Source organism: Anopheles nili, chromosome 3, assembly GCF_943737925.1.
Source record: "Anopheles nili chromosome 3, idAnoNiliSN_F5_01, whole genome shotgun sequence".
Classification (NCBI taxonomy): domain Eukaryota; kingdom Metazoa; phylum Arthropoda; class Insecta; order Diptera; family Culicidae; genus Anopheles; species Anopheles nili.
In genome coordinates, this window is record NC_071292.1 from 15,816,040 (window position 1) to 15,887,023 (window position 70,984).

The 70,984-nt window shown below is 47.6% G+C and overlaps 5 protein-coding genes across 6 annotated transcripts; 4 read left to right on the top strand and 1 right to left on the bottom strand.

Annotated features, from left to right (window-relative positions):
• The first annotated feature begins 4,399 nt into the window (after positions 1 to 4,399).
• LOC128723777 (cyclic nucleotide-gated cation channel subunit A) lies at positions 4,400 to 45,416 on the top strand. Its single transcript, XM_053817542.1, has 12 exons — positions 4,400 to 4,497; positions 4,569 to 4,947; positions 30,771 to 31,016; positions 33,883 to 34,045; positions 37,460 to 37,728; positions 37,794 to 38,064; positions 38,349 to 38,467; positions 38,582 to 38,776; positions 38,862 to 39,072; positions 40,268 to 40,408; positions 40,525 to 40,675; positions 45,128 to 45,416. The coding sequence occupies exons 1-12, from the start codon at positions 4,400 to 4,402 to the stop codon at positions 45,414 to 45,416; spliced, it is 2,532 nt and encodes an 843-aa protein (XP_053673517.1).
• A 4,981-nt stretch (positions 45,417 to 50,397) lies between these two features.
• Positions 50,398 to 51,054, top strand: LOC128723778 (uncharacterized). The gene is made up of 2 exons (XM_053817543.1): positions 50,398 to 50,689; positions 50,771 to 51,054. Exons 1-2 carry the CDS (start codon positions 50,398 to 50,400, stop codon positions 51,052 to 51,054), a joined length of 576 nt encoding a protein of 191 aa, XP_053673518.1.
• A 4,251-nt stretch (positions 51,055 to 55,305) lies between these two features.
• Positions 55,306 to 58,743, top strand: LOC128726853 (lipopolysaccharide-induced tumor necrosis factor-alpha factor homolog). Of its 2 annotated transcripts, XM_053820692.1 has the most exons (4): positions 55,306 to 55,380; positions 55,819 to 56,076; positions 56,138 to 56,273; positions 58,083 to 58,743. In XM_053820692.1, the coding sequence occupies exons 2-4, from the start codon at positions 55,854 to 55,856 to the stop codon at positions 58,183 to 58,185; spliced, it is 462 nt and encodes a 153-aa protein (XP_053676667.1). In that variant the 5' UTR covers positions 55,306 to 55,380; positions 55,819 to 55,853; the 3' UTR covers positions 58,186 to 58,743. The 2 variants fall into 2 exon arrangements, with proteins under 2 accessions (XP_053676667.1, XP_053676668.1); XM_053820693.1 differs by lacking the exon at positions 55,306 to 55,380 and having other exon boundaries at positions 55,690 to 56,076.
• Positions 58,744 to 58,774: 31 nt separating this feature from the next.
• Positions 58,775 to 60,304, bottom strand: LOC128726854 (lipopolysaccharide-induced tumor necrosis factor-alpha factor homolog). Its single transcript, XM_053820694.1, has 2 exons — positions 60,168 to 60,304; positions 58,775 to 59,725 (listed from the first exon to the last, which is right to left on the bottom strand). The coding sequence occupies exons 1-2, from the start codon at positions 60,169 to 60,171 to the stop codon at positions 59,475 to 59,477; spliced, it is 255 nt and encodes an 84-aa protein (XP_053676669.1). The 5' UTR covers positions 60,172 to 60,304; the 3' UTR covers positions 58,775 to 59,474.
• A 4,651-nt stretch (positions 60,305 to 64,955) lies between these two features.
• On the top strand, positions 64,956 to 65,439 carry LOC128726376 (lipopolysaccharide-induced tumor necrosis factor-alpha factor homolog). The gene is made up of 2 exons (XM_053820180.1): positions 64,956 to 64,986; positions 65,098 to 65,439. The coding sequence occupies exons 1-2, from the start codon at positions 64,983 to 64,985 to the stop codon at positions 65,340 to 65,342; spliced, it is 249 nt and encodes an 82-aa protein (XP_053676155.1). The 5' UTR covers positions 64,956 to 64,982; the 3' UTR covers positions 65,343 to 65,439.
• Positions 65,440 to 70,984: the final 5,545 nt, after the last annotated feature.

Genomic DNA, 70,984 nt, shown 5'->3' on the forward strand with positions numbered 1-70,984 from the left:
GAAGCTTGTCCAAGGTACAAAAAGAACGCAAAAGAGACGAAAAAATACGCCCTGTCGTCTATTATTTTTCCGTCCGAATTTTCGATGTTTTCTCGCATGTTCGTGTCGCTAAAAGCGAGCGGAAATGTTTGCTGAGACCGAACGGACAGCGAACTGGCCAAGGAGTCTGCATTTTTTGCTGGCTATTGTTACGTTACGCGGTTGTAGGGAAGAATTTGGTCAAAGAATAATATAAACATGCGAAAATTCGCCACAACTCTGTTTGCCTTGACGTTTGGGCCATGTGCCCCGGTCACTGGAAAGATAAAGACCGTAAGGAGCTAACTGACCAACTGACCGACGACGCCGGCCGGGCGAAAAGGCGAGAAAACATGAAGAATGGCACGGCTTTCGTCCTTTATTATTTCTCCTCCAGCATTGTCTATCGAGCACCTGAACCCCGGCGGGTGTCCTGAGCGTCGATGATCCTTTATTTGCCGCCCCAGCGAGTGCCGGGAAGGGCCGATCCGCTTCGATTCCCGAAATCGAACCAAAAGAAATCAATCCCCTCCCATGCTGGTTGGCGACCCAAGGAGCTTATTTTTGCTCGTCTCCATGGAACGGCATCTGACGGGGGTTTTGCACGGCGAAAGCACAATAGACCCTGCGATAGGACCGCAGCAAAAGGATCGCAAAGGATACACACTCACCGACACCCACGATACCTTGTGCCGCTGTGGGACCTCTGCCGGTAAATAGTAAAAGCGAAAGCGAAAAACCATTTCCCCCCGGGAGATTGTAAGCGTTCCGTTTTGGGACTCCGAAATAGAAAAAAAATAATAATTTTGTTGTGCTTCTCACGTTTGAGGGAGCTATTCCGATTTATTTTTTTTTTGTTGTCGCTTGTATAAATTCTCCCTGTCCTCGTTGGCAACGTTCCATACGCGGCAGAGGACATCCGCCAGATAACGGCGACGATGGCGATTAATTATATTTGATAAAGAGCATAAAAAGCGAGAGCGAAAGTTTTATTTTTCCCGCACGGCGGCGCATGCGAGACGTGAATTACGGGGCAATTTTTGCCTGGCAACGAGCGCGACATAACTCACGCCCGAATTGCTGCAGGTCGTTAACCAGCGCATGATAGATGGTTTAGTTTTGACAGGAAGCAGGAAACGAGCAAAATTCCGTTCTGTCGGATGTGTTTTTGAGCAGCTTAAAGAGAAACACGCCACAAATGGAACTGCGTTACGTAATGAGGTTCACAAAAAAAAAGACATTTGCTGCAATTTGTTACGGATGCATTTTTCTCTCTTTTTTACAAATCTTGCTTTCGTTTGCATCCCAGGGAAAAAGAAGCTTCACTCTCAAATTTTAAACCGAAGCGCAGCGGTACCAACTCGGTACGCCAATTGCCCTGATTGCAGCTCATTGTTCATCAATTGGACCCTGGAGGGCTTTTGAGCCACCGGAGCGGCAACAGGTTCGCTTCACCGCCTTTCCGATGGATGGAGCGTTCGTTCTAATTTAATTTAATTTCTCATAAATAGGTTAATGAGGGCCACCGGGGCACATCGCACGTGAGCTGAAACGGCTCACAGATAGCACCGTCGGGGTTGGGATGTTCTACAAACTGGAAACTTTACCCATTTGTCGTACACTTCCTTCAGCACTGGCTCCGATTCCGATCATGGATGGAAGAATCCAAGCCTGAAACCGGCGGGGAAAGCCATTGTTCATTGCACGAAATGGAAACAAATGTGCCGAAGGCGTGAAGTGACACGAACGTCACTCGACAACGGTGGGTGGAACGGTGACATAAAAAAGAAAGCAAACTTTCCAATGAATGGATCATCGATTATGCGCGGTAGAAGTGGAGGCGAACGAACGATGCCACGGTTTACCACCCCAAAAGGCACTGCTGTTGCTGACAGTTTGAAGAATTGCTCCCCCGTCCGCCGGTGGGTTGGAAAACTTTTACGTCACGACGTAAGCTCCATCTCACGGAAAGTGATAGGAGTGCGATCGATGAAGGCGTAAGGATTTTGCGACTGTTAAAAGGACTCAATGAGCCATGAGCGCTGCATTTCGATGCAGTTTTGGGAAAATGGAGGCATCTACGTCATCGGATATTTAATGGGTAGTTATAAGAGAAAGGTAGTAAAATTAACTGCCATAAATTTTGTTAAAACACATCAGGGAAAACTGTTCTTCATAGGAAACAATCAACCCCTACTCGCTTGTGAATGTTTGATCCGTTCTTTTTTCAATCCAAGTGGTCAAAGGTTTTTTTTTCTAAAACAGCCTTCCGTTTGAGGTTTCCATTTTCCTGAACTCATTTCAACACGGCTGATTGAAAGGATCGAATGTCTCAAATCACTTGCTTCCGTAGGCGAGAACGAAACTCCCACCGAAAAAGGGTCCTCGAACTCGCTACGGCCAAGGAAAATAAAAAGATCGACACGAGAATGAAATAGGAGAAAAACAAATCTCCATACCCCGTAGCGTTTCCATGGTAACGACGCCACCATTTCGTCGTCCGAAGGGCTTTCTCGGATGCTGTAGAGCGCAAATAAAATAAGCGAAAGGAACGGAATTGAAAGCACCGCTGCATTCCGATCGGATATGAGCGAAGGGACGAACGAAAACAACGCCCCTTCTTCCCTAGGATCCTCAGCACTCGATGGGGTGATGTTTTTTTATGAGGTCTGGCACCGAAAAAGCGTAAGAAAAAAAAAGTAACGGCAGCACTGAAATGCGAAAGAATAACAAAACCCGAACCGGGCACTTTGGTGTTTGAAACCCGTTTTTCGCCCGGCTCGCTCGAGAGCGGACCCGAGAAGTGCCCTTCTGTCTGCTTTACGATCCGGAATTGCAGCAAGAACTGGCAAGTGTAGTAAATAACTCGCTCCAAAACCTCCGGCTGACCAGTGGGCCAGGCCCCGTGCGATGCTACAATAAGAAAACGGAGTTGAGAAGAAAAGAAAACGCTTCAGCGCTCGCTTTCACAAAAGCAAACCCACAATTCATTCAGCTTCCGGTTTTCTTTGGCACGGGTGGCTCGATGGAGAGCTGTTTTGCGTGCGCCAGTTTTTAATGAGCAGATATTAAAATTAAATGAGCTTTCGGGCTGGAAACGAGCGCACCGAGAACAGTCAAGGTCACTCGACAGCCAGCAGAAGTGAGGATGAATTATTTTCGTTTGATTCATCGCGTACCGCGAATAACCGCCACTTGGAGCGAAAATAACACGCCTCATCATTGCGCTTCCCGTGACTGACGAGTGCTGGGTTCGAAGCGTTATATTTAATCGCCAAACCACATTAATCGCACCGCCACGCGCTCCCGCAAGCACTTAAAGTGTCGAGTGCTGTAATTCATCCTTACGCGAACCCTCCCCCCAATGGAGTGCGATCGAAAAGCGGTTTAAGGGAGGCGGATTGCTCCAAGCCCTTAATCTCGTCTGTGCCCTTCATAACGATCGTGCGCAGCGAAACTTCTGGCCGGGGTGGATGATGTCGAGGGCGAAGTGCTTAATAAAGCGATCCGAAGTACCGCCGGCACGTCTCGGACGCGTGAAGCTCGTTATCGAAGGTGTTCCGTTCGGCAATTATCGGTCCATCAGCGTGCTTCATGCTTATGCGTGTTGAGCGTGTGCTGGGACGGGAAACGCGTGTGCTGAAAAATTCCTTCACAGCCAAGGAAAACGAGAAAACGTAAACATTTCCCGTGGTGGAGGAGATTTATTTACAATTTCCCTGTGCCTTTCCTGATGAAGGTAGACTTCCTTCTGTTCGCATATTTTGCTTCCATTTCGCGCTTTTGGTAATGTTTGGGAATGATACAAACTTAAGGACCTACCCATCGTTACAAGCTGTATTGGTATCTCAGACTCAAGGAACCATCTCGGAACCAGTGCTTAGTGCGTGATGGATTTCGTTGGCGCTCTTCCTTTTTCGCTTTTTCTTCGCCGCATTTTCATAGCACACCTTACAGGCGTACACTTCATTTGACTTTTCTCTTCATTTTCCCACAGCCATAACGAGGCCACTAGAGCTTGGAGCCGGGTGTTTCCCGATGATGACAGCGACGACACCAAATTGCCACGGTTGCTGAATCCACACGCCCCTGTTGACAAATTGGAACCCGCATTTCGGCTAGCGACTCACCGCGAAACCTTGACCCAGCTCCCGGGTCTAGCCCGGATGCTGGCGGTGGGCTTTCGGAGGGCTAACTGAACGATACGCGTGCTCGGTGGCGTAGGTGGCCCAACAACCCACCAGTTCTCGCACCGAAGTATCACCGACAGGTCACATTCAAGCGGCCATCTTCGAGCAACCCAGAAAGGTCCCAGAAGCCCCAGCCCGATAAGCGAGCGTTCTCTTGCACACCGGCCCGAAACCCGATGAAATGAGCCGCTATGTGGACCTACATGATGGCAGCGGCCCGAGGTGACCGGGCAATGTCATCGATATCGTCACGTCATCAGAGCAATCGGAATGAGTTTGACTCACCAAGGTAAGCGACGGTTGACGGCCGACGAGCCTGCGGACTTTCAAGACCGTCTGTTTTGTGTCACCGTTTTCCAGCATTTACCACTTTAACCGAGTGCAACGACCACTGTACAACACGACGCACCGAGCGCCCCAGCTGTCCAATGGGCCCGTCAGCATCAGTACGACTCCGTTCGGGAGCAACACCATCTACCAGAGCTACATGCCGCCGACCGCTTCGCTCGACAGCTTCAACAGTGTGGCTACGAACCCGAGCTTTTCGACTGCGGGCGGTACGCCACCGGTCGCAACGACCACCGGAAGTGGCGCTGGGGCTCAGAGCGTGGCCACGCCCGGCGTGGCTTATCCGTTCACGACGCGTAACCGGCCCGAGGTAGCTACGGACTTGCCGGCCACACCGAAGAACAACCATCTCGGGCAGGCTGTGATAGAGAGCGAACGGAGTGACTTTCAGGTGAGTGAGCATAAGAAGTGTCCTTTTCCTGTGTGTGTGTGTATCGGGGGGTTGCGTGGAAATGTGCTTGTTACCGATTTTTCACTCCTCGGCGAAAGGGCTTCTCGGTAACGTGGAATAAAATGGATCAGCTCAGTGAATCGCATCGAGATGGTATATTTATAGCGTAGGTGCGATACGCCAAGCCCTTCGCAAAATTTTCCACACCAAGTGCGTTTCAGATTGACTGATTGACAATCAGAAAGTGTAGAAAGTGTGTATGCAAAACGCAAAAAAGAAGTCATTCATTCGAGCAAAATCAACTTCATTTGACACGACAAATTGACAGCACCATGAATAGGGTGTTGTATGAATCCGTCTCACAAGCCAGTGATGTTTGTGAAGTGAAGTGACACCACCTTTTTTATTCAAATGAACATCTATATCTTGCTATGTGTTTAGCTTTAATGTTATGCACCCCTAATTTGCTTTTTGTTAATGTTTTCCTTGAGAAAGCTGTCAAGGTGCGTCTGTAAATAAAAATGCAATGCTTTTGAGAGTTTAAAGTAGATAAAGGATCATTTTATCAAAGCCTTCTTTTCGCCAAAAGCTCGAGCATAGTTTTAGCTCTCACAAATGTGAATACAGTTTTCGCTATATCGGCATAAAAAAATTCATTATGCTCGTCATAATTTATACTGACCGATAGTAAGCTCGCTGGTGTCGCCAGTAACAACCGTTAACAGTCGATACATCATCTCGCTAACTGCATCGTTTAAGCTTACGTATCGTGCTAAATGCTGTCAATATTTTGCCATTCGATTAATTCGCCACCGATCGGTGCTCACCTTAAGCACGCTCCGTGCGCGCTAAACGACGCGTCCAAGACACCGATTATCGCCGCGTGCGTGAGGCAGAATGAAGGTTTCACAGCTGTTAATGTGAGCCCGTGCCTGCGTGTGACGTGCGTACTGAGTATGTGCCAATGGATCACCTGCAAATCTGCACTTTCGCAGTGGCTCCGCGTATCTTCATTTATTTTTTACCACTTACACCCTGTCGATACAAACAGCTTGTGCCAGAGTGCGTGTTGTGACAGAAATCAGCGAAAGAAAAAGAGAAGCCATTAGGCTGGTTTAATCAACGCTACACGGCCGGTTCCTGCACTTAAACTGCATCGAATGCATCACCGCCAGCGGCCTTGATTCGATTCGGGTGCGACTTCTGATTAGGTTTTGACCGTCGCGTAATTGGCAACCTCACAGCCCCCACTAAGGTTTTCAGTCTACCCCCCCAAAATCGGGGACAGGGTTACGGACACCACCCTCGCGGGGACGTGTTCGGATTTGCAAATCGCAACACCACAAGCGGCGGCACAGAAGGGTGTTAATTTGCAAATGTCATTTGTGGCAGCGCCATGGGCGCGTGTTGGCGGCCCAAGCCGGTTCTCGCCAGATTTCCAGGCAGGGTGGGGATGTAAAAACCCACCCCTTTTGGACGTTGGGGAGGTTGCAATTTATTACCGGAACGAAACAAACAAGAAATCTCGAAAACACTAATTTACACTAATCGCAAATATCAATCGCACAGGCGTCGCGTGGCCGATAAATCGATGCATGATTAATCTGTTATGGAAGCTCCAACGAAGTAGGTCAGCTGGTTTTTTGTTGCAATTTTTTATCCCAGCTCATCTGATTGTGGTCTTTTTTGTGGTCTCCCAAAATCCACCCATTTACGCAACCAACCATTAGAACCGACGAGCGCTAATGATGCGTTATCCATGTATGAATTTCCACCGTATTTTCATGCGCCTGCATTCTTTCATGCTGGAAAATCCGCCAAATCGCTCGAGGGTCATCATACATCGGTTGCATTGCAAATTTGGCTCATGCTTGGGGAATCTCGCAATCTGCATACTCATTATCCAGCGCAGGGTGTCCTTCGGTTGAAGAACATTCCACACACGGCCCTGTACGACCAACCGCACGGAACGCAACCAAGAATCGTACACGTTTTCGTACCCTCGTTTCGACATCAAACGACGACGTTGCGAGTCCTCTCTGGTTCGTTAATTAACAGCATAACGCTTGCTGGACGCGGTTTATTGCAAAGGCCGATGTGTCGTCGCGTTATCAACGACCAAAATGCATAATGAATGCGTACACGCGATGCTGCCGATTGCGCGGTGCATTACGCGACGCCTCGCTGTCGCGCGCGGATATCAACGGCGGAAGGTAACACGAAAAAAGAGATAATAATGAAGCCCCTAACAACCCAGCCAGACGGCCGGTGCGAGTGCTATTTAATGGGCATAAATTACAGCGGCACAAAGCGTAGTAAATTTTGCATCGCCCATCCCTACGATCGTCCTGCGATCATCCTCATGAAGGGGAAGCGAACGAGAGCGAGTAAAAAACACAGCACAAAGCTTCCACTCGTAACTCGCGTGTAATCATCATTTGTGCGGGCTTATGATAATTTTCCACTCAAATTTTTCCCTCCCATGCTTCGTCCTTATTTTCCGGCACACGCACGATCGCACACGTACGTGCACAGGTGTTGACGTAAACGGAAAAAATAATGCCGGCACGCGTTATCCTGTGGGTATTTTGCTGATATATATGGTTTACCTTTCGCTCCTATGAGCTGGTCCGATGATGATCATCACGCATCCGAGGTGAAGCTGTGAACATAAATTTTCGTTATTAATGTTTCACCGATTTCCGATGTGTCATTTTTCCTCTCGCTCTTTCTTTCTCTCGTTCTCTCTTTACGTTGGATCATGATACAACATTGTAGCATATTGAACGCGTTTTCTTCTCTTTTTTTACGGAATAGAGGACCCATTTGTCCCGAAAAGGTGTCTCGTTGCCAGGTAACCTATCAGGGTGCCAATCCGTTGGTTGTAAAATTAAATAAAAATGCTCCACGCATGCCCGTGATGACAGTTATTGATGGGCTATTTTTATGAAGAAGCGTCAGCTCTGCGCTTCGATTATCGTTTTATCACGCATTCGTTAAAATGGGGGCGGCTTTTTTTTCAGCTTCCTGATCGTTCATGCTCGCTTCTTTTCGCATTTATTTCTTTCGCGTTTGCCCGGCCATTATCTAGTTTAAATTGCGTATTTTACAGCCCCATGATGAATGGCGTCTATTCGTTCGTTCGTACGCTGGGATCATAACGTTTATTAATGAAATTCGTCCTAATTGCGCATGCTCGCGTCATCAGCATCATGGTGTGACGGGTGGTGTTTTTTTCGATTCCCATTTTTCACACCCTCGGTTAATGGTGGAAGAAACCGAAGTCAATGAAACACCCCGCGGATGAATGAGTTGTTAAAACCCAAAAAGTGACCGGGCACCCTGCTGCGGTGCGCAAATTTTCCTCCCTAGCGGTGGCATTGTGACGATGGCTGCCGAATGACAGCTGCCACGCACATTGATGGACTCGTTAAGCGCCTGCCGAGGCCGATGAATTATATATTGTTCGAATCCGTCTGGAAAGCGATCGCGCGAGGATGAAAACTTATACCGCTTTTCTTCGCGCTCCTTGAAGCCGATCGGTCAATAAAGGTAGCACGTTTTCGACACTGGGAGATGTTAGCTGAATTTCAATTTGTACGAACATTTTTGTTTTGCAAATTACAAAGCAAATGGCTATTTTATGTTAGCAATACGTGCAAAAAAAGTTCCATCCTGCGTAATCAAAATTTATGGCCATCCTCACTACCCGATGTAAGATGAAAAGCAAACGAATTTATAAACGATTGCACAGCACTCGAAAAGGTACTGTTTCGTGCTCATTGTTTGATGGCGTTGCGCAAGCGTATCCTGTTTGTATTTATTCTGCTGTCAATACGGGTGGAATCCGCTCAAACTGGAAACAATGCAGTTGTTTTCAGCGTGCGAACCAAACAGAACGCAATTGGGCTTACCTTGCCTTAGCAAGCAGCTGAACCCGAAAAAGGAAACAGAGCAAGGAAGCTCCAAAATTGCTGTCGAAACATTCGGTAGATGGTAACGATCGGTTGTTTGCGTATATATGTATAATCAAATACTTCACTCAATTGACAGAGTTTGAACAGCTCTCAATTATAGTGAGGCATTCGAAGTGAAAAATATATTGGAAAAAAGAAAAGGGTAGTATGCAAGCAAAACTTATGAACAAGCCATTCGTTGCTGGAAAAATGGGCATAAAACGGCGTTGACGAATGAACTCAAACAAATGCACTATGATTTTCTAACTTCCCGATTTTTGGGCTAAATTAAGATTGTACAACCTTTCTAAATGGGCTTCCCGATAACGGTTGTACAATCTTAATTTAGAAACGTCACCAATCGTTCCTCCCAGCTACATCTCTTGACTGCTTCATTATGGGTTTAGAGGATTAGGTACTCGTGAACGCCAGCAAACGCCCGTGACGGCATAAATTGGATACGAGCAAATCGCAAACCGTTGTTGATGGGTGCCCGGTTTTCCGGGAAATCCTAGCAAAATGTTGCTTTGCCAACACCGATGCTTTGTTCGTCGCGTTTCCGTTTGCTTTTCCGTCGATGGAATCGTGCTGTTAGCGCCACCCGGATTGATGCTGTATACTGCTCAGGCTCTCGGGGCATCACGTTCGCTTCACAGCGCCTTGTGTAGAACCCCTTTCGGAGCAGCGAACATGCCGTGATTAGAAATGCTCGAAAGTGTTGCGGTAAATTGTGCGCTATTTTCCCCCATCGCCGTGCCGGGCTTGGAATCGGACGATTGATTACCTTTTGGTCAGGGCGCGTAACATGGCACGTTTCAGCTGCGAACATCCCTGCCACGCCGTCCATTATCGGTAGCCTCAGGCTTCGGTGGGATTCGGTTTTGTATGAGCATTCCCACGCACCGCCTGGCAGGATAGCGGGAGCCAACGGCGGCAAGGACAACGATTTCAATTAGCGCGCCATCGGCAGTTTCATTCATCATATTGTTGTGGCTTCACGCCTCTACACTCGCCTGTGTACCGCCTTCGTATGGGACATCTGGAACAGCCGCTAAACAGTCGATGGTGCGCTTCGGGTGATTCGGTGCGAACATCACAATCGATCAACCAGGACATCAGCGATCGTGTCCGGTGCAATTAGAGGCCTCCGGGGAAGGAGCGTGAAGCTTATGTTCATGCTTGTCTATTTCTTTACCGTATTTATTTACCATTCTATTGTAAACAAGCACAAACGGCGTACACCTGGCGTTCTCAATTAGCCGCAATTACTCAGCGTTATTTACAATTCATTTAAGCCCATTTAACTCCCATCTTTGTGCGTCAGATAAAAGGATGTTCTTGACAAGCGCTGCTTGGCTTCAAGTTCACGTAAAGCCTTCTCGTCCTCAAACGAACCCATCAATCGCATTTGTCTGCTTGTATGCACTCGTATGCACTTATCTAAAACATTGCCTCGTCTGTGTCCTGTATGCCGACAAACCCCCTTTTCCCAGGATTAATTAAAAACCTATTTAAACCCCCAGCAAGCAAACATCGCACCATCACCGTGCGGTTGATACAAAGGCGGCATAATTTTGAGCCCATAACTTTCACACGCGCCCGCACCAACAGACATCTTCACAGACTCGCACAGACATCTAGGATTACGTGGAGCTAACCCAAAGGGTCGGAAGGTTGCGTTTTCCACTCCCATTCAACGAAGGAGGCAAAGGTCGAGCCAACTGTCAGAGCCTGCTTGGTTCTTACCCTTTAGCTTCTCTAGCCACGCTTCGGATGCAGTTTACCCTTGCCGTAAGGCGGTTACCGGTCGAGGAATTCCTTCTCCCAGCGCCAGTCAGCTGTCAAGGGTATTTATGGGAAGGGGTCACTGCGTGGTTGGCCCTCTAGAGCCGCTCAGTGCCCATTTTAATACCGACGGCTCTCGGCCTCGACGTGCAGGCTGGCTTACGTGCTTTTGAGTGACATATTCTAATGCTAATGATGGAAACTGCACGCCGACTAGCGTTGTGTACCACTCTAATCAGTGAAGAGCCTTTAGTAAGTGGCTGCTATCAACGCTTCATTCACGTGCGGCTGGAATGAACCCTCGCGTGTTATCGTACGCCAAACCAGCACGAGCTTGGTTGGGTGCTAATTAAGATATTCTCAGCGGCTCACGGTGGCCACGGGTGAAAAGGCAATAAATTTTGAATGAAATTCTAAGCAAACTCAAATCTCAACCCGCTCTGTTATCATGCCGTGAAAAGAAAACACCACCCGTGCAAGGCCCGTCAATGTGCATCTGCAAATCCGCAGTCTTGTCGAAAACGGTGCAAGAAAACAAACAAAACCACCTCGCGGATGATGTGAAAGGTCATAAATTTTACCACCCACCAGCCCACACCAAGCGGTGTCATTCGTCAGACGATGAATTATCACTTCCCGTTGTGGCAAGTGCGCGGAAGATAATTTCGCACTCCACCATCGCCAAACATCGGTTCTACGAGCTCCGTTTTCCTGAGTCGGCAAGAAGCCACCACCACCAGCAATGGTTGGTTCCGGTTTCTTTCCAGGAAGCGTACCATTCACTCACCACCCGAGTTCGACAGCACCACCCACAATGCCGCGATCGCGAGCTGCACGGAGCGGTAACGGTTGATCCTTTCTGATGAAGATTAATGTTGCGTTGTTTGCGTTCGATTTGGCACACACCACGAGAGGACCCGGCGCCGGGTGCAGTGAACTTTCCACCCATCCCACCGAAATGGGGTGGTGAATGAGGCGAAATCATCACCTCGTCGGCGCCTCGTCCTTTGTGGTGGTCCTTCCGAGTGGCGTGTGAGGATAATTCTTCCGCAAACAGCCCGAACTGAACGGAACTGACGACGGGTTTTGCCACGAAAACTGACCGCACTTGGGGGAGGGCTTTTTCCCAGCTTTCGCATCCGGGCCAGCCAAGGCTCGGGTCCGGGCCCCGGAAAATAGCACCCCGAAAAATCAATCGATTCCGATACGTCCTCTCGAGCATTAATTGTGTGGTCTGGGCAAGCAAATACGAGCCAAAGTCCTTGGCTTAGTTCGAGTGGGGAGGATTTTTTTCCCTTTCTCTGTCTCTCTCGCTCTCTCCCGGAAGGACCTTCTCGCCAAAATGCGAAACCAAACGCAATTCGACCACTCCAATCGACCCCGTAACGTTCCGCTTGAGCCCGCCCAGCTGACCGTGTGCGTGGGAGAACGTGTGTGTGTGTGTGTCTGATTCCGTCTGTGAATGCCACCTCGCTTTCCTTCTGCCGATTGTGGCCATTTGTGGTAAATAAAGTCGATCCCGAATGCCGCCGGGGCCGGTTTTCCGCAACGGGACATTGATTTTTCGGGCGCCAATGTGGCGCTCTCTTTTTCGCTGCGCCACCCCCAGGGCTGGGTGGGTGGGGCTGAATGGGGTTGACTTTTCCGCCCAACATTGTCCGAGCTGATTGACAACAGCTTGATGGTTGCGGCTTTTTGGATGATGAATTCCGCCGTCCGCAGGCACTGGGCGGTTCGGGATACTTTTTGCATTCCTTTTTGGTGCGTCTCGGACGTCTAGCGGTTTTGTTTGTGGTCACGTGCGTGGGTGTGCGGCTAGACCGAGGCAAACTGTCAGTTCCACGGTGCTCTCGGTAGTGATTTAAAGTAAAAATATTCATCCGGTTTTTGCACATTCGAGTACCGTACAAAAAACTCGCAAGATTTTTGTATCTTTATCCATTCTCACGCTATTTAAACATTAGCAAACCACTCCATGCGCTTGTCAGGTCGTCTCTAATCACGTTTTTAATACCGCCCCCGAATGTCGTGCCATCACGCTTGCTTCCTTGTCTCCAGAATGCAGAGAAAAATTGCATTCTGCTGAAACTCGAACCCAAACCCGGCTGAACGGTGCTTGCACTCAGTAATGCTACTTTATCCCGGCCACTGGCACTGATCTTTTGTTTGACATGCTCTCGACGGAACCGGGACAAATGCTGCCTGGCATTGTTCCGTGGCCGGGAGCTTGAAATTCGAGAAGAAAATTCCACCCTAGGGAGCCACCATTCGGTCAGGACCACACGGCCGGGTCAACTTTACCGTCCAGCAGCCGCCCCGGTGCAAGCCTGGGCTGGGTAAAAGTTTTTCTCCACTGTCACTGTCCATTTTGTCGTGTCCGTCGGGCAGCTCCTGGATGCTGGCTCGAAGCAGAACCGGCTCGATGTGCAATGAAGCTCAAACGGGGAAATAGCGTGTGTGTGTGTGTGAGGTGGAGAGAAGGAAAAACCCTCTACCGATTACGATGGAACTCGCCATGAATGGACGGGAAAGATTTTGCAAAGAAAGGAAGCATAAAATATGGCGTCCCAACGTCCGCCGAATCATGCCGTGGCCGATGCGCCAGGACACCATTGGAACAAGCACATACACACACACTCATACACACCCTGAGTAGCCACCCGGTGGACCGTAATCGTAAATCATTTCAAATTTAACCGTTTCAAACAGATCCGTGTCTCACCCGCCATACTCCTTAGTGCTTTTAAAATGATTTCGCTTTAAAAGAGCTGTTTTGTTCGCGGGAAAAACTTCGCTGGAACGCGCTCCGAGATCGTGAGACTTCGGGAGAAATTATAAAAGCTGTCACCTTTGATCGTGCTCTCGCATTGCCGTTCTTTCGAGCGCTTTAACGCGCTTTTACTAGACAAAAAAGAGCTTCAGTGCTGGAGGCAAAAACCCAGGTTCGTTGGCAGACGCCCGCGAGATCAATTCCGGCATCATCCCGCCTTGTTTACCAGCAGTAAAGATGTCAACCAACATCCCGGTTACCGGCCCACTCGCCGAGTGTTTCTGCTCACTGCAGCTTGAGCCGCTGGAAGAACAAAAGCAAAACACTACCCTGCGAAAGCCTTCTAATCCAGCGTAATAGTGCTGCGGTGAGGCGAGAGATCTGCGACTGGTGCCAACGTCTGCCATCGGAATCGGTGCCAAACCGATTCGAGCGCCATAAAAGTGGCGCTGTGTGGCTTTTGGTGGTGGGGATGCACGCGAAAGGAGCGCTTAAAATTATGACAGCTTCGGGTCGGGGTTGAGTTGCTAACGGTTATTACGGTTCCGCCCGGCCATTAGCTTCCTGAGGCTGGAGAGATTTACTTCGAGCGTGCTTGTCTTCGTAACGCCGCAAGGGTGAGTGTGGTGCCAAGGGTGATAAATTCTTGGCGCAATATCTCGATTTGTTTGAGAACTCGACAAAACAGCCCCATTCCGAGGTTGTACGGTATCAATTCTGATCGAGAAACATCAGGTTTTCATATGCAAACTAGACGCGCATGCCAATTATCTTCTTATATTTTCCGAGAAAGCTTTCGAGAACTGTTCAATCATTGATCGGATTCCTCGTTCAATTTAGTCCCCCGTTTTAGTGGGCTTCGATTCTGTTCACACAAAAACCGATCAAAACCCACTTCCCGGAGCTCGCTTGACGTATCGTGCAAAAATTCTCCGATTTTTAATTAATAAAACCAAACACGCTCGCTAATGCTCTCAAGAAGCCTGCCAACGTACGGGGAAACTTTTCCCATCGCTCGGCACCCGACCCGTTCCATGGCCTACCTTGCAGATGCCGAACCGCACCGAAAGTCGGCTCCTATGACCTAGGAAAGTTTACTTATTTTTTGCACTCACTACCCTCCAAGAGCCGTGCATATTCCCATGGCAACCGCAACCGAAAACCTAAAACTTCTCCATTCAATTAGAACTTTTTCCTTCCCTGTAAGAGCGCTCCCATGGCACGAGCTTTGATATGGGTGACTATGGGCGGCCAGCGCCCGGGAAGCGAGAACAAGAAAAAAGCTCTCCCACAAATCCTTGCCACTCGGTGCGGCCCGTTGAGAACACCCGGTCGACCGTACAGTGGGGTCACATTTTATTCAAATGGTGCCACGGGAGCGCGATGCCATTTCGGTATCTCGTTATCCGCACGAGACAGATCGCTGCATACGGTGATTGCACGCTCGTGTACGGCTTGCCTCGCATTGTTTCAGGATAACGAAGCGTCGCAGCGTTCGAGGCAACCGACGAGGTCACGCTGGGCGGAGAAAGTTCCAAAGGGAAAACTGTAATTCCATAGCGATGGATGCAAAAGCGAACGTATGACGGCCTGGTGATATAAATCCGTCCTGTTCGTTTGGCGGCACACGTGCAAGATAAGCGGTCAGCTTGCTTTAATCTCTTACAATTAGCTGGAATTCTCAATTCCTTTGCAGTTATTGATAACGGTGAGCTGAATTTTCCGTGAAAACAGATGTACCGTTTATTTAAATGTTTTTTAAGCTTAACTCCATCCAATACTTATTCTCCGAATGCGAATGCGCGAATTGTTTTCAGGAGTCAGGGCGTATGTTTTATCTAAGTTGGTTGAAAACATAAATGCTCAGCCTTGATTGAAACATTCTACAATCCCGAATGGTTTGAAATATGGTGCACATGCCATCCTTAATCAAAGCCCCGATTATGCCCGTCTTCAAGCCTGCCAGCTCTTGGCGTGTTTCGTTTTAAGCGTCTTTTTCTTTCCTAACCCAAAACATGCGATGTTCCAGTTCCAGGAGCCCGCAATGCCCCGTGATACGGGAGAATAATTTTGATCCCATCCCGACGGCAAAACGGGTGCCATTTTTCAATTTCAATCACTTTGCCCGTTCGTTTTTTCCTCGCGCGATAGTCCGCGTGCTTTTAAGCTGAGCGTTTTCGTGTGCGCTTGTTTTGTGTTTCTCGTGGCCAATTTTTGAATGTGAGTGGAAAAGTTTGGCCTTTACACTATCGCACCCAGCAGCCGGAGTCATCGTGCGTCCTGTCTCGGGAAGGGAAACAGCTCACAAGAAGGCTGGGAAAATAAATTTATATCGAAGAAAAGTGCTGGACGAGCGGCCAAGTGGCGCATAACGTTCCGATTCCAGCACTCCTTGCGTCATCCGACCCACGACCGGGGGAGTTAAACCATGGCGGCAAATGTTTTGTTATCCTTCGCTCGTGCCCCTTCCACACACACTCTCTCTCTCTCTCTCTCTCTATCTTGGTCACGCAAGGATATTTGCGCCGGATAAGGGTAGCGAACGGTGGCATGGAAACAAAACGGGTGCTGCCACGCGGGTTTTGTCATTTCTGGTCCGTTTCCCTTCGGTGGCGCTGTTGTTTTTTACATCCCAGCCGACACAAGCTGATGTAAGCGCACGTCCACAAACACACACACACACACACACGTTCACAGGATATCCCGGCACACCCGGAATGCCAGTGTCAAGGCAACGGCTTTATTTGCATACGACGATCCCGGGGCACACCGCGTGAGACGGACGCACATTATTTCCATAATAATCGATGAGCACATTTTTCAGCTTCACGCGTAATAGGATTTTTCCGGGCGAAAGCTTCGCCTTTCGTTGGGGCCATTTTTTCTCGGCCTGGTCGCTCATTTTTCTCCCGCTTTCGTAGCCCGACCGGTCGGTGATCCGTCGCTTGTGTGTGGAAGCTCGCCCGTGTCTGGTGGGTTGGTGGGAGTGAGCATACATCCCCAGACGGTGGGCGTTATGTTGTTGGGTGGGACTGGCGAAAAAAAAGGCCACTCAAAGCATGAATGCTTACGCACCGAAAATGCCAGACAGCGCTTCTGGTGGGGTGTTTAGTGAATCTCGACCCGCCCGGCTGGCGGATGATTTAATCGGAAGTGATTCTCGCAGATGTGATGCGTTGTTTGTTTGTTTATTTAATAAACAACGTTGAAAACACAACAAAATTGCCTATAAATTTTCTTGCAAATCTACATGTGGCTTTATACGGGTTAAAACGTGCGCTTTACGAATTATGCAGGAATTCTTTCCGTCAGATGGCTGCGGAATCGTGCTCATCTTTTAATATGTCAATGCCTACTTAATGCTTCTATCCTTGATTGGGCTCCTTGGATGCTGAATAGTATCACTCACTAAGCACTAGTGCTATAAAATTTTATGTTCTATTGTAGCACGATTTATCGATGTGTTCGCTTGCAGGGGCAATACACCAACCGAGTCTTGCGCTCTCGTGCCGGTTGTAAGCGCACATGCGACCCCATATACGGGCATATGCTACCGATCCGAGCTGGAAACATAAACTCCCACCACAAGGTAACACTGCGCGAGTCCGAAGTCTATCAAAATCAGACCCCCGAGATGGCCGCTACCGACCGGTTTTGCGCGTGTGAGCCGCATTCGCAATCAGTGCAGCAATTCGCCATTTATTTCTACGATGCTTACTGCAACCATGACGCGCACTGGCACAACGGCCGGTCTACACGAGGTCAAGTTTACCGATGAGTGTTCACGACATAGCTGAACGTTTCCTTCGATGCCACACACTGCGGCAACGCGGTCAGTTTAGGTGTTCGAACGTGATGAATTTATCGCCCCCTGGACGTCGAACCGTACGTCGAAACGCCCGGAAGGTCGCGTCGTTCTGACCGAAAGGTAAACACTGGCACCAAGGCGTGCCCGAAACGCGATCGAGCCCCAGGTTCAGGGCTCCGTGAACTTTGACCAAACGCCAGACCCAGCGGCAGACGTGCCGTTGCGAGCAAAAGTGAAACCCAACCACGCAAGGTCCTTGAGCCCGTGTCGAGAACGCTGTAATTGAACGGTCGTTCTCGGAGGCGAACCCACAGAAAACAAAACAAACCGCCCGTCGGCCGCCCGAACCCGAGTGGAAGATAATTAACTTCCGGTCCATCTTTTAGGCATCCTTTTTCCGATCCCACCGTTTGGCTAACAATGCTGCTCAGCTAGGGTGGTGGAAAATGGCGCCCGAGTAGGTCGTCATGTTCGCGTTGCCACGGAGACAGTCCTTCGGTTGCTGGTTGAACTTAGCCCACTTAGATCGGACGGGTTCAACGGGACGGGTAGCTAAGAGGTAGTGCAAGGGTCACCCGGCAAAAGAGAGAGCTTGAGCAGGACAATGGCCATCGTTCGGACTCGTTCTAATGCCATCGTTGAAGTCGTTCACGTTTAATTACTCTCCCCCACAGACTGGTAGCTGTGTTTGTTCACTCGCCCCCACGCTGCGTCCGGCAGCAGTGCAGGAAGGCTAGGGGAAGGGGAACGGGGCGTGGGCTGACGGACACGTCTTCTTCACCTCCCCCCATTTGGGTGGGGCCACCCCTGGGCGTCGATGTCTGCGTGCCATTAAATGGACTGGACGACGATTATTAATGGTAGCTCAAAATTGTCGCCGCTAAGCGAAGGAGCGCGACTCCCTCGACCGAGCTGAGTGGAATGTGTAAGCAATAAGCTCGAGCTCGGGCGTAATTATGAGCAACGTCCGAAAGCTCTTATTTTATGGATCATTTCGATTGAATTAATTAATAAGTTGCCTAATACTGGGGAAGCTGGTTGAAACGAGCTGGAGAAGAAGTGATGTGCCATCGACTGTTTTTGACCGATGCCGTTGGTAAAGTTTTCGGAGGTACAAAACCGCTAACGGGTATTGGAAAAACTCAATTTTCCAGTATCAAAATGGCTGGTATCGGCATTTCAATCGAACGTTCTTCATGCAGCTCACCATAAACAACACAACAGGGCTGCAGCAACAACGGATGATGATTGAACTGTAAGTTCCATTACACCACTTCAATGGTAGCATGTCCTTCCAGCCACCCGATTGGGTAACCCCAATTCAAAAGGACACTCATTTCACGCCTGCATGTATGGAAAACCTTTCCCCCCTGGGGAGACTTCCCGGGTTGTCGCTGTCAAAACAGCCAATTGCGATAAAAACACCCGCCGCACGGCATTAATTGGATTCCATAAATTAATTATCCACCCCACCGATTGTCACGCGGTAGTGTGCGTCGGTTGCATTTGCACCAACACACGGCTGCACCCGGAGCGACCGGTTCACCCAGACCGAAATGTTCCCCCCCCGAGTGATGGCAGAAAGCAACCGCCATCTAATAACGCACCCCGCCGTCCGAGTTTCTCTCGCCCGTCCGTACGGGTTGTGTTAATTTTTATTACAACTTACTTACTTTCCAACCACCATCGTCGTTCGTGAGGGAACAGCGAACATCATCGCGCTTCTACCGCCTGTACGGGGGTCTTTGTGAGGATTCTCGGAAGTGAAGGAACCAAGTGAAAAGGAGACACAAAAGGCGTTCTTTCGGTCGCCGAAACGGAACGGAAACTCCTACGCGTCGTTTCGTCGGTGAACTCTTAAAAGTCGCGCGAGGGCTTCCGAAAGTCACGCGCCTTCGATTGCCATTCAATTATTTTGGAGCTGTGTAGGGGTGAGTGCAAACCCCAGGGGGTGGGTGCCTGTTAGAGCTAAGGGTGGAGGCATTTCCGATCGGTTTCGATGTTTCATCCCCTGCCGAGTTTGCGTCACCCACCCACCGGTTGTTGTGACTTCCTTTCCCGCCAATGTTTCACCACTCCAGGAAGGACACTAAGGATGGTTGGAAGGGGGTGTTGAGTGGAAGGAAAAAAGGAGAATCGGAGCCCCTTGAGCGGGAGGGACCAATAATTTCTTCTTCTATTCTTCGGTCCTCTTCTGCTGAGCGGAACTACGACGTTTTACCAATACAACCCCACCAGGCACCTGTTCGAGCGAGCGCGCGCGCGAATAACAACGCACTTAACGATCGGAACGGTCCTGTCTCTCCACCCGTGGACCACCCACCCCCACAAGGGCACCCACGCTAGTAGAGAGGGAGAATCGGGGCCTGATCGGCAGAAGAAGACGCTACCCAAAGGCTTGTCGTCGTCGAAAACGACGACGACGACGACGACGACCACCACCATCGACCACGACCACGTCCACGAGGAAGATTATTTGCTTAAACACCGCACCACCCCACGAGACGGGGGTTGGCCACCCCATATACCCCATAACATCGTCCTTCCCGCGGAGGAACCCCACGTGCTCGCGTTTGGGGTGACGATTGCGTGCCCAAGCCGCGGGGAATGCAATTCATTAGTTTCACTTTCGGCGTGCACTCGAATGGATCATCTGCGCCGTACCAGGCGTTGGATTCCGGTTTATTCGGCGAATTCGGCGAAGAGTCCTGTTCACGGGAGCCTAGTAGGGCGAGTTTAAAGTGCTTGGTGCGTGGATTGAACGTCCAGTGGGTGCAACAACGCACCGCAGTAGGCGTTGGAATCCAGTGACGTGGGGCATTTTGGTTTGAAATATTTCTCATGCCGTCGTGATGTGGCTTTCGGATTGTGTTGCGGGAAGTGATGCCGTTTGCAGCTAAACTTCGGTTTTAATAAAAGGTTCAATTTATATTTCTCGAAGTGAAACAAAAAAAAAGAAAAGGCAAGTGAAGTGGAATTAGTTTCGTTCCGAAACGAAACGATCTCATGCTGGTAAATGGTGAGGCAACGTAGTACCGTCTGCACATTTGAAGCAGGAGATCTTCTAAAAGCAGCTAGCACGATTGTTCTCGAAACAGCAAGTGCATCGTAGGACAGGCGCCGGTGCATCCATTAGTCCGTCGGTTGGGCCTTGTCCGACCGCAGCGCCACTTAAAAAGTGTGAAGTTGTGAAAAGTGTTATGGCGTTTGTCATCCGGAAAAGCAAAAAAAAAAGATAAAAAGCACAAAGCACCGCCTGCTCTTGCTATGTAGGGCAGGAAATGGTTCCCCCAGTTAAAGACCAATGCACGCCGGGAAGAACGTGCGGAATGGTAGTGATTTACGGTGTGGGATCTTTTTTTTTTGCACTAGTTTTCGCTTCACCAGATATCAGTCCGGTTGGAATGGAAATTGAAACATTGTGTCGTCCGCAAACGAAACGCCCGTTATGTGTGCGGGAAAGCTTCCTGGTGGGTTTGGTTTTTGAGGTGGGATAAAAAACCATCTGACTCGTAAAAAAAAGCTTGGGAAATAATTTGCTGCTTCTATCTAACGGAACGATGTCGGAATAGCACCGAGATAGAAAGCAATGGCAGCAGAAGTCAGCAGCTGGGTTGGGAATGTTTCAGTTCACCTTCCCTTTATTTCTTCTGTTTCCCCGGAAGCGAACGATGTTCTATTAATAATTGCTGCAACATTGGCGCTCCCGTCTGCTGCAGGATATGGAGCCGCCAGGTATATGTCCCGTTCCCGTTCGGTGAAGAAACAATTTTCCCAGGAATGTTGCGCTCCATTGGGCGCTCCGTCAGACGGTGTCATGGCAACATGATTTTCCTCGCTCTGTGAACCGCTTTTTTCCATGAAACAATTAATATTTATGATCCTTAGTGACAGTTTTTCTCGCGTATAGAAATGAAAACTTATCCCCACCGGCAGCAGTTTCTCTTGCTTACTGCCGATAGGATTAGCAGCAAACGGATGGGGTTGAGCTAGTTTTCGCAAAAGTTTCACGGCGCTGCACCAAACCGCACTCGGTCGTTCAGTTCTAGCACAAACTGACAAAAAGCAACGCATCTTCAAGGGCAGTTGGATGATTTGTTGCGAATAAATTCTATCGCAGGGCCAATCCTTTGGCCCGGCTCAAGGATTCCCGCCATTCGAATCCTTCCCACCAGTACGAAATTGCGGCAAGCAAACAAAGTAAGACGCTTCCGTACGTGCAGCTCCAGCATGCGCGTTCCAGTAAATTAAGCACAATAACCGGCGGGAGGTTTAGTTTCAACATTTGCGCAGCAAATTACGAGGCAAGTTTGACGGAGATACCACCCGGATCGAGGACATTAAAAGAAGGTTTAAACTTTGCCCCCGTTGAAACTGTTGCAGTGCACCAAAGTCTCACACTGTTGCGGAAGCGGCGAGAAGAAGTCATTCAACGTTCGCTTCTCAGATTCGCGTAGTCATAATGAGTTTAAAATCGAATCACGAGTACAACCCAGCGCAATGTTAACATGACACGTGCTCGAGCATCATGGCTATCACGCGTGGGAACGCTAATGTACTTCAGCTGTCTAACTTGTCGGTCAATATTTGTCCGATGGACAGATTGGGTAAATGTTTCCTCATTAGCCAGAGTGCCGGAAGTTTGTTACACTTTCGCCGGTCGGTCGGTGTCATGGAGGGACATGTACTTCAAGACACGTGTACTAGTTCAGTAAAGGCACGAATGTTTGGCATGTAATTAATATGCTGTGTAGCGTGTAGCTTTGTTTCAAGACGAAAATCATACGTACGGAGCTTTGTTTGCGGTTGACGTTCTACTATTGTTCTTTGAAGGGTGGTAAATATTGTGTTTTTGACAAACGATTGCATTTCACGGGTCTTTTTCTAACTCGAGAATAATTCAAAATGTCCTCATGTAATAGCTGTTAGTATGTCCTTATGGTTTTATGATATCGAGCTTATAAAATTTATTGATTTTAATTCTGTTGTACATTATCAAATAAATTTATGCTGAAAACAGTTTGACGTGTAAAATATCTTCTCCAACAGACCAGACGGAGTCAATCTCGTTAATCACAAGTATACGAGTATATTATCTAGGACGGTTTAGGATTTTTCCTCATCCTCCATCTGCTGGCTTACGCAATTAGCAGCAAAATCAATCACCGCCCTACATTCTTATCACACAAACTCCGACCAAATATTTGCACCTCGCGACGTGTTTGCATTTCGCTCGCTTCGACTCGCCCCAATCGAGACCGAAACCGGATCGCATCCACGGGAGAAAAGTATTTCTCGAGTTCTCTCGCTGATTTATTGCAATTCGATCCTGATCCCTGTTCGTCCGCTTCTCCTGCTCGGCTAGCAGCTGACGAAGAGCACAAGGTGTGCAAATTTGAGCAATTCACAAGGATTACGAAAGTAATTAATCAACTCGAGAGCTCTCCACGGTGTGAGCTTTCAGCTTTGACGACCCCTGGAACACCTTCCCGTAGCCCGCGATCAATATGGCCGATATTGCTGAAGCCTGGTGATTTGGCACAGACATGGCGAATATCGTTAAGAAATCCATCTTACCGCACGACAAATAGCTTCGCAAGATGGATTGGTTAGTTTTCCCGCGAATATGATTGTGTCAACAGCCGCGTGTATGTGTCCTGGAAGTTACGAGGAATGGAGTAATAGCGGGGCATTTTCGATAACATTTCCCCCTACTGGGGTACATTTCCACCAACGCGGGACTTCGATTGGTTGCGAGATAATCTTCTAGATTGATTGACGCTTTGCAAGGGTGGCTTGAGGGTGGTAAGATTTGTGACAACATTCGTCTAGAATGCGTGGAAATCCTAAGTCTGTTAATGTTAGTATCAATTGGACCGTGACTGGAACGATGTGTTATCTCTCTCTCTCTTTCTGCTTAAAAGGCTCTTGCCCTTAACCGATCGATCGATACCGATGTGCGATGAAATGAATGATTTTATCGCATAAGAAAGTTCAACCGTTGCTTTATCAATTCCTTTGGCTGGCTTGTGATGGTCCGTGTTCAAAGCCAAATCATTTACATAAACTCTGCCCCAGCTTGGAGCCGCTGTTTGTACGAGCATCTAATTCCCTTTTCTCGTTTCCAAGAATAACTTCTTCACCATTTCGCTGCAATTTTCATTCCACACTGCGCTCCAAGCGCACCATCCGTGCCAACTTCCTGGCAAGCGAAACACGGCCACGGCAGGTCACACTCCACAAGCTGCTGATGGAGAACCGGCTACCGGCTACGTCTCACAGCGTCAAGCAAAACTACGACTTCTTGTCCTTGTGAGGTGAAGAGAGCGAAAAACTTCCACCATCCAACATTGTTCGTTCAAGACGCTCGTCGCAAAAGCAAAAAAAAAGCTCGACGCTCGACTCGCCGTCCAGCCGTGTGGCAGCATTTTCATTCCTAATCACATTGCGAATGCTATTCATGTTTCCGTTCTTGCTGGTCGTCCCGTTTGATGGTTGGTTATTTTTAAGCCGAAGCGCACCACCGTGCACCGACAAACAGGTATAAAATGATGTGCGCAAACGAGCGCCTGGCCAGAGCAGCCTGGGGGGGTGGTAAGTGACGCCCGCCACCCACCGTCGGCGACATAATGCAGCGCAACATAAATTGACAATCTCACCTTGTCGGTGACGACGTGATCGTGTCATTACCGAGCGAATGGCAGCGCGTCACCATGGGCAACCGGGCACATTCCTCTCAACGCTCATTCGTGGTAGTAGCGAAGATTTTTCCACCGCACCTTGTTTGCTTGCCGTGGACAAAGGCTCTTTTAGGAACCGGTGCCCGGAAGTGGCTCCAGTACCAGGTGGGAGTGGTTTTTCACGAGCGGGACAGATTCAAGGGTGGCTTTCATCCCGCTTTCAATGCGTACGTTTATATCACCCACTCGGTGGTCGGTTGTTGATAGAAACACAACTCTCTCCATCTGCCCCGAGGTGGCCAGTGGAAACGGACCGTAATCGCAGGTAAAACGGAGCGAGATAACATTTTTACATCCCACACCCACAACGCCTCAGGTAGGTGGGAAAACTGTCGGTACTTTTGACCACCGCATCAAGCCCACTATCCATCCCCAGCGCCGATGGGACCTTCGTCTGACGGCCGCTTATCGGTGGCTACTCGATAAAATATGATTGAAAATGAAAAATGCAATAAAATAAAACTTTACGACCGTTTGATTCCCCGCAAAAAAAAAAACGCCAATGATGGCGTTTGATGGGCGCCCGTTTCCCGGTCACGGTGTCCCACCGGGTCGTCCGGTTGCGTTACTCTTGCCGTCTTGCCGTGGCATTATATTTCCAATTCGCATTCATCGCCCGGGGAAACGGTTCGAAGATGCTGCGTTGCGCGGTTACGGCGACATTGAGCGCGAACGCCAACTTGCGTTCCCATTTGCGTTACGTCCGCGGAGATGATTTTTACGAACCGCGGATTAGGTGCCTTTCGGTGCGCTGTAAAAACTAAACGCGCGCGCTCGCGTGTAACGGCGTGGGTGAGTGGGTTTTTGTAAATAATGTAATACATTTTTTTGCGTGCGCTCTCACTCTTCTTCTCTTTCTCGCATATCTGGCAACCCTTTAAGAAATGAGGGATACCATTGAAAGAGTAATACACAACGCCAATGAAGAACAACTCCTCTCAACAGAAGCTAGGCTGTGGGGCGAGGATTTTCATAGCAATGTACTTTTCAGTTCCAGTGTCCCATCTTTGGTGCTGCCACCCCACAATCGGCTAGCAGCGGTTTACGAGAGCACCACAACAAAGAGACACAATACACCGTTGGCAATTTGTGTCAATTTTAATGTTTATTGGTTTGTGGCGGGAACCCATTCGTCGTGCAGTGTGCAGCGACGAGAGCGACGATGATTTGCCTGCGTGAGATTCGATACCGCCGGCGCCACTTGGGCGCCCTCGATATTGTTTCGTTCGGCTTGAAATGATTGTGATTTGACGCTGGAGCGGGAATGGGTTTGGCAATCGATTTCAATAAACGTTCAATCCTATCGCCAAACCAAGCGGAATTTTATTAGTGCACATTTTTATGGCTCCCCGTGCTTGGCTGTGTAGCGCGCGGGGGAATGCTACCGCGAAAGGATTATGCGATTCGCGTGTTATCGTCATGAGCATCCATGAATATTTAGATTTTTTCTTTTGGTCAATGTTTTGGTGAGCGCATTACGCTCAATGTAACATCCTGCTATTGCGCTATCGGAAGCAATCTGTTTGTTGACGGTTAATGTCGATTGGATGCTTTAATCGGCTCCCTGCCGATGCACATTAAAGCCTGTTTGATGGGAAAATTACATTTTTTACCAGCTGAAATACACACGCATTGAGCTATTGATATTGCATAACTATGCAAATTGGATTCGATTGTCTCGCACAGTTGAGGTAAATTTGATCAGTCGAATTTAAAAGTTAGCATATCATTAGACTGCGCTAAATGGTCAATTCAACCGCTGTGGTATTTTGTTTATTGGAATTCCATTATCGCTTGAAGGATGGCAAATTAAAATGAGAACGGTAACCATTTCACTCTTGGATGATTGAATTTGTGTTAATATCAATATTAGTAAATTTAGAAACAACCAATCTAACAACGACATCATGTTGAAAAGTTTTAATGTTCGTTCTTAGTTTGGAAAGCACCACATTTTCCGGCTAAAAGAAAATTTCGTATAATACTATAAGGCCCAGTACTTTCGTGCTGCAGTAACAGCTTCATTTCGCACGGCACGAAAATCTGTGTCCTTGAAAGCAGCTCGGACATTGACCGCACGGTGCTATCTTTCGTGGGACGGTATGCAATGAAATGTCCTGCGATGCTGGCCAGAATTCCTTCGTAGAACCACCCGACTAAAAGTACCCGACATTGCGTGAGTGCGTGCTGCGTGCCTTGTACAAGTAATAAAATGCTAATTTAAGACTAATTAAACGTGTCTATCAGGGACGCCGGGAAGTAAATTCCGCCCACTTTGGGTAACTTCTTTGGTCTCGGATATCCGCATGCCTGAAACGCTGCGGATTCGCCTCAGGCTAAAAAAAACCCCGATTAATCTTGTTTTCCCAAACAAGAAAAAGCAGCTCCTCACCAGCGGCTGGTGGCGTTTCAGCGTGAGCCATCTGATGGACCTTTTGGGAAAATTGTCATCATGCACTTTTGAAAGCAATTCTCGCCAAAATGTCCTAGCGCATGTCGCCTTACGACGGGTGGCAGGTCATTCGAGCCACGCTTTTAAGCGATCCTTCCGATGAAGTGAACCATTTCCTTCGCCGTTTGACGTCAGCCCGATTTATGGTTCAAGCCAGCAAAATCCATGCTTAAGCCGGTTCCGACCATCCGCAACGAGTGTCTTCTAGAAAGAGATAAAAAAATGGCATCCTTCAAGTAGAGTCTTGGTGGTGGGATTCAAAGTAAATTGGAATGCAAATGGAAGCAGGCATAATCGTTAGGCAAAAATTAAGCGACGGAGCATGATTTGCGCTATCACGGTCTTTTTCGCTACTTGACTTGGTCCTGGCGAAACGGAGAAAGGAAATATTTCAACATAATTACCTTATTCGTTGGCTGCCTCGCAATGGATGATGTTGGAATGGGGTCCATTAATGGATGGAGTAACTCGACAGAGCGAACTTTTTGATCGTGGCTTCTTTTCTGGGGGTTTTCATTTAACGCTGTCGTTGAGATGTAAGGAACAATTTGAGAACGAAGAATAATATACATTCCAGTGCACATTTAAGCATCACAATTAATATCTGCAATGCTCCAGAGCTGTTCATTCATCCTTGAAGGATTGCTCCCCGTCCACGGAACGGACGGACACGTGTGTGCCTCGATAGATCTAACCCCGAACGCAGAGACAAGTGAATGTGATGTGCCGTGCGGGAAAACCACGCGTGTGCCTTAATTAGTTTTCCAATCAACATTCATCCGTCAGTTCGTGCGTGCTCGTAGCGTGGAAGCGCCAACAGCAGGTGAAATAATTGTGCGCCCAAATAGTGCCAAAAGCTGTAGCTCTGTAAGCGTGCGAGAAAGCACGGCGACAGAATGGTGCAACGGATCGACATCTCCACCATCGGCGGCGACAAAATACTGGTATGCAAACAGTCAAATAATCAAACATGTTCGACGCTGAGCGGAACCGGCCAGGACGCATGATGTGGTGGTTGTGGCAACTGGGACGGAATATGGCATTAATTATATGCTTCTATGCAGGCACAGCTGCCGGGTTCAGTGCTTCCGCACGCTCGTGGTACAACGGGACGATGTTTCTCGTTCACGTGCCATCATCGGTCGATAAACAACTACGTGGAAAACTGTCACATTTTTCTTGGAATTTAGAAAATATGCTTACGAAAGCTTTTGTGTGGTTTGTGATGTTTCATAAAGCTTAAAAACAGTCACTTTATTTCACCACATTGCATTGGAAATATTAATATCTTCAACGGAATTCATAATGCGTGTTACAAGGCAAACAAGTCCATAAAATGACTTTCCCAGAGTAATAATTAACCGACAACCGATCGGTTTCGCAGAAGGTTTCGGGTTTTCAAAGAAGTCCGGGCTATGAAAGTGCGGGGAAAAGCTTTCGATTTTCCCAGATGGAAAACGAACGGTGAGAGAGATCAACCGTCTTAGTTCGCAACAGTTCGTTTTCGTAAGCTTTGTCAGCACGCACAACAGTTCAGCTGAAAAAAGGAAACGAAATTAAATAAATGCAATATTTAATACACACCGATGAGTTTCTACTTTGAGCCTCCGATATAAGCCATCTTTAACCACTGCCCTGTGGAAAAGCTCTACGTGCCGATGATGAACAGAACGTTAACTTGTTGTACCGGGCGTGGGCAAAGCCATTCTACGCCTACGGCTTTTCCCATGCAGCATATTAGCTCGGGAGGGATTGTTAGATCAAAGTTCAACGCAAACCCACAAGGACGGATGCCGTTCGGCACGGGTCAGAACTGTTGCGCTCTCATCCACAATCGCCCACTTCAGTCGAGTCTGGTTCGAACCACCAAAGACTCACCAAAGTTCGACCATTTGGCTCTTTGTGGATATTCACTCAATTAAAACTTCGCCCCGCTCAAGGTGCTAGCGAATGGGCGTAATTGATTGAGCGCATTGGTGAGTTGGGTAAAATACTTACACCAACTGCCCACCGATAAAGCGTTCGCGAGGGATGGTTCATGAAAACAATTGCTCTCATTGAAGCAAGTGAATAATAACATAATTACGGTGCGTTTACATATTTGAATGCCTTTATCGTGCAGTGTTGGCATGTTACATTAATTAGCCGTACTAGTGGAAGGAATGAACTGCAACCACCTGCCATTGTTTGCGATCCACCAGTCTGGACCATTCCGAACCGCTCCATTTGTACAATTGGACCATTTTCTCGGCAATTAGTCATCGAAGCAAGGATGAAATCGTCCCACCGCTTTGGAACTCGGACAACCATTTGTCATGTTACAACGGGCATCAGCTAACGGTTGCCGGTGGAAAAGCGGTTTCCCGTTCGATCGACCCATTTTCCGATAAACGAGAGCATTGCTATCGCAATTTTTCGAGCAACGCTTGCCACCGGGATGGCTTGCAGTCAAGCGTAATGGACCGTTTCTAATCGGAAGCGTGCAATTAGGAATTACCTTCGTTTGCTGATGGAGGCGCATCTTGAAAGGGTCCCGGCAAGGAACGGTCGTCTGATGTACAATGGCCAATACCGAGCAAATGTTTATCTTTTATTATAACCAATTTTGAAGCGCTTTAACTAAGTGGTTGCTCGAATGTGGGTCGTATCCTAAATACATCGATTGTGAGGCGTATCCTGTGGTATTTAAAGCTGATAAATCTAAATAGCTAAAGCATCACTCGGATTACAACCACCCCGAAGGTCTGACATGCACGAATTCTTCATAACCCACACAATACGCTTCACGTGTAATGAATTCCATGTACTACAATGCCCATGACAACTTCATCCGAGCCGTGGTGGGGCCATGGAAAAATGCAAAATTACATTGAATCAGCGAACGACACGGCCCCATTCAAGGCGTCACGAATAGTGCCAGTGTCATCGTGAGGTAATAATCCACGCGGAAGCCACCATTCGATTGAAGGGTCATCGAAAAATGACTTCTGCTGTCCTCAGCACGACCAACCGATCACGCTACAGGTGACACGTGCCGATTGGTGGGGCTTGGCCAAGTTCAAGACCAATTATTCCGAACACGTCCACCGACCCGCGTGGCCATCGAGGCCAGGCTGCCGTGTCAAAAAAGCTCGCCCTCACGCGAACGCACCGAGCAAAGGGTTGAACGAGGCTCGACATGCAAAGCCAAAGATCGTGAGGACACGTAGCCTGGGATCGAACGAAACCGACGGGTACGAAGGGATTTTGCGACGGACTCAAGACGCGCACCGGTGTTATGGAAATTCCATCGAGCGAGTAACCTTCGCTGTGGTATGGCAATATCGATTCGTTTTAAAGCGAGTGTCCCTTGGGTGGATCGGTAGATGAGGAATTTCAGCGCAAATGAATGGTGGTACTCATCCATTATGGGTTCGATTTCTTGCTCCAGACGTTTCTCGATGAAATTTAATCTAAACCGGCACAGTTTCCCTCTCGTCTAGACACAAATTGAACAAAATGCCACGCTTTAGATCGAAGTTTTCTTTTGCAAGGAGCGAGGTAAAATTATTGAGCGCAATATAAATTACGAAAGCATTTTCCTCATGATCTTCCACGAATGGTTAGATGGGCTTTTTGCACCAGAAGAAGGCCGAATGTTGTCATTATTTAATGACGATTGGCGTTTATTTTTAAAATTCGCCGAAAACTGTTCCTCGCCAGCTCAACATGCCCGAGAATGGAATGTCGAAAAGCGACCATAAACGTCGGAAAAGCCCCCTGTAATCCGCTGCACGGCCATAGTTCCGTAGGCCGCTAATGCTGGTTCGATTTCACGATCATAAGTTATACTTTATTCAACGCGCTCGAGTGAAAAGTACTTCCCGAGGGCACGAATCGAGCGTCCGGAATCGAGTTTTATGAGTCAATTGAGCCAGCGGAAATAGTGCCGCTCATTGTTTGACGATAAATTTCATCAACGTGCCCTTTCCACCGTCGTCAGCGCCATCGCAAATGCTCCCAATGAAAGCTCGCAGGACTCCGGTCAAGGTTCGGCTTCGCGTGCGCGCCCTGTTTTGTTCATTTTCCTTTCGGCTCGATTAAATAAATGCCTACGGGGTTGGTGGCTCGGGAGCAAGCGAGCGATGGTGGACCAAAATGTGATACGATCTAAACGAGCGAAAAGATGAGCCATTTCCGTTTCATGCCACCGTTCACTCTATCTGTCTCTTTTTCTTTCACGCGAGCACCCACCCTACGCGGTGGGCTGAGTTTTTTTCTATTTTCGACTCATTTTCTTCTCTCCGTTCCTTTTTCCATTACGATTTTCCAGGAACCATCTTCCGGGCAGCGAGGCAAGCTTTCGTCCTTGCGCCGCTCGCTGAACGCGCTCCGCTGTAGGATATCGAAACGGGGCCGCTCGAAGCCGCCCGACCAATTTCTGGACAAATTTTCCGCCGCCTCCGCCACCTCCGACACCCGCCTGCACCAAGCGGGGTGCGTTGCGCCTCAGGCCGTCCCCTCTGACGGCGTCTGCAGCCGGCTTTCGGTCGATCCGTCCCTTCCGTCGCACTATCGGGTAAGTAGCCGGACCCTCCACGGGCCACCATTGCAGGAGTTTATTTAACAACCTGCTTAGTTTAGCATAACGCCCTGTAACCCCCGACGATCGATGATTGTGAGTTTAATTTCCATATTTTTATGCGTGTGTGTGTGTGTGTCTGCGTTGGCCTGTGACCATCAACACTTTCATCGCTCATTAGGGGTCGTAAATGAGTAACGGTTTGATTGCTGTCGTTTCAATTAAGGAGGGAATCTGAGTAATTGGTTTGCAATTCCAGTCTGCCACCGAGAACGAACCGAAGCGCAAACGACGTTTCGCTTGATGGTTTATGGTTCAATCATTTTATCTCTCATTTCTGAGTACCGTCAAACCCCGCAAGTCGTTAGTGTCGGTCGGATTTGAATGTCAGCTGTCTAAAAATATTGTTTTAGGAATTTGACTTCATTACGCGAAGGATTCTGGGATTGTTTCTACCGTTTGTAGATTTTCCGCCTGCGACTACGTACGCGCCAGAAAGTATGCAATTTGTATAGCAAATGTCATGAGAGTTTTTTTTCAATTTGTTTTAGGAACGGTATTTGTTCCTGCTATTCGCATTAAGATATTAGCATTAGTACGCTGGTATTTATCACAAAAACTTTCCACATCAATACAAAAAGGGTTCACAAATGAACGGCTCACTATGAATAAGTCTTGCAAGACATCCGTCTTGCCGTACCGGTGCTGGAGGCGATGGGCCTTTGCAGATCAAATTAATCATGCCCATTCATAAAGCTGACAGCAAAAAGGACAACAAAGGGGACAAAAAATGATAGCCAATTTTTTGCTCGCTTCTTAAATGCATTTCTGACCATCCCTCTTTCTCCGCCGTCACACAAATCACTATTAATTTGGCCAATGTACAAACAACCAGAGGAAGAAAATGGCAGCCTTCTGGAGGAAAAACGACACATCCTTCTAGCGATACGTTGCGTTCGCAGGCACGTAAACGGATGTCCCATCGTTATCCTCCCGGTCGAGCGTGGCTGTGTGAGCCTTGATCGAGCGGAACACCTATCCGGACGTACGGACGGACGTGTGGTTTCGTGCGAGTTCAGGCACGAACGTCACATTTCCGCAACTGTTGCCAGCCTCCGAGACCCGCGGCAACGAGGCGTAAAATCCCGATTTCCGGATTTCGACACAATAGCAATGAAATCAAATGATGCCTTCGTATCAATTTCATGCTCGCTTGAATGGGTGAGCTTGGTGACGGTTGGCGTTTGGTTGGTTGCCATGTGTTGATCCACCTTCTCTTTGGCACTATGCTAAGAACAATAGCCCAATAATGTACGAATAAAATAGATGCTAATAATCAACGAGACAACAACAACAACAACAGGGTGCTTTGTACAAGAAATTATGACTGATGATGAAATACATTCAAAAAGAGGTCACTTTATAGTTACAACACCGTGTTAAACAAACAAAAATTCGTGGTTCAAATGAAGCAGGCTTAATTTTTTGAATTTATGTAATTGCAAATCAGGAGATAGAAGATAATGTTTCTAGAAAAAAAAACCTAATCAGCCCCCAAACACCACCTTCTGCTTTTGTGAAAGCTGCAACCAGTAAGAGCCACAATGATTGTAATTTGGTTATGATTATGCACCCTTCCAAGAGGTACTTCGAAAGCGCCTATTTCAGCAAAAAGATACGTTAGATAACCGGATGAAAATGAATTTACCGAGAGCCAACACAGCCAGCAGATGTCGGGGCGTGCTTCAAGCTATCACAACCAGCACTCACAGCCCACCATCACGTTTCGTTGCTAGGTGAATGCGAAAGGACTATTAAAGCTCTCCACCAGCCAGGAGCGGGTCGCTCGAAAAACATTAACAAATAGGAAATATCCTCAGCAAACACATCGGCCGCTTGCCTCAAAATACGCCTCGACGGCAAATAATGAGCGAAAATTAAGTACCTTTCAGCTTAGTGGGAGCCCATTCGAGAGGGCCTCGCTTGGATTGCGGTTTGCCAGCTGCCAGGATGTGTTTGCGAGGCTGGCACACGCACGTGGCGGAAGCTTTCGGGCTCTGACTTACTTACTTGCTGCCACCGTCGATCCCGCCTATGGCACAACATCGTGGAGTCGTGGTCCCATGAGGCAGTTTTTGCACTTTAACAAACTCCACCCAGCACACGGGCACCCATTTGCGTAATAACGGCAAAGCCTCTGAAGTCTGCTTAGCTATCGGAATGAGCGAGAAGTGGAAGTCGAATTTTTGGGCTCTCTCAAAGGAAGATGATGCGCCCGGTCACCCCTTGGAGGGATGCGAACACACGCGTGAATGAGGATTAATGGTAATTCCAAGCCACCAAAGCACGATAATTCGAGCTTCGCTTTATTGATTAATCATTCCGGGCACGCCGGTTTGATGCGAGTCAATACTGCCCATTACGTTCGGTGCGGTTTTACGTGCGAAATGGATCGTGATCAAAGTTCATTAACCGAACTGACCGCAAGTTATGCGAAAACTTTCGACATCGTTAAGCCAAAATGAATGGTTAACCTATATTGCCGAGATTGGCGGGTAATTATAGTGTGGCTGTGAAATGTTTTGCACATAATTAAGACATCGGGTAAGGTTCAAGATTGATAGAATTGTTCTTTTCGGTGAATAAAAGAAAAAAAAATTGAATTTTCGGCTAAAAAAGAAAAAGCTGTAGAAAAAGGCATCGAAAATGGGTAGACGATACGAGAGACTGAACAACGATTTCTATGACAGATAAACTCACAATCTATCATACCTCTGAATATGTTTAAGCTTTTTAGATTTCACATTCAACACTGCAAACCATATTTACACCAAAGCTCAATCTAAATCTGCAACTTTTCCAGTGGCTGTCCGTGGTTTCGCTGGCTGTACTGTACAATATCGTATTTGTGATAGGACGAGCGGTCTTCTGGGAGCTGAACAAACAAGCCTCGGTACTGTGGTGGATCCTAGACTATCTGTGTGATTTCATCTACTTGACCGACACGCTGGTGCACTGTCATGAGGGTAAGTACGTCAACAGCCGGAGCTAGATAACATGTTTCGCGAGAATCCGCATCATTACGAAATCAGCCCGATAAAATCCAATCCTCTACAACGTCCCAAATGTTTTTATCGCGGTGTGACGAATAGCAAAAGCTGCATCGTAAAAGGTTTAGCAGATAATTGCACAATATATCTGCATCACGCTACAGCTAATCACTGGCTCATGAATATCGCAATGTGTGTAAGCCCCCAATGATGATCAGCTTCACAATGGGCGCAAGCTCAAGACTAATGTTTCACTCTCAGCTCAAATACCACCATCATGCTAGAGCACGTGGCCGCAAAAGAAGCTTTGGCCATTCGGTTCATTTGCTAATTGCTTCATCTCGTTGGCAGCGCTAACAAACCCGACCAAAGCAGCGCTCGATCGAATCTCAGGTTGCAAAGTGTCGTACTGAAAGCACAAAAACCACCACACGATCGGTGTCGGTGGTGCCAAGAAAAGGATGCTCCTTATCGCGCGTCCAAAAAGCGGCACGAAAACTCCCTGTACGACCGCAAAACGCAGCATAACTCACAAATTATCTGTAATCGCGATGGATCTTGCTTTAATTACCGCAGCAACGTTTCGTTCTGTGCGATTGTGCTCGCCACCACACGAGACCGGTGGCTTTTCTTTTTAGCTCCATTTTTGCCGTTGAAGACATTGCAAATCCCCAAACGACCCCAAAAACACATCGACAATGCGTTACCGGAAGCACATTTGTGCCTTCCGGTACACCCTGTGCCGGCCGATTGTGATGGCGCAAAAGTTGCTTGCCTTTGAAAATTATACGAAAACTTCTCCATTTTCGGGTCCGATCCGTCGGCACGCCTTCCGTGCGGGCTCGAGACAATGCGAACCGTGCCAGGAAGCATCCGAAGCGCCCAAAGCGATGTCCTTTCGTGCAATCCGTACCATCCGTGCCGTCGTGGGACGTTTCCCTTGAGAGTCGGGGCCAAGAATTTGTTGCCTACGCTAGAAAATAGGTTAATCGATCGCTGGGCCAGATAATTTATTTCCTGCTGGCACAAATGTTCCTGCCATCGTCCAGCTGCCAGTTGGGCTCCATCCTGGAAGGTCCTTTGGCCGGTCGGTGGGTTAGATTGGCTCGCGTTGTGGATCCTTTCGGCGAAAAGGTCCTAGTACTGGCTTGGCATTGAGCCGCCATTTCTCTCGACTCCCGTCCGTGCTCATCCAGCCATCGACGAGGATGGCCATGGCCTGTGGAGCTTTCTTCGGAGATTAGGAAAATGAGATTGAACCGGCGGACAACGGTATCGTCGCATTGGAGCCACCGATGGAAAAAGGAAGCCCCCGGAGCGGGCCACAAACCGGACCGAACGGTTCTGCCGGTTCGCATGGAGCGTCTGCACGGGAATGCCCGAGCAAGTGATTCATTAAATCGTGCCCCGGTCAGCTCGATCCTGGCCGTGGGCTTCGGATACGCCGACCCGACTGGGGTTGGTCCGTGAGGGGTGATTTGTGGTGACGGCTCGTGGTGAACGCGTTCCTCGTCGGGAAAGGACCTTTCTTCGATTGCTTGTACGATCCGGAAGGACGATTCGGATCGGTCGGGCCGCGGGTGGTGAATGTTGTTTTACTAGCTATCAAACGACATCTCCAGTGGCTTATGGGGCACGAGGAGCTTACCAGGCGTGCGGGCAATTGTTTTTGCGATCGCTTACACCGGCTGGGTCGGGTAATTGTTTCGCTGCCCTTGTAATCGAAGAACCGTCGGCTTTGAGATGGGGGTTGATCCAACCGATCCAGCGCACTCGGAAGCAATTGATTTCGAATGTAGTAAAGTGCAGGTGGGACTCTTGGAAGGAGATTTAAATAATATGTTTATCTTGAATGGTTTTAAAACCTAGAGCAATTTAAACAGGACCAGAACAGGCAGATCATTCTGCATTTTCATGAGTTAAATTTCACAACTTAGTCATATCAAAAACTGACACTAAATAGCTCTATTCGTGATAGAAGGTGATCTAAAAACTTCTCCATGTCCCATTTTATTCACATTAGTTGTAACATTGCATCTTGTGCTTCTTCGTACGCCATACCGAAAGCTGCACGCATCAAGAAAGCTCACCACATTATCGATGACGTCGTCACCGCGCTCGGGAGAAAAGGCTCCAATTACACACCCACAGTTACATCTTCCAACTACACTCTACCCCGAAACATTCTTGTACGTCCGTTCTTCACCTTCTTCCCTTTTTCGCTCTCACTTCCTTCCGGTACCCAAACGGGTGGCCCTTACGAAAAGCAGCGTGCTCACTTGATCGAAATTAAAATACTACACGCCGAGGTTGTTCACATAGCCCGCCCGTAAGTGGGAAGTAAACAGGAAAATCAATCAATTTATGGCTGCGGCAGCCCGCCAAACGTGCACCCTGTGCTGTGGAAGCATATGGAGCCAGCCGTTTTGTGACGCACGAGATATATATTTTATTGATTATCCAATCGTCGAGCTCGGTGTTGCCGCGGGCCACCTTAACAAGTCCCGGGACCCGAACGGGTTCTTCACACTTTGGGGAACTGCGGCTGAGGGCGTGCGTGCTTACAATCTCAAGTGGCACCCTCAAAATGCACTACACAGCAGCAGGTTTCGGTGGCGAACCGGCACAGGAACACGCTGGTGAAACGCAATCTGCCAAAATCTCGTCATTTTCCGGGGCCCGGCGCTCCGTCAGAAATAGCATAAATCAAATCATCTCAAAAATTCAATTCCTCAAGCGCTAGCTACAGCGTTTGGCAGGCTTTAAGACAGCCGCAATCGAAGGACTCCGCCGCCAGGCAGGGTGTCCTCTTCTCTCAACACGAAGTTGGATCCTGTCCCGTTGGGATTGGAATTCCTGCTCGACGAGGGTACAAAATCGCCGGGCAAAAATATTCCCCCGGTCGAAGCTCTTGGGGTTGCGACACAGAAAACGGAAACAATTCGAAAGGGAATGACAGACACGTGTACGTCGAACCAGACTCGATTGGGTTTTTGGGAGCCCTTCAAACTGGAGCCATAAACGAGTGCGTTGGCGTGTGATGGGTTCATTTCCATGATCGTTTCTTCGACGATTGCGGTGGGTAGCATCCAAGCAGGCGCTTGCCGAAACATCCTTTTCTGTCAATTTCAAACAACCATTGGCCTGCTGCAGGTGCGCTGCAGCCGACATTTTCATTCGTAGTACCACTGGAACGTACTCGAAGGCTCTCTCACACGTACAAAGCCCGGTTGTAACCGTGACCGTGAGCGTCTGGCGTTGAAACAAAGAAACCTCGCATCGGATTCGTTCCAACCGATTTGATTCATTATCCTCCCTTACCGGAACCCTGATTGGACGGATACTCCAGCTCCATCAATCTCACCATGCTTCATTGCTTTCAAACGACAGGCTACCTGGAACAGGGACTGCTGGTGCGAGACGCGCCCAAGCTGCGAAAGCACTACTTCTCCAAGCAGCGCTGGTGGCTCGACGTCGTCTCGATGCTACCGACCGACCTGGCCTACATTTGGTGGGCGCCGAGTTCCTGCGCCGCCACCCGGCTGCCGTGTCCAATTATAGTTAGAATTAATAGGTTACTGCGTCTTCCAAGAATGTGGGAATGGTTCGATCGGACGGAAACGGCCACCGGCTACCCGAACGCCTTTAGGATATGTAAAGTAAGCTGACAAACGCCACGTCCCCACCGGTTGAACGGTGCTCACTAACGCCTCGGCCTCGGCAGGTTGTTTTAGCTATTTTAGTACTCATCCACTGGAACGCGTGTCTGTACTTCGCCATCAGCTACGCGCTCGGCTTCAGCACCGACAACTGGGTGTACAACATCAACGGCCCGAAGAACCTGACCCTGTCGCGGCAGTACATCTACAGCTTCTACTGGTCCACGCTCACGCTGACGACGATCGGTGAAACACCGACACCGGAGAACGATGCCGAGTATCTGTTCGTCGTGGCGGACTTTCTTGCCGGTGTGCTCATCTTCGCCACCATCGTCGGTGAGTATCGGCCGGTGTCCGATTGCGGTCTGTCCTTCGAGCTCGTCTAACCCAGTTTTTCCCACCTGTTTCGAGCATGAAAACGGAAAAGAATGTCCTTTCAATGACGTCCTTTGGGAGGCGCGATACGATATGGCGTTTCTCCCGCCGGAGAGGCATTGATTTCATCCCTCCACAAATCGCCTCTTATCGGGCGAGATTAATCGCATCCGGGGGGGGGGGCAAGTCCTTGCGGACGCGAACGTACCGTTCTCCGCTTTCACCGATCGCTTTTTCGCCCACAGGAAACATCGGTTCGATGATATCGAACATGAACGTAACACGGGTCGAGTTCCAGAACCGGATGGACGGTGTCAAGCAATACATGGCCTTCCGGAAGGTGGGCGGCGAGCTAGAGGCGAGGGTACGTACACCTACACTGAGGGCTTTCACTTGTTTTTTTGTTTTGTGTTGTCGTCCTTGTCGTCCTTGTCGTCCTGCCAACGGCTCCTTGACGTATCGTTTTCTACTCCCACAGGTGATCCGATGGTTCGCGTACACTTGGGCGCAAAGTGGTGCGTTGGATGAGGAGCGAGTGTTGGCCGCGCTGCCGGACAAGCTGAAGGCCGAGATTGCGATACGCGTACATATGGACACGCTGCGGCAGGTCCGCATCTTCCAGGATTGCGAGCCGGGCCTGCTGGAGGCGCTTGTGTTGAAGCTGAAACTGCAGGTGCGTCGGAGTGTCCTGGTTTTGGTTTCAGAGCCAGCGGTGCTGATGTGTCCTGTTTTTTTCCGCATATGGGAACCCATTGCAGGTGTTCAGCCCGGGTGACTACATCTGCCGGAAGGGTGACGTTGGCAAAGAGATGTACATTGTGAAGCGGGGCAGTTTGTCCGTGGTGGCCGACGATGGTATTACGGTGCTGGCTACGCTTGGAGCTGGCTCGGTGTTCGGGGAGGTTTCGGTGTTGGAAATTGCGGGAAATCGTACCGGCAACCGTCGAACGGCGAACGTGCGCTCGATCGGTAAGTATCAGCCTGAAGCTCCTGTCCTGTGTGTGTGTGTGTGTGTGTGTTTGATGTTGGGCAACGATGATGACAATCCTTTCAGAAACAGGTTTAAAACATTCAGCTGAATAGGGTGTACCGCTCAAGACCGCTTACTTTCTTCTTTAGATTCCGGTTGTAACGCGGAAAAATCATCCGCAATTTCCACGACACACGTTCTCGCTAATGAGATGCTTTGCTCTGCGTCATCGTCGTCGTCTCGCACAACGAAATGTCATCCAAACGAGCTTCAGCATTGATCATTCTTCTTCCTTTCGCGAGATTCACTTGCTCCCACACAATCGTTAGCTGAATAATTCATTAGCAATCGGCGAAGGCTGCTGTTTGCCAAGCGACAGCGACGAAGGAACGGAAATAAAACAAACCCACCGGAGCCGAACCGATGACCCTTTGCGACGCACACTCTTTGCAAATTAATTCGATCCGTTCGCTCCACCAACGCAACGGATCGCGGGCGCTAGCGCAATCAAATCGCACGCCGAAAAGTGAAAACGAATTCTCGGCACCCGGGCACGCGGGAAATCCTAGACCCGACCGGCGAGAAAAGTTCACTTAAAACCAACGAACGCAGCTTTATTTTTGCTTCCTCATCTGTGTCGGTCCATTCGCTGGCTTTGGCTGGTGGGGTTTTTTCTTTCGCGTGATTTTCCCACCCTCGGTGGATATTTTGTTTCGAGTTCTTCTTGTTTTTTTTGAGCTCCCCAGTCCTAGCCCAGGACGAGAGCTGGATATAAATTTCTAATTTTGGACCCATCCGTCAACTGCTTCCAGCTTATGGTTTCAGGTTGCATCGTTTTTTTTTCCATTTTGTTATGCCCTAGAAAAGCTTCCGAAATGGAATTTTCCGGACTCGTTTTCGCGTTCGAGAGTAAAAAGTGGATGCTATCTTTCCGCGTTGCACGATGGCGCGAGGTTGTACCGACCAGTGAGCTGCTGGAGTAAATAGACACGAAAGTAATTATAAGTCCTTGTCCGAACTGCCTGCAGGAAAATTGACAACTAAAGCACACGATCGTTGTGATCTGCAGGAGCAAGGATAATTGAACATTGGTACACCTTCAAACAGCTACAGAATCCAAGGCAGTATCGATGTATGTCCGTCTAATAAAACGCTCCTTTTTTCTCCATCTCTCTCTCTCTCTCTCTCTCGCAGGTTACTCCGATCTGTTCTGTTTGGCGAAGCGCGACCTCTGGGAAACGCTGGCGGACTATCCGGAGGCGCGGGCCTCGCTGACCGAGCGTGGGTGTCAATTATTGCGAAAAGATGGCCTGCTAGATGAGGCGGTCTTTGCCAGTGAGTTGTCGTATCGTGCATCAAATTTGCATAAAACCCAGCCCCCGAGGCTTCATTTTGGAGGTTTGTTTTGCATTTTTGTTTCTCCTTTCGCTTCTATCCCTACACGCTTACAGATGCCCAGCAAACGCAGGACTCGCTCGAAAGTGGTGTGGCTCGGTTGGAACAGACGGTGGAGAACCTGAACCTGCGGCTGGCTCGCCTGCTGGCCGAATATTCCGCGAGCCAAGCGAAACTGAAGCAGCGCATCTCGAAACTCGAGGACAGGTAAGCGCGCGTGTCCTGGTGTGGTCTTTCAGCTTTCATTAGCATTAATTACTGGCGGTCCTCGTTCGCGTTCCTCTCCGTTAGTGCGTCACGTCTCCGTCTCCTGGCGAGCGTGAAGCCATTGAACCGTCAAGTGGCAGTCAAAAGTCGATAAAAATGGCCATCATCATTACTGTCAGCATCATCCGCAACGGTCAGACGAGCTGTGCTGAAAAGCTCTCTCCACCTTTGGGAGCCACTTCCGCTCAGGGTCGGGAAATAGTTTTCCACGGAAGTACCGCTTCCCTGGACCGGTTCAAGGTTTTCGAGAGGTTCAACGTTCATCCTCGAACGGTCATCGGACACCTCGGTTCTCCGAAAGGCCATCTTTGGTGGATCCTTCCGAACCGGCTCCATCCTGATATGATCCCATTAGTGGTCGTGCCGGAGAGTGCCGGTGATGCGAAACAGATTGCAGAAAACGAGCTCTATAAAGAACTATTTCCGGCACCGTACGGTTCGGTCAACGATCCGGATTTTAGGGCTTAACACGCCCTAAACGGGCCTCGGGAAAACCGTCCGAAGGGTCAAGCATAATTTTAATCTCCCACACGCGTTCAACCTGACGGGGAAGCTGTTAGCTTTATGTTGAGACGACAGGTCGTGCGCTGGTCATGATCGGTGGGATTGGCATCAACACGCAACAAAAATGCAGGACCTCCCCACAAACTGCACGAAACTGCAGTAAAAGGCGTGTTAAAGGAAGCGGAAGCTCGGCGCAAAAGTTGAAACAGCTGCAGTTAAAGATTCATCCAGGGTTTAGACGCGACCAGAGCTGGGTATTAAAAGCGCACCAATCTGGCGCGGATTTGTTCCTTGAGGCACGTGATAGAAGCTGCTTTTAGTGAGGTTCGTGCTCGCGAGATAGAACAGCCCAGGCGAGTTCTCTCACCGGCACGACACGGACCTTTACACGTCCTATGAACCTCGTACACCTCCACGACTGCCCGCCAGCCCCAGCTCCCTTTATGTCTCGCTCGTGCTCCGTCCATTGCCTTTGACGGGTGAAATTTCCACCAGGTCCTCCCGGTCGAGAAGCGAACCGGGAAACATAATCCAGCCGCAAGGGTTGATTATTCGGGGCACCATTCGCTCGAATGCAAGTCACGTTCTTATCGCAGACGACGATGGTTCGAGCAGTCGAATGCACCTTCTTGTGGTACGCTTTTTGTTTCTTCTACTTTGCTCTTACTCCTACGCGAGCTTCTGCGCTCCAAATGTAATCGCTTTCAAAATCGGACCGAAACTGCGCCACTAACGGCTGAAGGTTGTTGCAGGAACGATACAGGGACGACTTGTTAACTTCTTCGGTTCTTATGACACATTTCTGGGACACGTGGGCAACCCATTGCGGGCAACCCAACGCAAGCATGCATCTTACATAAGCTCGCTGGCGATTGTTTCAATTCCGCTCGCCAATCACATTAAGCGCAGCGTTATGCACTCTCGCTCCAGGATCGACCGACGGTAGCGCGAACCGCAAACGATCGGTGGCAATGTGTTTTTCGCTGCGGAATGTCTGAACATTTGCACGTTATTACTTGCGCGTTGTGCCGTTTCGCGATGGGATTCCGTGGAATCACGTGCCGTTTGGGGCTGCCATTTCTTTGCGTGGCGTTTCTGGCTAGCGTGTAATGAAGTTTGATTGCGTGATTCTTGATTAGCATGAAGCGTTCTTCGGTGAAGGCGGGAATATTCTCGCGACGCCATTTTTCTGCATGTGACTACGTTTTTTTTTTGCGCATGCTTCCAGTTACAGTAATCTATCTGGCGTTGAGTAGTGGAAAAAGAAACCCCAAAATGATATTGATTATATTGGAAGCTCGGTGTTTGTTTCGTTGGTTTATGGGAGTTTACGGATCTCAGCACCATGGTCTGGAGAATATTCCCCATACCGGCCGGTACAATAATCCATTAGCGATGATTAACAATTGTTTTAACATCGCACCTGTTCAATTAGAGCCCTTAGCCCGATCGCCGTGCCACAGCAATTCCTCATCAATCATCGAATTACGCTCGCTAATGAAATTCAAAGTACATCACACCGGGTTGGTGTCCTTTCAGGGCCTCCGAACCCCGTTCGCGCGATCGCGAGATAGAGAAACTTTAATCGGCACCCTTGCGAAAGGTATTAATCTGGCGCTGCAATCCATCGCGATTAAAATCGCCCCGGTATGATAGTCATCTCGCTGTACGAGGGCGCAATTCGAGCCCGATTCACGCGAATATCAAACTAATTGGCACTGGGAAGCAAACAACGCTTCCTGCAATAGCGGAATGAGCGAAATTTCCAGCGCTCGGTTTCTGCTCCGTGCTTGAATAGGACGTGTTGATTATATTTCTCTTTCATGAAAATGGACGCCGAGCCGCCATTCCACCAACCGGGTGCGGATGGTAAGACCGATGACCGGTTGGAATTTACCAGTCCAGCCCTGCCACCCAGACCTCCGCCCGGTGCGCTAATCAACGGTCGAAGTTGTTCCACTTCCGCTTAGTCCTTTAAACAAACGCCCTGCCCAGCACAGCCTTCAGCAGCGCCCGGATACCAAATTAAGACAATCTACCCTTATCCAACTTTCAGCACCCTGTGGTCGATGAGCGACGAGCGAAAGAGCTCGCCGGAGCCGGAGATCGGGGATAAAGAATTTCCGAACCCGGTCTGCGGACGATTCGCGGAAGCGCTCGACTCGGACACGGCAAGATTTAGATTTGATTTTCCTCCATTTCCCAGTCGGCTTCGCGACACTGTTTGCAAGCGTTGTTTGGAAGCGAAGCGTTTGTGGTGACCCGAGTCGCCGGTTGGGTGCTGGAAAAATGCGTCCGGCTCCATCAGGACGGGCACAATATATCATTCGAGCGATGGTGCGATCGCTGCGAAGTGGAAACGCAGGACGCGATCCGTGGAAAACCCCTAGATTAAATCGGAAAACGGGGATCGAATTCTAAATTATGCCTGTCTTGGCTGGGCCACGGGGCAAGTTATTGGAGTGTCGAAACTCCGACCAACGGCGTCTAAGAAAAACGCTCTGCCATTGCCCCGTGGCCGTGTGTAAACGAACGGGAAAGAAACTCCTTCCTCCGTTGGGCGGACATTCCACCGGATGGAGCGCTTTCGACTGTAACATTTTCATTACAGCCGTTTGACAATGTTTTCCCCCTCCTGCTCGGCAGGTATTGACTTAATTGAGTTTAAAATCATCCAATTACTCAGCCGCACCTGGCGAGTGGTGGTTTGTTATTTCGCTATTTCCCCCGATTGCGGTGGCGCTACTCGCTTCGATTGATTGCATTTTGCTTTCATTTCGAAAGCCATTACTTGAGTGTAAACGTTCTTGCCATGGTATTCTTTAATGTGATTGCATTTAAAACTTTCTTTTTGTTTTCGCTTTCAATTAATATTGTTAATGTTTAACGGCATGAGAAAGTTTAGTAGGTTATTCTTTAATCGTGTGGTTATTGTTAATGTAGGCAGTTATGTGTTTATTTCGGTACACTCTTTCAGGACACGGTATACGCATGACGATAATCATTTTTTTTAATAAATTTGAGCTTTAAAATGCATAGAAAAAATATTTTTCTGATATGACGTTTTTGATATATACAGATATAGTTTTTCATATATAGTTTTTGAACTAAGCTCAATTAAACACCTAGATCTCATAGTGCGTTGGAACAAACAATGGCAAGTGAAATGGGATTCGTATGATCACGGGCCAGAACGAGTGACGATATGAAAACAATATTGCGTTTCAGATAGATAAAAGATATGCTTCATGTTATGTTCTCATTTGTAGGCATTTTTTTTCTGTAAATATATGTACGGAAACTTAATTTAAATACATCATGCTCTTTAATCTACGATCGTTTGGCATCGTTTCCATGCGCCAAGATGCAGCCCGCCCTGCTTTGCGTACTTTTCCCGTTCCCTGGACATGGGGAAAACCGGAACAAAACGTTCTAGCGAGATGAAGAAAAATAACCTCCCCTTAGAATCACATCTTCTAGCACACGGAACGTGACGGGACGTGAGCGCAATAATATGCGAATGCTGCACATTCCTCGGCCCAGCAGGAGTCAGGCAGAAGAGGGATAAAAATGGACCTTCGATAGAAATAAGATTGCAATCATGCCTAACCTACTTTTGTGTGAACCAATTCCGCTCCACCTCATTTGCTAACCGTTGTGTGCATTTTTCTCTTCTTTGTCTCTTTCTTTTTCTGCAAAACTGGACCCGACTACTGGACACTTGGCGATCTGTGGGTCCGCGATGAAATTATCACCACGCCGGACGGGTCCGAATCCAACGCAAACGCCTTTTCGCTGCACCGCGGGTGGTTGATGATGTAATAACGTGGACAAAAAAATACCCACACCCCGCCGAACGACGTACGGATCAACCCTTGCGGATCGTAGGACACAAAAGTCGCCCACAAGCCGGGCCGAAGCGAAGGCTCACCTCCAACTTCAGCAACTGCAGCATCCGGGCTCATCGGCATCCGGAACCGGGCGGCTCCGGGCACAACGACGCAAATCGCACTCGTCAACGACGACAACGTCGATGGGAGTGGCCGGACAGGGGACGACGAGCGGGGACGAGTCCTTAACGACGGTGACAGCGTCCGGGGCGACACCGACGGGCCAACCGGGTAGTGGGTTGGCGTGTAGTGGCAACGGTGGACCAGCCCGACAGAATACGTTATGAATATGCATTCGCCATCTTGCACCGCGGTACATCTGCTGCTAGCCTGCATCCAGGCGCTCGGAACGGTGCAGAGCTTCGAAACTGGATCATGGTGACGAGAGAGAGAGAGAGGGGAAGAGAGAGAAGAGAAGAGAGAAAAAATACCGAAACACACACACACACACCCGCACAAACGGGAAGATCGAAAATGATTAAATAAGAATTCCTACCGCGCGCGATCCCCAGGAAACGGCTTCAAAAACGGGGGTTTGCACAACAGCGGGAAACCGGACGCGACCAGAATGGCCAACCGGAAGGACCGCAGGACCCAGAGTGACATCAAACGTGCCAGTTTCGTTGCGGCCCGTTTCCATGCGCGATCCATCTCCTTTCGTGGAAGAAAACGCGTAGATACCAGGTTTCCGGATGTCACTGTCGATTGGGTGCAGTTCCGTCGTTTGTTTCCTCTGGTTTTATCTTCCATCCATCGCAAGGCCATCTCACTCATTGGATATGCGATGGAAAGGACACGCTTCGCCAAGGACAACCAGAAGCTCGGTGGATGTATGCAAATCACCGGTAAACCGGCGACGGTGGACTTTACTTTTAAAGAACCACATTCCAGCAATGGGACAAAAAGCGGACGGAATTCCATCGTGCAACGTCTTGTCGGAACCAATGGTAACATAAGAAGACAGCTCTCACCCTCGAAAGCGGAAAGCTCAGTTCTGAATCTCTCGATTTGAGGGATTCCCAAAACACATTCTACGAAACAATCTCACGCTCGTGACTACCAGATGGGGATGAACCTAGAAACCATCGACTAGCGGCGAAACCAACGAGCAAATCAGCTGCATTAGTGAAAGCAAACCGAAAGCAAAATGGCAGCAGCAAAGGAAAAAAAACATTAAACGTGCCTCGAAAAGAATATTTTATTTTTTACTTAATGATTGTGATAAGATGATGTAAAACCGACAAACATTATTAACCCAGTACGTAGAGTAGTCTCCGTAGTGCCCGGGGTAAGAGATGTTAGAGCCCATGTGATGGGGAGAGTTGGCCGGTGTTAGCACGTTAATATGTGACAAACTAATGGAAGCACGCACAAGCACTCTTAAAAGCAAAAAACGAAGTTAAACGAACCAGGTGTGCGGGGACGAACTAAACTATCGAGCGTTAAAACAAACAAATTAACTAAGTAGCGTTAAACTGAATGAATACCAACGTTGATACTAAGACCTTTTAAGAGGAGCAGAGTGGTTTACCCAGCGGGATCGAGTAGCTTTTCAGTGTGGATCGTTTCCGTCAAGTTTATGACCATGCAATAGCAGCACGCTATGTCGCGGTTTTTTTTTGTGTTTGGTAATTTTCTATCGAAGAATTATGATTTCCCTACACTACTAGAAGTATAAGCGTATTTTTAGGGCGAGTGTTTCGAGAGGAACGTAGCACAAATCAAACTAACGTTCTCTTTCTCGAGTCTCTATTTCTCTTTCTATTCCTTCTTCAATATACCCACTAGCCCTCTACTATCCCTAGTTCTACTATCGTTAGTACTACCGCTAACAAGACAAACCATTATCGTTCGGAAAGGATCAAACTCTTTTTCCTCTCCCCTCCCCCCCCTCCAAAATCCTTTTAAACACGCACATGCACACCCACTCACACACACTGTAAGAACAAAACATCAAGCAAAAGCGAACCGCGAATGGCCGCTCAAAAAGACGCTCTCTACCGATGGCTGTCGAACGGCCGTTGCGGAACGGTTAGTTGTTAGGACGCAAGCAACAGCAACCACCATGGCACGTCAAGTCCCAGTCCGGCGAGAGGCTAAGGATGCGAGATGCTGAGGCAAGCGAAACACGGCAGCTTTTGTCTCGGGCTGTGTGTCTTTTTATCCATGTGCTCCTGCCACGCCGCGGGTGCCATTTATGACCGGGTCTCATCAATCTTACGGAAAAACGATCACACCACCCTGCCAGTGATGTTACGCCGCGTTGCCGAGAAACCTCAATTTTAGACGCGAACGAGCTCACTCGAAAATGACAAGCAGTTCAACGACGTCGAAACAAATAAAGGGAGACAAAAAAATACGCACAAGACAGTCGTACACGCGCTCGCGCCCTACCGGCTGTTCTGGCAACATATTCATATGGGCTGCTTCATTGCATAACCGATCGTTGTAGCCCGGTTTCCCATTTCCATGGTAACGCCTCGACGTTGTGAAAAGCCCATGCAAGCGTGGGCGATGACGCTGACGATGATGCGGCCTGAATGGGGAATGTATTTTAACAATGCGCAACGGAACCGATGAACGGGCGAAGTAGGCGAAAATACCGGCCCCAATGTCGGTGATGAGTTGTGCATTTTCCTTCGGATCGATTTCATTGGCAATTCTTTTTTTTCATGCTCACTCCCGTTTGGAGCAACCTTCTTCTCTTCACGGTTGCATATTTTAATACGCATATTTTCATAATGCTCACATAAACCCCACCCCAACCCAGTTCGAAAGGACGTCAAGTCTATTCAACGGTGGATGATTAAAATATCGTAACGTAACAATGCGCGGCAGAAAGGATGGAGACGCTTTTCCACCCTCGAATCTGACTTTTCGACTGGCCGTGATCCGAGATGGCACGAGACACCGGACGCCGTGGTGGTTGCCGTTGTAGTTTTTAGTTGTAAGAATAAAAAAATAATGCAAAAAAAGCCAACCTATCGGTTAAAACTCGCCTCCCCCTTTTTCACCCGAGGGGGGCGTGATAGATTAGTTTTCTGCGACGAACGACGGATATAGCTTTACGGCCACGGATGTACGGTTTACGGTTTCGCTTTTATCTCGTTTCGCGCGAGCCCGCCTGCAGCTGGGAAATAATTTATCATCCGTAAGCTAGCAGGTTAAGCATGATTCGACCTTTCCTGGTTTAACTTCACCTTTTTTCTGTTCTCGGTTTCTTCTGTATCGGTTTCGTGTCTCCTTGCGAATTACTTCCGGCATCCAATGACATATCCGTTAGCTGTGCAATTGTAGGAAACCCCGGGAATGTTTAAATGTGTCCCTCAACGGAATCGATGGCATATGTTCTCGATTGGGGTGTTTCTCGGTTCTCGTTGCTCGTTTAGCATAGTTCGCACACGGATCGGACTGTTTTGCGTGTGTAGTATAATGTGTAATTGGCACATGGTGGTTCGCAGGAGAAGTTCAACTAGGGGCTGTAGGTCCCGAGAGCACCACTAAACAAACGCACAATTACCTAGTCACAATAGGCGAGTATTGGTTTTAAAAACTGGAAACAAGCAAGGTAAAAGCTCGCTTCAAAGCCGTAGCTCAACACCCAATTAGCTGCTGCATTCATTAAAGGGTGATTTATTTGGCACGTGGCTTGGTGCAGAGGAAAACAAATTATAAGAATATATTTAAACGAAATGGACTGCATCCGCATCCAACCCAAACCCAAATGCTAGCGTCTAACGGAGGGAGCCACAGCAGAAATCCTATGAACTAAGAATCAAACTCTTTCCTAATCTTTAAGCGACCGATAATAACCGCGATACGATAGTTGATTAGACAAATGATTATGGTGTAATGTTGATGCGAGTTGATATTGATAACACACACAATTCATACAGCTCTATACCTACTTTACCGCAGGGCCAGCATCTTTTGCCCTTGGTGGCTACATTTTAATGACGGAAACGATGTAAACGAAGTGAAAGCTTCGATTCAGCATAATTTGTTACACTTTCTACCGTACTCTGTTGGGCATTAAAGTATTTACCAGTAGATCCAGTAGATTTGTGTATAGTGGATGTGACAGAGAGAAGATGAGTAATAAGCATGGTTTAATAGCACACAAAGCTCTACCACATGCCTTCATTTTGTTGTTTTTATTTTGTTAAAAGAGAAACCACAACGTCTTAAAAAAAAACAAACTAATACTTAAGAGTAACAGAGCAACGGAAGACTAGTTCCATTGGGAGGAAGCATTTAACAGAGTAAAAAAAAAACAAGAAAACAAAAATACAAATCTTACACTACTATGAAGAAAATGTTGAACAAAAAAACGGCTTCAAACTCGGGATATGTTAAGATGGCTGCTCGTCAGTCCATCCCGCAGCAGGAGCAGAAGCGGAAGTTGAATCAATTCCAACCGGAGAGCGGTTAAAGGGCCACAATTATTGTAAGGAACACTAGCGGAGGAATTTACATGCAACGGGGGCAAACTCCGGTGCGCCACACACACTATTCGTTGCGGAGGTACAGCAAGGGCTAAGGATAAGAAGCGATTCGCAGCTAGCAAAGGCAGCACCGGTGGCTGGCGTAGCCAGACCAAATGGTGCGTGCTAGCGTAGGGTAAATTTTTTAGTGGTTAAATCAAAACGACGAATGCGTTAGGGAAGCAACAAATTGTGTTTAACACGGGTGCGTGAGATTGGGAGATTGTGAGCGTGGAAATTAGTGCAACCCTTAGCGAATGGCACACCCCGGCGGTGCATTCAGAGGCGGGGGTTGTGAATGCGATTGTTCATTCGCGTACGCGGATGCGAGTGTAAGAAAATGTTAGCAAAATGTTCTCAAACCGTTGGGTAATAAAAGCCGTGTGGTCGGAGGAAGTATTAACGAACCGACGTGAGTTGACATTTCGTCTATGCCAGAGGGTGGAAAGAAATTTAAAATAAGACATCGTTCAGCATCATTAGCTGGAACGGCTGGAAGACGATCGGGTGAAAGAAAATACCAAAAAGGAATTCGAAAACCGGGGGAGTTTTTTCAATATTTGATAATTGTCATTCGATGCCTGATTTTTGTTCAATCATTAATAACCTTTCAACCTGCGTCATGCGTCACTTGCACATGTTAGCCTCGCTACATCAAAGTAGGCACGCCAATGAAGCCGAGCTGTCATCTCAACCGTTCATTAGACGCAAGGCAGGCATGGAATTCAACCCGGCTGGAACGCATCCATGAAGACACAACCCACCGAAGCCCGGGCTCGATAGCATGAGCCTAATTGCGACGTGTATCCTTTGCAAAGCCCAGCTACCGTTCGAGAGCTCTAACACGTGGATACTGATACGCCATCTGCTCGAAAGCCATCCCATGGAAACGTGTGCGCCCGAGGCAGAAGAAGACTCCATCACCATGCCGCTGCCAACGTGTAACCGAAATACACCCCGTAAAGGACGCGATTGTCACCCCGAGACAAACCCCTTGCTGGGGGAGCAAACGTCTAAAATTCAGTGCTCAACCAAACAGTCTAGCAGCGGGAGAAAAATCGCCTACAAAACAACCGGTAGAGTGTGCTGATCGTGTAAGGCTGTTGGGGCGTTTTATTTCTGTTTGCTAATTATCTCATTTATCTATTTGCCCGCAGTGGCCCAATGGAGACCGGCCCGATTTCGTGTGAAGTGCCCCAAATGCGCTGGAAGGTTTTTTCCAACAATTCGTGTTGCATCGAGCCGCATCTCGAATGGCTTCGGGGCAGCCTGCATCCTTTCATGCTGGCCGTTCTGCTTCCTGCCTGCGTTGTTCACAAACCCCGTCAAGCACCATTTGCACTGCTCGAACTGCAATGCGTTCCTGGGGCTGTACGATGCTCAGCATGATTGTTTGGATAAATCGGCGAGTAAACTAAACAAAACCACCGATGCTCGCTAGGTCCCACTAATGGCTCGTTTCGAGGCCTAAAGGGTTGAAATTTGTTGGTTTAAAGCATGTAATGTAGCATTTAATTTCGGTGGCTCTCTATGTAGTTTTAGCACAACATATTTGGTACTAAAAATTAAAAAAATATTAACACTATTACTAAACAGATGGTTTTTGTATATAATTTTGTCCAAAGCATGCTCTCATAGTTCCCACGCGGCGAGTGAGACAGCTAGCTATCTCACTCTGTCGGTTTCTCGCTCGCTCAGCCACCCCTATTTCACAGGGTGGCTGTTAAAGGTAAAATTTTAGGGGTTTGTTTAATTTATATGTATTTCAAGCGAAATGAAACGTTTAAATAACGAGAAAAATAACATATATAAAACCTTTTGAAAATAATACTTTTGTATGTTTTGAATTATTCAATCTTCTTGGTCACCTACGAACATAAAATCGAAATCGTTTACTTACCATATGAACCAAAACACCTCGTAAATCATTCTCTCCTGAATTCTTTAGCGTCTTTTTTCTCAAATCGTTAACATTTCTTCAAAACCATGTCTATATAAAATATTTATTTAATATCAAGAGCTAGTCTATCCGCAAAATTTGGCAAAACGTTAGTCCATTTTGTATTTCTATTGCTAAGCTAATCATCATTTGCATGTCCTCTCGCCCATAAAATACTTCCTCTTACGATAACTGCCTTTCTCTTCGTCACAACGAAGCATCGAGGTTAAGCTTGACATCCATTGCGATCAAATCATGCAGAACAGGCCACCACTTGCATAAAACTGCAATCCGAGTACCGGCGCGAGGTGTTCGTGTGTTTGTTTTAATTATTTACCCCTTTTTTTTCTAAATCAAGAACTAGTTCTAGCCATAATTCGGTACAAGGCTGGTCATTGATCGGTTGCTCACGAGCAGCAAATGTAAACCAACGCCATTAGAATGGCACTGCGGACTTTCCGGCGCTCGCCTACCCGGCGAGAGACATCAACGCCACCGGACGCAACGAACCGGCCCACTGCGGAATGTAACGTGAAGCGCACAATGTACGCTTTGAAAGGCTCTTATGGAAAAGCTCGCTGGTAAAAGCTTTTAGAAATTCAAAAGAATTCTGAGCACTCGAAACATTTGAAACCAAATTCAACGAACATTTGAGCATGGTTGATTAGACTGGTTTAAAAATTATTCCACCTAACGAAAACACTATCGTTATGTAAAGATTGAAATCAATTTTTTCCGACACTTTTCGCACGATCAACGGTATCTTGTAGGAATACGAAACCACAACCCACACCGATAGAGAAACCCGGACGATCGATGCCCGAAAGCGAGAGTGCAAGTGCAAATTTCGTCCAACCACGCGAGTGGCCGATTGTGACCCCCTCCGGGGAACCTGTTTTCCGAGTGAACCGTTACACCGGTCCCGAAAGCTGCCCGCGTCGGTAGCAACCAGTTCGAACATCGAAGCCTTTCCGTTGCCATTACGGGACACCGACGCTCTGTCACTCCCCGGTGAGGCGCACGCGTGACCTCGAGCCGGCTTGCAGGCCGGCCATGCGCGATGGATCAACCGATCGATCGAGATGCAGCCGATTATGCAACGCGCGGCATCACCGTCAAGATCAAGCCGATTTCGCAATCGAAGCCCGACGGTGCGGTCGTCACGGTCAGCAAAATGGACGGGAAAATCGCTAACCCTGAGGTTCTAACCTGGGCCTTTTGAAAACAGCTTGCGAAGGTGTTCTAGAAGCGACCGATCGCACGCGGGATAGCTAATGGGAAAATATCGCTTCCAGTCGCTTACAATGTGAGAAGATCTGGACGCGACCATAATCAATTTTAATTCTCCTCCACTCGATCGTACATGCATGTGTAATGCTTCGTACTTCGAGTACAAGTGTAAAATGGGTGATAAAATTAACATTTATTCTCACACAAAACCACGTCAATTCCGATTGTTTTGTCTCATTTTTTGGCATTCCATTACCACCGTCATGGCATGCGCGTTTTGTTATTGCTTCCTCATGTTGGATTGCGAATCGCAAGTATTTTTTTTCACGCTAAATGTACAAAAAAACTCAACCGTCACAAGCAAACCCACTTCAAATTTTGCTAACGGTCGAGACCTTGGCGGGATGGCGTATTCGGTGAGAGAAGCGGTCAAAATCGGTCGATTAAAAAGAAACCCCCTATCCGTGGAACAGAGTACGAATTGTCGTTTCATGCTAGCTTCGGGCAAAAAAAAAACAACAACCCCCCTATTGACGGGTTTAACAATCGACCGATTATTTACCGCCAGTTTTGTGCCCTGTTCTGACGAGAAATAATAAACAAAAAATACCACCGATAATGCCACACGAAACCGCCCATTGTGACGCATTAGCCGTGTCGTCGGAAGCTTTCCGCAGTGGAAATTCGTAACACCCGATCGCTTGCTATTGTGTCGCGGCAAACGGCGTACCGTCAGCTTCCGCGAGCTGAGCAGCCAGATTATTACGAAAGACGCGATAATAAGACCGCCCCGACAAGATGCCTTATGGGATGGGGTCGGTGGCACTGGACGGGATAACCCTACACACTTGAAAAGCGCACAGAGCGACACGTGTGACGTCAAACAGCCAGCAACGGCCCCAGCATCAACCACCCTGTTGATAAGTGTTTGTGCGCCCGTCGCGTAACGCAACCGTAGGCTTTCTTCAGCGTCGGATGTTGATTCATCACCGAATCGATCTTAAAATAGATGACCACGCGAGGCAACGTGAGATATTCTCGTGCCACGCCAACCTCCGGGCGCTGGGAAATTTAATCCTCCGTCGGAGTACATTTAATCATCCTATCAGCGTGACGTCGCGCAAACACGCGCTCGGTGCCTTGACCTGATGCTCCACATTCGGTGCCATGGAGACCGCAAGCAATTAGCGACTTGGTGCTTCCAGAACGGTAACTATATCCGCTTCCAACGGATTGTGGTGCGGTTACATCGGTTACTGGGACGCCCCCAAAATCGAGAAAGACGTATTTAAACCGTTAAGCAAACGCGGCATGACCTCGAAGGAACCGTTCGCATGCCGGCCTCCCATTTAAAGTCCGTTGGCAAGCTTCGAACCAAAACAAAAACATGCCACCCGATCCCACCCAGCGGGGTGGTGTAATGAAATCACAATCACACTCTGGTCCGAAAATGCACCGCTCAAAAACATACCACCGATACGATCGCCAAATCACACGCGATATAAATGAAACGGAAAATGCTCGCACGTACGTGCACACGTGGTTTCGCCAACGGTGGTTCAATTTTCTAAATGGCCACCCGCCCAGTGAGAGCGCAAGAGAGGTAAAGTGTGTAATTTGCCACACCTCGCACGCCATGTTGACCACCATTGATTTCCTTCCGGATGAACGGTGGTGTTTCCGTTTCCATGCACACACACGGCATGGTTGTCATTCGAAGCAGGCGCATACTTTTCCACCGTTGACAGGTGCTCGGCTTGCTGCGATGGTTACACACGGGTTCAGACAATTGTTGAATGGTGCGCAGGAGGGAAAACTAAACGAAGAAAGGAAAGAAAACCGCATTTTTCCCCACACCACAACGCGACAAACGATCACACTGAAGCGCGTTATCAGAGCACTTGAAACGAATTGCCACGCCACATTGTTTTGTTGTGAAATTGTCCACTTTTAAGGGTGTCGTCGTGGTTTTTTTTTGTTTTTCTTACCGCTTAGTAGATAATGGATGAATAACGCACGTAGCGGAAGCGTGAGTCATGCGTTCATTTATAATATGGTAAAAAAAACCGAGCACTTTGATTTGAAAATATATGCTTAGCTTTTTGCTGCCACGAATCGTACACTCGTAAACTGATATGAATAGTCGCGTTCATATCAGTTCGAATTCAACTAGCTAGATTCCATGTGCTCGCTTTTTTTCCTATCTCCTCCCCAAACGAAGTCTGTTCCAGCTTCAACGGAAAAGCACCCCCGACACGTGTTCTGCTGGGGGTTGTGATGAAACTTGTTCTTCCAGCGGGAGACCACACTGAAGCAAACAAACAATCCAACCCCCTCGTGGAGCCATCTCGACCGCCTTCCGCCTGAAGTCCTGACCAGTGACGGGGTGCGAGCATAACTACCACCTCCAACCAACACAACCGCGTGGTTCGTACCCACACCACAAAACCGAACCCGAACGACGTCTAAAAACCGACCCGCGTCAGCTGCCGGGGTGGCTTTATCGCGCCTTTCATTGGACGGTGAACTTTCGATCGCGCTAGTCGGTGGCGTCCGGTGCGCCTTGTAGGAAGCAGAAACGAGCGCCTTTTCCCCAAGGTACGGGTACACTTTTGCGAGCCCTTATTTTAGGTGACCGTGGGCACGCTACTGCTGCAGTTCATCAAAACGGGCGTAAGGCGATAAAGTACACCCCCGGCTACGGCAGTTTGCAGATGGTCGGGTCGGGCGAGTGCATTGAGCGAAAAAGAAAAGGGAAAGTGATCGGAGGCGAAAAACCGGCCCGATCTTCACCGGTTGCTGTTCGTTGGGGAGTGAAAGTGAAGCAACTTGCTCCCGCTTTGCTAGCGCGTGTGTGTGTGAATGAGTGTTCAATAGTGTGGGTGGATGTGTGTTGTGTGATGTAATATTGCCGTTCGCCAAATAGCGCCAAAAGCGTTCCCTCTTAAAACCACCCTTAAGCCCCGCTTGAAAGCACAAAAAAGCTCACCTCCGTTTGCAAGATTTGTGACCTTCACGTGTCATTTTCGTTTGCAGTGAATCGAAAAAAAAATCCCGCAAGGTGCGCCAGCATGAACCCAAGTGAAAAAGGAGCCGGCCACGATGGGCAGCCATTAAATCAGCCCCCATATCCAACGCCTCCCTACCCAGGCCAAGTGCCAGCACCCTCCAGTGGGTATCCTCATCCAGGCGCGGGAGGACAAAACTACGCACACCCACCACCACCCCCACCGTACGATGCCAACTCCAATGTCATCCCACCGCCACAAAACGCCGCAACGACCTACGTGCAGGGTAGGTAACTTAGATGGAGATCCTAACCCACGCATCTAAACGCGTTCCCGATTTCTTCCAGTCGTCACCCGACCGCAAGTGGGACCGGATCCGGCCAGTATGGTGTGTCCGTCCTGCACCAAGCACGTCATCACCCGGTTGGACTACGAAACCTCTACCAAGACGCACATCGCCGCGGGTTTGCTCTGTTTGTTCATGTAAGTCGTCGATCTTGAGTCGGTGGGTGGCGATAAAAAATGGCAGCGTATAGAAATTCCCCAAAACCGACGCCGGCTTTCCGGAGCAAACTGATAAGCTCGTGGGGCTTAAAAACGAGTTCTAAAGTTCCATCCTTCCCTGCTTAAATGTGCCGTACCAAACTAAACACAGTTCTGGCTGGGCGATTACGCCACCAAACCGGATCCGCCACCGGGTGGAGAACGATCGCATCAACGCGATGGTGGCCAAATATTGGTCGACGATGGTTCTTGGGGTGCGAAAGACGCCACATATGATTGACGGGTCAATGCTTCTGAGCGGCGTCTGGACGTTGTCTCGAAGGCTGGAATGTCACTTCAAAACCGGTTCCACAGGGTTCGGTGAAGAACGTTTGCTTTCTTTGGCAGTGTAGCATCGTTCTTCATCGCGATCTTCTGGCAACCGAAGATCAATCGATTTTGGGAGGTGTGTTCCCATCTCGATGAAGGTTCTTTTTCCATTTCATTCATTTCAACGTGTACGCCATCTTGGTGCATTGCGAGGCCGCGTTAAATTTGTCGTGGTTTTATCAGCCCACCGTGAGTGTGGCTTTTGCGTTTTCCAAACACCCACAGCAAACACCACCTGCCGGAGGATCGAAATGGGACTACGGTTATTCACGGTGCCGGTTGTTTGTTGAGCCAGCGCAAACAACGAAATTCCCCACCCTCACGGCACTCGAGACGGGGGAGATGACACTATTTTCCTGTTATCGCGCGCTCAAGTGCCGGCACGATTGGCACTGGCTTTTGAAGCCTCCCTACACGAGTGCGAAAGGGGACTGCGAATGCCATTACGCGATTGCGAGTGTTACGGCACACGAAAGCTTCGGTCAACAGTGTGATAAATTGACCGGAAATTATACTTTCAGCGGTGACTCTGAGGTGAATTACCCGATGCACGGGAGATTTCTGTGTTCTCGGGTGCATCCTTGCAGAATGCCCATTACATGCCCATGTATGCAAGCCTCGGCTACACGACGTGTGGAATGTTTTCTAAACGACTTGGAAACATCTCGTCTACCTTAAACAGGGCTCTAGCGACGGACACAATGTCTATCTTATCTTATCTGCCTCTGCAAACGCCGTCACCGAGTATTTTGCGATGTTTCGAACCCAGAAACGATAGCTAACCGTGCGATAAGAACGATATCGTCGTGTGAGAGACAGGTTCGTTCGTTTCGTTTCGTCTACCACCCTCATTCCATTTGTCATTCCCCGTTTGGCTGGATCCATTGCTGGTGGTTAGGAAAGCCTCATTAAAACGGAAATGGCCTCCCCGAAACCAATCGCTCATATTGCACCATTTGCGATCGTTAGCGCGTTCCCTGCGCCCGGTGGTCTGATTGATGGACGTGTGGGGCGAATAATGAGGGAAATCAACGAAAAAAAGCGGTACCTGAATGTCGACACCACGCCACCATATTATCGATGGACCTAAATTAATCTAACCAACGCTCAACCGTGCATGTGCACGTTTGCGTATGAGCCATATTGTATTGTTTATTTTGACGCTTACAATAACTTTGCCGTAAGCATAGGGCTTGGGGTGAGTGATAAGAGGATTAATTATTTAAACTCAAAATGTGGATTCTTTCTTTTACTATCGCCACTTTTCTCATTTTTCGCACCGCGTACGTGCGTCATTTGTACTTAAATATTATATATGAAAATTGCTGAGACTAATGCTTTTTCACTGCATAAAATAGCTCGGATTTCTGCCGTCTACTGTAACATGTGGTTTCTTATGATACTTTTCCTTCTCCACAGATGTTGGCCATGCTTCTGGATACCGTACGTGATCGATTCGTGCAAGAACGCCAACCACTACTGCCCGAACTGCGGCGCTTATATCGGAACATACCGTGGCTAGGGTCTCTGCGTTGCCATGCGACATAAACCGTCATCGTTTTGCCTTGCTCCCCAAAAACCACTATTGTTATGGTAATCCTGTAAAACAGCTGGCCAGCTATCACAGCCAGCAAGCATTGTGATGTAATTTTCCCAATTTGTTTCCTCTGCTTCTTCTCCTACGCTGGACAACGAGGAAACAGACTACGGTCGGCTGAGAAAAGCAAGGAGGATGGGCGGTAAACAAACCACCCAAAAAAAAACACAAAACAAAATGAAAGTGCCTACTATGATGACTGCGTGTTAGCGCCATATTGTAGCAAGAGAGAGAGAGAGAGAGAGAGAGAGAGGGAGCGAGAGATAGCGAGTGAGTGAGAGAGAAAAAATAGCGTACGCATATAGGCTGGTCTATTCGAAGATGACTGTTACTGTTCTTATTATTATTATTTAGTGTATATGTATATTGCTGATTTCGTGGAACGTGAAAGTTGCATAATAAATCTATGTACATTAGCCATCCCTTTTAACACAACTGCAGGGTGTTAGATGCGTACTTAGAACTGATATCTCTATATGGTTTTCCCCGTAAGTACAACGTAATCATCACGCTGAACGAGTGGTAGGAGGATTCATGATTTATTTAAATCACAAACGTCACACTATACAATATCCCGCGTGGGAGTTAAGGTACCCATGATTAATCATCAATATAGCGTTAGACATCTTTACTACATTCCATAAACGCACAGGTCAGGATTTCAACGCATCGCGTCTCAGTACATTGTTGAAACAAATTGGTCATCTCTAAGAAGCGATAATAGTTAACCAATTATGGCATTCACACCACAATTTCTATTATTTCATGGTGCTTTTATTTTCTTTTGATCTTCCAAACATGAATGCTAATGCTACATTATTAACCCAATGAGAAATGCTTGTTCTATTGCTTACTTACACATACAATAGCTTTTTATTTGATCCTTGAATGCATACAATTCTACATACTTACGGTACAATCGAGTGCGTTTACGTTATTTGTTCAATGAGCGTCAGCAAATGAGGCAATGCTATTTTGCTATCGCCACCGGAAAAGGCCCTTGCTTACATCTAGCACACATTATATCCACCTGTACACAATCTTATCTAACAAAACGTGTCGGTATGTTGATTTGGTATCGCTGAATGGTAGCCGAAAATTTCCTTCTTTCGCAACGAGGTCAATTTGCTCCAAAAAATGCGCTCAAAACCTGGCGCCGATAACGTACGCTGGGGATAAACCTCGACCTAGACGCTCCGGTGGGTCCTGAGGGTTTACTTTCGGTAGGTGCCGATGAAGGACCCACAGCTAGGACAATAATGGTTGGCGTCCCGGCAAGCCGTCGAGCAGTAGGGAACAAAGGCACAGGGCCAGCACAGGAACAAACACAGCAAACCGGCGCACAGGTGCGTCTTGGTGGTGGTTTCGTACTCGAGTCTCGTTACCACCGTCGACCGGCAGGACGGGCAGATGATGGTGGTCGGATCCGGACCAACCTGGGGGCTCGTTACGATCACCGTGGTCTCTGCACCGGAAATGAGAGCATCAAGGAAGAAAGGGAGTTTAATTCAGGGTGCTTCAGGTGTGTCAACAAACAGACAATGAGTAAGCTTTCAACGAGGCCAAGACAAGACCGACAGGTCTACGCCCAGATCAGCCACCGTCCGGTCGTTTCGGGCGGACAGGTTCCTCGGCCAGATCCAGGAGTTGAGGGCACTCTTTTAAGTCAGCAACACGAGTGGAACACAGAGCGATATAGAGCGCGGAACTTACGCAACGATGGCAGTTCCTGGGTGTGGAATTGGGCGGATTTGAACGGATCACCTGGTTGTGTTTGCTGGTGGGGATAGGCAGACGGCACGGGGCGCTCGAGCTGATCGTATGACGGTGGCTCTGTTCCGGTTCCGTCTGGCCGAACGGATGTTAGTAGCGGGCGAAATTGCATTTTGCCATTTTAACACACTTACCCATGCTGCTGGTGAGCTTTTTTTTCGATCCGACTAGGTTCTGGTTTGCTTAAAAAATTAAACACCGTTCAATTGCTCTACTGTCACACCTGCTCAAGTTATCAACTTGCACTCACGGAACGGCACACCAAACTGACGCCGGTGTCGGTTATTTGACGAAATGCTACGAATGCGTAGCAGCAACTGCGGACTAAATTATTTACCAATGAACAGCACCATTGGTGGTGTGCGAAGTGAGCAGTGCTGGAGTAAGCATGGGCGATAAGAATGATAAGATTGCATGTTCACTTGAGTTTAGTATATCGCTCTTTTTACCCTTCTAGTATAGCGTTAAATATTCACCGTTTGTGTATTTGCCGTCACTATGATTCATTGATTTGTATGCGAGTACTGCCAACACATGTGAGCCGCAGTCGTTGAAGTTAGGACTGATCGGGTACCAAAACATACCCGAAGTTTATTGATAGAAGTGGTCCATTAGTATGGCAAATAAAAAGGATCAATCTAATTAATCGTGCAGCTAAATTTAAAACGTTTGAAGTTTGACAGCTTAGTAGCTGTCAGGTTTCTGTGGTGCTTTGGGTGTATTAAGCAGTGGTTACACCTAAAACAACACAAAAAGAGCTTCGCTGCAGTTCTTTCAAGGACATTTTCATATTGTATAAATACAACGGTAGCTAGTAGTTGTAAAACGGTGTTAAGTTCGAGCCACGAGCTTTACAGCAGCATTTGCGTGCATGTCCTTAATTTCACTCGTTCACATGCATCGCATGCAATCAAAAGCACCAAATTATTCAACACAAATGTGATGTAGCGAGTTGGCATTTTGATTTGTTCGATCGTTTTTTTTTTATCGTAAACAATCGCAGTACATAGTTGCTTTCTACTCAATTGTCAGCAAGCTCACATGTAAGTGTTTTTTATATTTTTCTTAGCCGCACCTGCAATACCAAGTCCAAAGATGTAAATGACCTGAACTTAAAAGGACAAAAACCGGTGCAGTACGTTTGCTTGTGTGTTATGCATCGGTGCATAAATGCACGTTTTACACACATCTACTCAAACACGTGATTCATTCGCTGCCGAACTGTGACTAAGCTTCCGAACTGAATGAATTCTGGCATCACGAGCAAGGCATCAATAGGTTGGTTCATTTTGTAGTACTAACGTATTTTGATAGCCCTTATCTCAGCGATGCCTAGAGCCAGCTTCTAACATCGACGGAGATGAATCACCACCTATTTACGCTTGTACTGGTCTGCGTGTTGGTTTGCGCCTGATTTGCATACTACTTTTCCCATGATGGGAAAACAAGAACGTAATCGAACGGAAGTAAAATAAGTTTTTTGTGAGATGGACAATAATAAATTAACAATATTTGTATCGATAGTATTAGCGATCAACATTATTCGACACTTTTTTTTAGAAACTACTCGATCATTCGTTTGCTCGACCGTGAAATCCGCACCTTTTCATGGCGTTGATACTATCACGAAGCAAACACTGGCGATCGCTCAAGGGAGCTCGAAAAATGTGATATGATAGCCCTGCGGCACCTTATAACTGGAGCTGTTTGCACACAAACAACTTAGTTCAAGTACACCCGCCAACGAGTGAACAGCCAGAAATGAGTAAGTCCATCGCAAACCTCCGACGCAGTTTTTTCGCGCCTGAGCCCATCCATCACGACCCTGTCTGTTGCTTGTTGAGTGTTGTCTAATTTGTGCATTCGCGCCCACCCTTCGTAGCCACCATCATAGTGACGAATCCTCAGGTCGGCCCCGACCCCATCACGATCACCTGCCCAACGTGTCACGCAACGGTACGCACAAAAGTGAAACATGAATCGACTACTTCAACACACGCTTGTGCTCTGCTACTGTGGATCGTGTGCTGGCCATGCTTATGTCTGCCCTACTGTTGCAACTCGTGCCGAGATGCCAACCATTACTGCCCCAGGTGCAATACGTTCATCGGTTCGTACAAACATTGAGGAGATCGTTCACAGTTGCCCGATCAACGTCAGCCCTTGTGACTCACGCAGGCAGTCTCGACGCATCTGTAATCATAACGAAGCTGCATCCGATCTGATGGAAGCGTACTTAGAACACCGATTATGTGTCGGCAGTGTTAAAATGTAAGCGTGTTTGTTCTTACTGTGTCAAGCTTAAATTCATTGGAACTGATAAAATATACAACTATCTCGTTCACAAGATTCATAAGCGATGTTGATATGCTTAGTTCACAATCAATTGAGATTGAGTTTTTTACAACAGTTTAATTCGATTTTGAGTGCAAGCATGCAGTAGCCCCTGAAAGGAAGCAAGAGGAATGCATTATGCACGGTTTTGTTTGTTCTATTATTAATTTCAGACAAAGCTGCTGCCGAATAAACCGTTACTTTGCACTCTCATTGCATCATCATTGCATGCAAGTTTTGTTTGCCATTTGCATGGTAGTCGCACAACCATATCTGGGAACCTGTTGACCTTTTTAGGAGGAGCAAGGCTTTACAAACCGTTTGAACATGATCTTCTGATTATTCACTGACCTTTCAAACGGAAATAATAATATTTTCTATACTAGTAAACACCGTTAAATAATCCTTCCACAGATCTACTTCCGTAAAACGACGGAGAGAATCTATCTCACGATGAAAGAGATTGCTTTCCGCTAGAAGGAAATGGAAACGAAATGGAGCAGTATTATATTATACAGTTATTCGATCGATCGTAAACTATGATATTACCATGATGCTGACACTGAGAAATTTTTCAAGGGTGGTTGAGACGGCAAATATAAAATCCTTGCAAAACAATATAAATGGAGCCACTTACACTGAAAGATCTTAGTTGAAGTACAGCGGACAACGAGTGAACACCAAGAAATGAGTAAGTCCGTCGCTAACTAACATTGCTGTTATTTTGCGCCTAAGACCATCCTTCACCACCAGTTGTTCATTGAGCTTTTTCTGATTTTTTCGTTCGCGTTTATCATTACAGCCGCCTTCAAAATATTAAATGAGGTCGGTCCTGAGCCAATGAAAGTGATCTGTCCGTCGTGTGAGACAATGGTATGGACGAATGTGAAATACGAAACGACGACTAAAACACACTTGTGCGCTTTTAAGCTGTTTATTGTGTGTTTTCTTTTAACTTGCCTACCTTACTGCTGCAACTCGTGTCGAGACGCCAACCATTATTGTCCCCAGTGCAACATGTTTCTCGGTTCATACAAACATTAAGGGGTTCGTCTGCTCGAACGATCGGTTGATCACGACGTCGTATCTCCTGCTAGTAGGATGGTCTCGAATCGTTGCGAAGATGTGTACACTTTAAAAAATCTCTTGGGTACATATGAAGATCTTTGATTATATGTCGATAGAGTTTATGTGAATCGGTATCTATACTCTCCGGAAAATATACAACTATTTCGTACAGATGATAGTGTTTTCAATGCACGAGATGTTAAGATTTATTGTTTATAATCAGATAAGAATAAGAAAATTACGCTATCCGTTTGATTATCCGTGCATGTAGGTAACGAGCCCCTGATAGTATGCTATTTGGTAGCATTATCCTTACTGCAACAGGTTCTTGTATGCAGCCCTTGCTCTTCCGGCACTCATATTTTCGTATGCTTTGGTAGTACATTATCACTAGAAGGGATTGGTTGACTAAGATGACTGTTGATTATATGGCTCACCAAGGCGTATTATATTATTGTTAGTAAAAACATCTTTATAACATCAAAATAATGTAATGTTTATAAAAGATAGAATGCAGCGCATTAATCACTTTCACCAAAAAAAGCAAATGATATAATACGGATAGTGTTGAATATCGGTTGCAGAACGTTTCCAAATGGTTAAGATTGTAGAAACTATGCAAATAAAACATCAACGAGATCACGGCAAGACTGAAGTGTATATGGCCAAGACCTATGCATTATTTCACGGAAATAGATTTGTGCCCAAAACATTCAATAATATCGATTTTACAGCGTATTTCGTATGGTTTATCATTCTCTTCATTCAAACCAATCTCAGCGAATCGTTGCTTTCTACTTGATTCGTAGTTTCATTGCGTGCAAGCATGTACTATTTGCGTAGCAGTTATATAGCCATTGCACGCAAGCAATACTATTTGCACAGCAGTTGCATAGCCGATGCATGCAATTTGTAACTGTAAAAAGGGAAGCACTCTTAAACGAATCATTTGAATCCACTCCTCATTTGAATACTCATTGCTACAAATCATTTATTATTTGTCACAGAATGACTAAGCTTCTGGACAGTATTAATTCTTGCAATAAGGGCAGTATACCAGCAGGCTGGTTCAATTTCATCTTCGACGCGTTGGTATAGTCCTCCTACCAACCTTCGTCAGATCTATTTCCGCACTATTGCGGAGAAAATGCATCACCCATCCTACGCTGGAGCTCAACTGAGAATTGATTATTGCATATGTTTGATTTGCAGATTACTTTTCGCTAGATGGTGATGAAAGTGAATGTAATCGAATGGAAATGCAAACCATATTTTGTGAGATGGAAAGTAATTCATTTTGGCACTATATATATAATAGACAGGGTATTGGCGAAACAGCTTTACTATACATATGACACAGTTCGATTGGGTGGTCGATCTAAAAATCGCTAAACCCTTCGACGGATTAAACAAAATTAGTATCTGGATGTTATCACTGGCGATCGCTCTAGGGTGCTAGAAATGCTTGATCATACAATATAAATTTGAGCTAGTTGGACTCCAAGATCGCATTTGAAAAACACCCGCCGACGAGTTACCATCCAGAAATGAGTAAGTACGAGGTTAACGATGCCTCCGACGGAGCTGTTTGGCGTCTGAGATCATCCATCTGTTGTTTATTGAGCATTTTATATGTCGTGTGTTCCATCTTCTCCATTGTAGTCACCATTGTAGGAACAAATCTAGAGGTCGGCCCAGATTCCATGCAAATAACCTGCCCAACATGTCACTCAATGGTACAAACGACGGTGAAGCGTGAATCGACGAATTCAACACATCTCTGGGCACTGGTGCTGTGTATCTTGTGCTGTCCTTTAGTGTGGCTGCCATACTTTTGCAACTCGTGCCAAGACGCCAACCATTACTGTCCCAAATGCAATACGTTCATCGGTTCTTACAAACATTAAGGGGATCATCAGCTCCAGCCATTGATCGATCGATGCTGGCCTGTTGTAGCTCACACTGGTTATTTCGATACGGTTTTGTATTTAACTAAGGAATACAATTGACTCACTTATAAAATGGTGTTTACAATGCATGAGATTTTTGATTCACAATCATTTAAGATTTAGTGTACTACAGCTAATAAGCCCTGAAAGAATGCAATTGGATAGCGTTTTACTTAATGCAGAAGTCTTCTGGTGGTCTTTCTGGTTCGAGCGCGCTCTTCCAATGCTCGTGAAAGCACATTTTCTAATAGCCAAACAGTTGTAAAATGTATCAAACGCTGAATACATCTTCTTCAACACTATCGCGTCAACCGGAAACAAAGAACGCTAGGAATAAAATCGCTAATCAGTATGCATCGGGTAAACGGGTGTCGACAAACTACAGATGCAATGAGCAATCATTCAACAAGACCGGGACAACACTAATAAAGGTTCGACTAGGTCAACTGGAATTCAACTTAATCCAACGTCAGAACGAGCTTGGTGCTCGAACAGTCATTGCATGGAATATAATCAAAGACTGGAAAACCCAATGCAGCTCACTAGAATATCTGTATGATAATGAGATTTATTGCTCGAAGAATTCTGATTAAGCTTCTGACCGAAATTAATATTTACACCAAAGGCACAAAACTTATATGATGACTCATTTTCCTCTTCCAGTATATTTTTAAAATCGTCATTGCAACTCGAACATGAGTTTGGGTAGGCTTTCGCCTAAGGTATTAAAATAAATGTAGGAAAAACTCTATGCTTCAGTTTTCAACAATCACACATCCAACCAATGGTTTTGTTGTATCACTTTTTGTCTTGAACCTTGCATTTGTCTTACCAAGCAATCAAAAAATTGTTGCAGTTGAGTACAATGTACGTTTTATATGCATACTCCAATCATTTCTTCCGCTCAACTTATGTATGACACAAGCACCTCCGAACACACCCTAGCACGTTTTGCTGACTATGCAAGCGCGTGTACTTTCTGCAGATTCAATCATTTCTGCAAATACAAATAAACACAGCTTCAAATCTAATTATCCACTTCTTCTCATTGCCAAGCGCGTCTCATTCAATGCTCGATCGTAGACTGGATCAGTGCTCTTAAAAAGAACGGAACGTAGAGTAAAGGATAAAATGGAAAAGCCCTATGGAGGTGAGTGATTCTGTGCAGTTTAGTTTAACATGTTTCGCATTATTACAAGAGTGCAAAGCTCTAATGTTATCAATAACGTTGTATCAGTGGCATTCATAGTGTCACCTATAGTTGGTCCAGAACCGATGATGGTCGTTTGTCCGGCGTGCAAATCGAACGTGCTGACGAAAACCGAGCTAAACTCAAACAGCAAGACGCACCTCACTGCTTTGCTCTTATGCTTTTTATGCTGCCTACCCTGCGTGTGTTTGCCTTACTGCTACACGTCCTGTCGCGACACCGTGCATCGGTGCCCTCGGTGCTCATCGTACATTGGAGTGTTTCGCCGCTAATCAGAATGAAACAATTATTCTCGGCGTTATGAATTTACTTTATGTAATTAAATAGAAAAACTATGAATCATTTGCGTGTGTGCGTTTTTTTTTTTATTTTTGGATTAATAATCAATCAACAAAAGTGAAAATACTAAACACTAAACATATAAACATGTGCTAAAATTACCTTAACTGTAGCTGGTGTCATAATTTTAAAATTTTTATGAATAAAACAGTTTAGTGTATGATTATATTTGATATCAGCATACTAAATATAAATAACAATTAAAGACGTATAAGCTATGTAATATGTTATTAATTAAAAAATCAGACAAAAATAAATGCTACATATCAAAACATGCGCGTATGTTTTCATTGGAAAATTCATCCTATATGTTCCTGCGTACTATGCCTGTTTGACCCATGGCGGTTAATTACGTTCGCTGAAGCATTGATCCAACAAGGTTTCACTAAACATGTTGATAAAACATATCGCAATATTATGCTATTGCATAAAAGTAAAGTGCCATCTATTGCCAACATAACTATGCTTCTTTTTAGTACGACACCTAGCGTCAAAGAGTGAAACTATTTCATCTGCGCCACCGCACAAAACGGCAAATTTGTCGCAGGAATCGGTAATTTGCATTTTTATACCACTTTTTTGGAGTTAACCCACGTTTGTAATAACATTGCTTATACGCTCACTTCATTCAACAATAGTTTTGTGAAAAATAGAACATGTTTGAGAATAATTTTTGACTGACAAAAAAGCTTTCGATGCAGCGTGAGTTTTCAATTAATTTTGCTTTGCATTACCAATCGAAGGTATCAAGCTTCGAATCAAAATAGCACAGCAAATTAAGCAACATTCTTACTCTGATACTTTTCTGCCCATCGACGCATGTTGAAAACCAATATTTGATGGTGCTAAGCCGGGAGTGCAAAGGTAATCAGTGAGCGTTATTTATGAGCTCTATTACTCACCGCACCTCGGCTTATTATTACCTTCTTTTTGTTTCGATGATTTATTTCTCTCTCTTTCTCCCCCTCTCTCTCTCTCTCTCTTTCACACGCATACGAAGGACATGTAAAAGTAAAAACACAACCGCTCGAAGGCTTAGGAGGAGAGATTATTGATCCATGGAAATTATTGATGCCTTCCGTGCCAGCGGACAACCCCACGAACAAATCGTAATTCAATCGAGCGAACACTGTGAACAGCCTCATCATTGCTATCTTACGAAACAGTGTTAGCATTAATCTAAAGTCGATCTCTCCCCAAACACCCTCTCTTTATATCGGCCCGCCACCCACATGCCGTGAACCACCAGGCGTCTCCATCGAGAAGCTTTCGTCACTTTCGATCCTCTTGCCGATCTCAAATACCGTTAGCCCCGGTACAGTTACTTCGCAAGCAGGTTCCATGTTCATCGAACTCTTCTCCCACGCTTCCTCACTCCATGCGACCCTTGCGAAAAGCCATCTCTGCAGTGGGAATCGCATGGCAGTAAATTTTAATAAAACAACAAGCTGATAAAAGAAACAAAAACAAGCTTCCAAATACATAATCAAGTTTTCTAATGTTGCTTTTCTTCCAATAAAAGCTTCCCCGCTTGCTTCTGCTTTCCACCCCCCCCCGCCCCCTCAACTTTCCCCCTCACACACAAATGGGAGGCTTATTGCACGGGCGAAATCGGTCGGTAGAGAATTCGTTCGGGATTTGTCATTGCTGCTGCTCCACGGGCCTCCAAGTTCTAGCTGCACCAACACCACTACAGAGAGATCCTGAAGGAAGGGGGGGAGAGGGGGGAGGAAGGAAGGATATTCAATTCCAAAAAAGGCTCGTTCCTCAACGGCATGTCCCGTACCTCGTGTGGAGTAGCCGCGGGCCAGCAGCATGCAGAAGTGGATCAATAATACAAACGTTTTTCATCCCTCGTGCGTGTGCTTTGTCCACCGTCAGGGCGTGAGTGTTGGTGAAAGTCCCGTGGCAAGGTGCTTTTGGGGTGAGTTTGTTGCTAGCCGCAAAATACCGCTCAACAGACCCACACACACACGCGTGCGGGCACCCCGTGGAAATTGTGGTCGTGTACGCGAACGACACACGGATGACGTGTGGATATGCGCAGGCGCACCAGCACCATTTCCGAGCCGATTTTCCACCGCAACCCAACCCAAGCAGGGGTCGAATAAGGACTTTCACCGCTCCGGGTTGCACACCACCCCCCCCCCCCCCCCCCATCATGCACCGGTGTTGGACAAAAAGTTGCGCAACCGAACCGGTGGAAACTCGTGCACTCGCCGCCTGGTGACTCACCGATTTCTCATGTTTGTGTGTGTGTGTGGGTGAAAACGCTCAAACCGGTCGATGAGCTTTTTTATGTAATCAAACAAATCCCTTATGTATAGAGACTTCCCACCAGCCCACTCCATCCGGTTCACCCATCCGGTGACCTACTTTCGGGACGCAGGACCGCATTGGCCCCCGTTACAACTACACCGACACGGAGAAGACAGAAATGTGGCAACGACACTCGGTTCGTTAGCCAAGCGCGTTGACACGTTCTACACTTGCAGCGAAAACACACACCCTTTCCCGTGCTCCAGGGGAGTGCGGCAGGGACTCTCGCTCCCTCCCTAGGGGGCGCATTCCCACCCACCCGGCGTGCTCATATGGCGCTCGGTGGCAATTACTTTACTGTTTTCTAGTTCGCGTTCGCTTGTTCGCTTGTTCGCTCTACGCTCGTGCGGTTCCAGCTCACGTTCGTCCTATTTGTCCTTTCTTCTTGCATCAAAACGGACAGAAGGGAGCATGAGTGGAGAGTTGAGGGTGATGTGCAGGAGTGTAGGAGATGTTGCCATCCCAAAAAATAGGGACACAACCGGCCGGAACTGTGACGGTTCGCTATTGTTCGGGTTTCATTTCGATTGATTTCATTTCGTTCTAGCTCACATGTCCACCACATCTGCAGTCCTCGCCGTGGCCCAGTTTGACACACATACACACACATACACACACCTGTGAGCTGGGAGTTGTGTTCCTCCCGCTACTTGAGAGTGTACCGGGTGATAAATTGCTCGCGCTTCGTGCAGCAAACGATCGACCCTATCAGCCGCTTCCCGAGCTTTAGCGTGCTCCCGTTTTCGTTCTCCCTTTCACCTTCCGCCAAACCCAGGCCACCTTCCTGCCACATCGATGGCTCGAAGGGGTTGTCATTTATTTGGACGATGAAAATTATGACCATTCCAATTGTGCCACGAAAGCGGCACGATCGATCGGGCTTCGGTGTCGTTGCATGAAAACGCGACATCCACAGCGACCCTCGGAGTGCTGGCGGGTATGAGCGTGGATGGGATAGGCAGAAGGGACGTGAATTTATATTTCACGTGCTAGTCTCCAGCCACCGATATATCTGGCACGTGTTTTTCGATCTGCTTCGTGCGATGCCACGGCCGCTTATCGGAAAAGCCACCGGCTTTTTTTTTCGGGGAGGCCATTTTTTGGAATGCAACCAGCGAGCTGATCCGGACAACGGATTATCTATTGGAAGCGTTTGTGGGAATTGATTGTTCGGGTATCAAATCGGTTTAGATTGCAGGTGTTGGAGCTGGTTTGCCTGCGTGCTGCTGAATTGAATCATGAGCCGGTTGTATTTAGATTCCGTTTCACATACCGTGCAATGTGTTTCTATACTCTACACGCTGCTAAGAAGCTTCTACGCTGTCAGTAGTTCACATAAAATCATGACACTTCATGCGAGCTTTGAGCAAGACTCCATTAAAATGTAGTAAACCCAGCGCAACCCTTTGCACGTTCATCGCCATTATGCTACGTGCCATCATCGCTCCATTGCCCCCTTGACGAGGTGGCATATCCTGCTCTGCTTTTGTCACCGGTTTCGCACCGTTTCGGTTCACTCCGTTCGAGTGGTTGGCTGCAGCTCACAAAACCCCTCGAAAGCTGACCTACACAGAAAGCACCCATTGTGTGGCGTGCTGCAGCGTCCTCGAGCACGTTCTCGGTCGGTACGCATCACCGGTACCATCATCGTCATTGCCATTGGGGGATGGCATCCTTTTCCGTGTACCACACGGCCCTGTCCATTCGCTAATTAACCGAAAGGAAGTGAACG

What these genes read in the sequence shown, in the direction of transcription:
- LOC128723778 (XM_053817543.1), top strand. Translation starts at nt 50,398, where the DNA reads ATGAGCCTAATTGCGACGTGTATCCTTTGCAAAGCCCAGCTACCGTTC. An exon ending in AATCGCCTACAAAACAACCG is followed by an intron (nt 50,690 to 50,770) that starts GTAGAGTGTGCT and finishes ATTTGCCCGCAG; the next exon opens with TGGCCCAATGGAGACCGGCC.
- LOC128726853 (XM_053820692.1), top strand. Translation starts at nt 55,854, where the DNA reads ATGAACCCAAGTGAAAAAGGAGCCGGCCACGATGGGCAGCCATTAAAT. An exon ending in CGCAACGACCTACGTGCAGG is followed by an intron (nt 56,077 to 56,137) that starts GTAGGTAACTTA and finishes GATTTCTTCCAG; the next exon opens with TCGTCACCCGACCGCAAGTG. An exon ending in GGTTTGCTCTGTTTGTTCAT is followed by an intron (nt 56,274 to 58,082) that starts GTAAGTCGTCGA and finishes CCTTCTCCACAG; the next exon opens with ATGTTGGCCATGCTTCTGGA.
- LOC128723777 (XM_053817542.1), top strand. Translation starts at nt 4,400, where the DNA reads ATGTGGACCTACATGATGGCAGCGGCCCGAGGTGACCGGGCAATGTCA. An exon ending in GGCGAACGTGCGCTCGATCG is followed by an intron (nt 39,073 to 40,267) that starts GTAAGTATCAGC and finishes TCTCTCTCGCAG; the next exon opens with GTTACTCCGATCTGTTCTGT. An exon ending in ATCTCGAAACTCGAGGACAG is followed by an intron (nt 40,676 to 45,127) that starts GTAAGCGCGCGT and finishes TGCGGATCGTAG; the next exon opens with GACACAAAAGTCGCCCACAA.